Source organism: Plecotus auritus (genome assembly GCF_963455305.1).
Source record: "Plecotus auritus genome assembly, chromosome: X".
Taxonomy (NCBI): Eukaryota; Metazoa; Chordata; class Mammalia; order Chiroptera; family Vespertilionidae; genus Plecotus; species Plecotus auritus.
This window is the reverse complement of record NC_137784.1, coordinates 65,261,616-65,333,704: the sequence shown is the minus strand read 5'-3', so window position 1 is coordinate 65,333,704 and position 72,089 is coordinate 65,261,616.

Below are 72,089 nucleotides of genomic sequence, written 5' to 3'. Positions count from 1 at the left end.
CTCAAACAGAAAGAGAACAAAAATACAAGCCCAGTGTAACCAGAAGGAAGAAAATAATAAAGATCAGAGCGGAGATAAACGACATAGAGGAAAAAAAAATACAATAGATCAACAAAACCAAGAGCTAGTTCTTTGAAAGGATAAACAAGATGGATGACCCTCTAGCCAGGCTCACCCAGAAGCAAAGAGAGAGGACCCAAATAAACAAAATCAGAAATGAAAGAGGCAAAATAACAACAGACCACACAGAAATACAAAGGAGTGTTAAAAAAAAAAATACTATGAACAACTGTATTCCAACAAACTAGGCAACATGGAGGAAATGGACATATTCCTAGAAAAATGCAACCTTCCAAAACTCAATCAGGAAGAATCTAAACATCTCAATAGGCCAATAACTATGGAAGTAATTGCAGCAGTCATCAAAAAGCTTCCAGCAAACAAAAGCCCGGGGCCAGAGGGCTTCACAGGAGGGTTTTACCGAACATTCAAGGAAGAACTAAAAGCTATCCTCCTCAGACTATTCCAAAAAAGTCAAGAGGAAGAAACACTTCCAAGCTCATTCTATGAAGCCATCGTCAACCTAATACCAAAACCAGATAAAGACAATAAATTGAAAGAGAATTACAGGCTGATATCCATCATGAACATAGATGCCAAAATCGCCCACAAAATTCTAGCAAATCACATCCAGCAGTACATCAGAAAGATCATACACCCGACCAAGTAGGATTTATCCCAGGGATGCAAGGATGGTACAATATCCGCAAATCAATAAACGTGATACATCACATAAACAAATTGAGAGATAAAATCCACATTGTCATATCAATTGATGCAGAAAAAGCATTTGACAAAATCCAACATCTTTTCTTGATAAAAACTCTCAGCAAGGTGAATAGAAGGATCATAAATCAACATATTAAAAGCCACATATGAAAAATCCACAGCCAACATCATACTCAATGGGCAAAAACTAAAACCATTTCCCCTAAGAACAGGAACAAGACAGGGGTGCCCACTCTCACCACTCCTGTTCAACATAGTGCTGGAAGTATTAGCCATTGCGATCAGACAAGAAGAAGAAATAAAAGGCATCCAAATTGGAAAAGAAGTAAAACTGTACATATTTGTAGATGACATGATATTGTACAAAAAAAACCCTAAAGACTCAATCAAAAAACTATTACAGTTAATAAATGAATTTGGCAAAGTAGCAGGATACAAAATTAACGCCAAGTGATCTATGGCATTTCTATACACCAATAGTGAACTTACAGAAAGAGAGACTAAAAATGCAATCCCATTTACCATCGCACCAAAAAATTAAAATACCAAGGAATAAACTTAAGAAGGAGGTAAAAGACCTATACGCGGAAAAGAACAGGACAGTGAAAAAAAGAGATAGAGGAAGACATACCATGGAAGACAAAACATACACAACAGATGGAAGAACATACCATGTTCATGGATTGGCAGAATCAACATCCTGAAAATGTCCATACTACCCAAAGCAATTTGTAGATTCAATGCACTCCCCATTAAAATACCAACAGCATATTTCACAGACCTAGAAAAAACTCTCCAATATTTCATCTGGGATAAAAATAAAAAGACCCTGAATAGCCACAGTAATACTGAGAAAGAAGAACAAATTAGGTGGGTTCTCAATATCAGATTTCAAGCTGCATTACAAAGCCACTGTTGTCAAAACAGCCTGGTACTGGCACAAGAACAGACATATAGACCAGTGGAATAGAATAGAGAACCCAAATATTGACCCAAACCACTATGCTCAATTAATATTTGACAAAGGAGGCATGAACATACAATGGAGTCAAGACAGTCTCTTCAATAAATGGTGTTGGGAAAATTGAACCGACAGATGCAAAAAATGAAACTAGACCACCAACTTACACCATACACAAAAATAAACTCAAAATGGATAAAGGACTTAAACATAAGATGGGAAACCATAAATATACTAGAGGAATCCACAGGCAGAGAAATCTCAGACACATGCCAAAGCAGTTTCTTCACCGATACCGCTCCTATGGCAATGGACACTAAAGATAAAATAAACAAATGGGACTACATCAAAATAAAAAGCTTGTGAACAGGAAAAGAAACCATCAACAAAACAACAAGAAAGCCCACTGTATGGGAGAACATATTTGCCAATGGTATCACTGATAAAGGTTTAATCTCCAACTTTTACAGGGAACTCATACAACTTAATATAAGGAAGATAAATGATCCAATAAAAAAAATGGGCAACATACCTAAATAGAATCTTTTTGAAAGAAGACAGAAGGAAGGCCAAGAGACATATGAAAACATGCTCAAGGTCACTAATCAATCGAGAGATGCAAATCAAAACGACAATGCTGTACCATCTCACACCTGTCAGAATGTCTATCATCAACAAATCAACAATCGACAAGTGCTGGCGAGGATGCGGAGAAAAAGGAACCCTAGTGCACGGCTGGTGGGAATGCAGACTGGTGCAGCCGCTGTGGAGAACAGTATGGAGTTTCCTCAAAAAACTAAAAATTGAACTCCCATTTGACCCAGTATTCCCTCTTCTAGGAATATATCCCAAGAAAGTAGAAACACAAATCAGAAAGTTTACAATGCACTCCTATGTTCATAGCAGCACAATTCGCCATAGCTAAGATTTGGGAACAGCATAAGTGCCCATCAGCAGATGAGTGGATTAGAAAACTATGGTACATCTACACCTGCCGTGGGCAAACTACGGCCAGCGGGCCGGATCCGGCCCATTCGGCTGTTCTATCCGGCCAGGGAGCCAAAAGAGCGGAAGGTTCTCTTGCTCTCCCCTCCGCTCCTTCACCAGCAGCAGTGTTAACATGGCAACATCCGGAAACACGGCCACAGCTCCTTCTTCTGAGTTCATTCAGTAGAAGGAACAACCTCTTAATCTTCCAGAAGCTCCTTGTAATGCCCGCGGACGCGTCCCCTGACATCTCCCTGTGAATGCATAGACAATTTATCGTGGTGATGTAGGGAGACACGCCCCTGGAGAGCACAGTATCAGAGCATTAGCTAAAAAGGAGACCAACAACACTGTTCCCACTGAAGTTGATGTTTTAAAGACCAAAAACCTTTCAACCCAGTCTACATTGCCATCTACATCTACGTCCCGGGCATAATATGGAAGTTGCACAAAAGAAAATGTTTAATTTACTGTTTACACATTTTGTTCTTTTCTATTTGTTTTAGTTTTAAATTATTTTATTATATTTAAGTTTAATTTGAAAGGCTTTTGTACCTTTCCTTTGTTAGGCAATTTTATTTTGCCTTTGCCATCTTCAATATAAGGTATGATATTGTGCTATGATTCCTCCATTTTTTGAAGTTTCAAATTATAATAATTAGTGTTTACACCCTTCTTGTTAAAATGTTTGAAATGAATAAAACTATTGAAATAAAAAAAAGACCGTACCCTTTTATGTAATGATGTTTACTTTGAATTTATATTAGTTCACACAAACACTCCATCCATGCTTTTGTTCCGGCCCTCCGGTCCAGTTTAAGAACCCATTGTGGCCCTCGAGTCAAAAAGTTTGCCCACCCCTGATCTACACAATGAAATACTATGCTGCTATAAAAAAAAAAAAAAAAAGGAATTCTTACCATTTGCAGCAGCATGTGTGGATCTGGAGAGCATTATGTTAAGTGAAATAAGCCAGGCAATGAAAGAAAAATACCATATGATCTCACTCATTTATGGAAAATAAAGATCATTATACCCTGATGAACCACAAGTTAGATACAGAGGCAGTAAAGCATTGAACAGACTTTCAAATTACAGTGGGAAGGCTTGGGAGCGCTGGGGAGGGGAGGGGAAAAGATCAACCAAAGGACTTATATGCATGCATATAAGCACAACCAATGGACACAAGATACTGGGGATGGGGGTGGGATGTGGGCATGTGGGCGTAGGGGATGCTGGGGGAAGGTCAATGGGGAAAAAAGAGATATATATACTACTATATGTAATACTTTAAACAATAAAAATAATCAGTCTTTGTACAATCTAACTCACAAGTAATTTATCACTCTCAGTTCACACCCAGGATAGATATTACATCTAACTGGGTCAGTAATTGTGCCCTCTGCTGTCTAAAAACTATGAGTATTACCTTACCACTACTCTCTGGAATCCAGTGATAATGGGCTTTTTTGCAGTTCAAAGAGATTTTAGGCTTCCTCAACTCCAGAGCCTTGAATACTCAATTTAATCTGCCTGGTATGTTCTTTTCTCTTCACACCACTTCACTAAATTAACGTTTATTCCCCTTTCAACTCCAGTTTAAAGGACAGTTCCTGCCCTGACCGGTTTGGCTCAGTGGATAGAGCATAGACCTGAGGACTCAAGTGTCCCAGGTTCGATTCCAATGAAGGGCATGTACCTTGGTTGCGGGCACATCCTCAGTAGGGGGTGTGCAGGAGGCAGCTGATCGATGTTTCTCTCTTATCGATGTTTCTAACTCTCTATCCCTCTCCCTTCCTCTCTGTAAAAAATCAATAAAATATATTTAAAAAAGGACAATTCCTCAGAGAAATCTATTACTAGCCTCTCTCAATATCTATCTATCTATCTATCTATCTATCTATCTATCTATCTATCTATCTATATATTAATATATCATATATTTTTCATTATGTTCTATACTTTTGTATTCATAACAAACCTAATATTTTGTAATTTTATATTTGTGTAATCTTATGTGTTATATTTCTCTCCAATTCTAGATTATAAACTCCATGCACTGAAAAAACTGGGCCATTTTCTTCTTGCTGATATATTCCCAATTCCTGGCACAATGCATAACATTGAGAATAAACTAAATATGTAATTTTAAATAGATACATAAATAAATGAATAATGAAATCCTTAGTTATTCAATATATCTACCTGGGATGACCCAAATTACCAATGTCTAGGTCACAAATATTTTATTTCTCATTATAGATCATAAAATATATTTGAAGCAATGTGCATATTTAAGCCTGAAAATATCAAGTTGAATTCCCTGTGCCAGAGAAAGTATTTCAATATATTTCCTTAGCTCCAGGACTGGGACTCACTAGTAGGATGATTACTTGGAACGAGTGAGTCAACTAGAAACTTATATTAAAATAGAAATGAAGTCATACTTAATTTGATCATCCCCTGTCAGTGTATACTCATGTTAATAACATATAAACATAAACTTAAATTTCCCAAATATTACTTCTTAACTCTTTCATGAAAGTTGCATTTGGTCAATAATTCATTTAAGTCTATTTATTTTCTCCATTTGGTTTAGTAAAATTATCATAATTGTGGCTTAAATTATTACCTCTATACTGACATCCTCATATATTTATATTTGGCTGCAACCTCTCTAGTTTTAGTTCTATTTTCATATGTCTAAATGTTGGCAGTAATATTTCTTGGAAGTCCAATTGTTTCCTAACTCCATATACATAAAATAAGATTCATCTCCTCAGCTCTTCAAAAAATATTTATGGGGTTTGCATTATTATTCCTAATTTCATTACTTCAACCAAGGGCAACAATATTCTCTCATTCAGGGTTAAATATCTGAAACAAATGTTACCCTCAATTCCTATTGATGTTCTCTTCAAAATCACCATTCATTCCCTTATGTTCTATATACACCACCAACTTCCTTACTGAAAGCAATGACTGTGCATAGGTGCAATTTCCCTTTACTGTAGTTCATGTTGCTAACTTCAATATGGAAAAAGAGTCTTAGGGAATATTCATACCTATAGCTTCTTATTTTATCTGATTTTTATCATATCCACATGTGTGGGTTTTTGTTTTTTCCTATATTCATGAGGGATCATTAAGAAAGAAAATATGTGGGAGAAAAATCTAAAAACAAGTCAAAGTGGCTCTCTTTCCTTTGTACCATTTAAACTTGTTTCCTTCTCCAAATGTGGGTGTTATGTTATTATAACTCACACTAGAGGCCTGGTGCACAAATTCATGCATCAGTGAGGTCCCTAGACCTGGCCTGTTGAATTGGGCCAAAACCGGCTCTCCGACATCCTCAAGGGGCCCTGGATTGTGAGAGTGCACAGGCCAGGCTGAGGGACCCCACTGGTGCACCATCAGCTGGGGAGGGATGCAGGAATTTGGCCAGCCAGGGAGGGACCACGGGAGGGCTCTAGAGCGTGTCCGGCCCTTCTCACTCAGTCCCAATCAGATCAGCTAGACCCCATCAGCAAGCTAACCTAATGGTCGGAGTGTCTGCACCTGATGGTCAGTGCACTTCATAGCGAGTGGTTGAGTGGCCTTATAATATCATTAGTGTATTATGCTTTGAGTAGTTGAACGTACGACAGGATGACCGGACATTTAGCATATTAGGCTTTTATTATATAGGATTTTTACTCTATATAAGGATCACACATATTATAAATTCTAAAAATTCTCATTAGATATTATAGAATGATACAATATAATATAGGTAGCTTAATAAGTACAATTCTAGTTTATACTTCTGAAATCAAAGCAAACAGTTGTTTTTTAATCTTTAAATAGCTTCAAAAATATTGGTTGAGGAATAACATTTTTCTTAAATATCTAACTTTGTTGGCTTTCTTTTACTTTCACAAATATAAATTTATTCATATCTTAGAACGTCTACAGAGTAAAGGAAAAAACAACTATTAGAGAATAATCTATAGGTATGCAGAGGGAAGATGAAGGAAATACAAAAACTACCAGAGAGGTAAATTTATGTATTCAACTAGAGGCCTGGTGTATGAAATTCGTGCATGGGAGGGTGTCCCTCAACCAGGCCTGCACCCTCTCCAACCTGGGACCCCTCAGAGGATGTGATCAGGCCTAAACTGGCAGTCATACATCCCTCTCACAATCCAGGACCACTGGCTCCTAACCACTCCTCTGCCTGCCTTGCCTGATTGCCCCTAACCGCTTCTGCCTGCCAGCCTGATCGCCCCCTAATTGCTCCCCTGCTGGCCTGATTGACACCTAACTGCTCCCCTGGTGGCCTGATCACCCCCAACTGCCCTCCCCTGCCATGACCTGCCTCCTCCACCAGGACCTGCCTCCTCGGTGCAAGGCAGCAGAGACACCAGGATAGGCCTCCTCCATGCTGTGCGCAGCAGCAGGACCCCCAGGCCTCACCACACAGAGTGGCTACCGGGCCCCGCCTCTGCTGTGCATGTGGCCATCTTGTGGTGGCCATCTTGTGACAACATCGTGCAAAGGTGTCGCACGAGGGTGTGACGCCACCTAGGCTTTTATTATATAGGATGTTTTATTCTGTCTTATGTCTTGCATCCATTGTGGGAAGTTCTTTGTTCTAGAAAAAAATTTGTACTTGTGAAGCTCACGTACATTTTATGCTAGTTTATTCTTTTGGAATCACTGTTAATATTTATCTAACAAAAAATCCATTTAACAATGACACAGAAAAATAATATCTTTATTTTTCTTTTTGAAAAATAATTACTTCTTTAAAGTTGCATACTTAAAGTGTTTTTTTCTGTTTGTTGTTGTAAGCACATACCTTTTAACCCTTGGGGGAGATTTTGAGGTATAAGCTTGCGCAAGGACAGAGAAATCAAATAATAAATTGTAAAGGCCATTAAAATTACAAATCATTATTTGACTCAAATATGGGTTGAATCCTTCTGGTGTTATGTTTTATAATACTGATATTTTTTAAAGCATTCTTCAGGTCTACATCCAGTAACAAACTGCTGGTATTAATTATGACCAAATAAAAAATATATTTGCAATAATTACTAAAATTTGTATTGTAGTTACACATTTATTCCCTATGCAGTCACCAAAGTTCTAAATGGATTTATGTTTCTTCTGCACATTTCAATTTTTCTCTGTTCCCCCATTAGAACTGTACAATGTATTTATTAATACAATTGTACATATGGTGTTTGTATTATTACTCTTATACTATAAACTATGAAAAGGTTAGGCCTCCTCCTGGCAACATAAACAAACTATAATATTATTCATGTATTGCCTTTCTCAAAAAATATACTGATATTCTGAGAAATCAGGAAGTAAATTTGCACAGCTGGTATGTAAATTTCGAAATGTAACAAGATTATTTTAATTTGATGCATTCCCACCAGGAATGTCTTGGCTAAGTTTCCTAAACTTCCAGAGATTTTTATGTTGATACACCACACATCTTGGTTTTACAAGTGATTTAAAAAAAAGTGCTTGTGATTTAATCTAAAATTTCCTTTGGTAATCAAAAATTTTTATCCTACATATAGAAATTCTTAATTAATGTATTGTGTTTTTCAGAATGTTTAGTTTTCCCCCACTTAAACAAAGGGAAATATACATGCTCACCTAAAAATGTAACTTTAAGCTATTCTCTACCTGATAATTGCACTAATAAACCGAAGTTCCATAACCACCAGGGCAATCTTTAACAATATATTTCTGCAAAATTGTTACTGGAGTAGCTGAATTTAATTTATCCTAATCATGTATCTGATAGCTGACTGATTCATTTATGATTCTTTTATTTCTGGTAGAAATAGTGCAGTAGAATATTGAGGATTTATGACTGATGAGCTCATCACCTTTTTAAAAAATTTATCTTTATTGTTGAAAGTATTACTGATGTACTTTTTGTTTTTTATTCCTATTGACCCCCTGCACCCCACACTCTCCCTTCCCAGGCCTCCACCACTCTACTGTCTGTATCCATGGTCTATGCATATATGCACCTAAGTTCCCCTGTTAATTACTTCCCCCTCCTCCTCACCCCTACTTTCCCTCTAAAATTCTTTAGTCTGTTTCATGCTTCTATATATCTGAATCTATTTTGTTCATCAGTTAATTTTGTTCATTAGTTTTCACATTTGAGTGAGATCATGTGATACTTATTTTGCTTAGCATAATACTTTCCAGATCCATCCATGCTGTTGCAAATAGTAAGAATTCCTTCTTTTTTTACAGCAGTGTAGTATTACATTGTGTAAAGGTACCACAGCATTTTTATCCACTCATCTGCTGTTGGCACTTAGGCTGTTTCCAAATCTTAGCTATTGTAAATTTTGCTGCTATCAACATAGGAGTGCATAAATTCTTTCTAATTGCTGGGTTTTGGTTTTAGGATATCTTCCTAGAGGTGCAATCACTGGGTCAAATGGGTGTTTCATTTTAATTTTTTGAGGAATCTCCATACTTCTTTCCACAATGGCTGCACCAGTCTACATTCCCACCTGGGTTCCCTTTTCTTCACATCTTTGCCAACACTTGTGGTTTTTTGATGGTAGCCATTCTGACAGGTGTGAGGTGATAACTCATTGTCGTTTTAATTTGCATCTCTTGGATAATTAGTGACTTTGAGCATTTTTTCATATGTCTCTTGGCCTTCTTTATATCTATTTTGCAGAAGTGTCTAGTATTTAGGCCATATGCCCATTATTTTTAATTTTTTATTTAAATTCTTTATTGTTTGAAGTATTACATAAGTCTCCTTTTTACCCCCATTGACCTCTCCCCGGTCACCCCCAACGCCCAGCACATGTCCTTAGTCACTCTCTCTCATGTCCATTGGTTATGCTCATATGCATGCATACAAGTCCTTTGGTTGATCTCTTACCCCCTCTCTCCCCACCTTCCCTCATAGTTTGGGCAGTCTGTTTGATGTTTCTATGACTCTGGTTCTATTTTTGTTCATTAGTTTATGTTGTTCATTATATTCCACAAATGAGTGAAATCATGTGATATTTATCTTTCTCTGACTGGCTTATTTTGCTTAGCATAATGCTATCCAGTTCATCCATGCTGTTGCAAATCTAAGAATTCTTTCTTTTTTATAGCAGTGTAGTAGTCCATTGTGTAGATGTACCACAGTCTTCTAATCCACTCATCTGCTGATGGGCACTTAGGCTGTTTCCAAATCTTAGCTATTGTAAATTGTGCTGCTATTAAGATAGGGGTGCATATATCCTTTCTGATTGGTGTTTCTGTTTTCTTGGGATATATTCCTAGAAGTGGAATCACTGGGTCAAACGGAAGTTCTAGTTTTAATTTTTTGTAGAAACGCCATACTGTTTTCCACAGTGGCTACACCAGTCTGCATTCCCACCAGCAGTACAAGAGGGTTCCTTTTTCTTTGCATCCTCCCCAGCACTTGGATTGTTTGTCTTCCTTATGTTCAGTTGTATGAGTTCCTTATACATTTGGGAAATTATCCCTTTATCTGATGTATCATTTACAAATATGTTGTCCCATGCAGTGGGCTCTCTTTTCATTTTGTCATTTCTTTCTTTTGCTGTGTGGAATCTTTTTATTTTGATGTAGTCCCATGTGTTTATTTTCTCCTTAGTTTTCTTTGCCCTAGGAGATGTATCGGTAAATAAATTGCAAAGAGAGATGACTGTGATTTTGCTGCCTATGGTTTCTTCCAGGATTTTTATGGTTTCACAACTTACATTTAAGTCCTTTATCCATTTTGAGTTTATTATTGTGTATGGTGTAAATTGCTGGTCTAGTTTTATTTTTTTGCATGTACCTGATCTCTGAAAGTTTAAAAAACTTGTTTTATAATATCAATAGAGTGAGACCAACTAAATTTTTTAAATTAAAAAATTACAATTTACAGTCAATGCTATTTTATATTAGTTTAAAAATACTATTTAAATTTAAAAATTCTAATTACAGTTTATAGTCAATACTATTTTATAGTAGTATAAAATAGTGGTTAGACAATCATATACTTTACAAAATGTTTACCCTCTATATTTCCAGTATGCACTTGGCACCATACACTATTACTACCATATTATTGACTGTATTTCCTATGCTGTATTTTACATCCCAATTAAAACTTTGTAACTACCAATCTATACTTTTCAATCCCTTCAATTTTTTCTCACTAACCCCCTCCCCTCTGGCAACCATAAATCTGTTTTCTGTATTTATGAGACTGTTTTTGTTCTGTTTGTTTGTTTGTATTACTCTTTAGATCCCACATATAAATGATATCATACGGTGTTTGTCTTTCTGTCACTGACTTATTTCACTTAGCATAATACACTCTAGGTCCATCCATGCTGTCATAAATGGTAAGATTTCCTTCTTTTTTATGACAGAGTAATATGCCTTTGTAAAAATATATATAACAACTTTTTTTCATTTTACTCTTTTTTAATATGTATTTATTAAATTGATTGGAGTGACAGTAGTCAACCTGAACAAGTAGGTTTCAATTGTGTATTTCTGTTATAAGATCTTTATATTGCACCATGTACCTACCACCCAAAGTTAAATCTTCTGTCACCTTATATTGAGACAAAACATTTTTTTACTTGCTCTAATATTGATAGGCACTTGGGTTGCTTCCATCTGTTAGCTATTGTAAATAATGCTTCAATGAACATAGGGATATATATATATATATATATATATATATATATATATATCCTTTCAAATTAGTGTATTGGGTTTCTTTGGATATGCAATCAGATGTGGAATTACTGGGTCATAAGGCAGTTAATTTTTAATTTTGGGGGGATCCTCCATTCTGATAGTGGCTGTACCAATCTTCTTCTTCACCAACAGTGCATGAAGGTTTCCTTTTCTCCACACCCCTGCCAACACTTGTTTATTGACTTAATAATGACAGCTATTCTGAAGGTGTGAGGTGATATCTCATTGTGCTTTTAATTTGTATTTCTTTGATGATTAGTGATTTTGAGCATCTTTTCATATGTCTATTTGCTATCTGTATGCTCTCTTCGGAGAAATGTCTATTCAGGTACTCTGCCTATATTTTAATTAGATTGTTTGTCTTTTTGTTGTTAAGTTTATGAGTTCCTTATATTTTTCCAATATTCACACCTTATCAGATGTATCATTGGCAAATATCTTCTACCTTTAAGTAGGGTGCCTTTTCTTCTATTTGATGATTTCCTTCCCTGTGCAAAAACTCTTTAGTTTTATATAGTCCCATTTGTTTATTTGTTTCCCTTGCCCAATGAGATATATTCAAAACAAATATTGCTAACATAAATGTCAATGAGTTTACTGCTTTATTTTTTCTTTAAGAAGTTTTATGGTATCAGGTCTTACATTTATGTATTTAACTCTTTGAGTTTAATTTTGAGTTTAATCTTATATAAGAAAGTGGTCGTTTCATTTTTTTTTCATTTATTAAGTTCAGTTTTCTTAAAACAATTTATTGAAGAGACTGTCTTTACCTGATTGTATGTTCTTGACTCCTTATTATAGATTAATTGACTAATAGGTGTGGGTTTATTATTGGGCTCTACTCTGTTCTATTGACCTATGTGTATGTGTTTTTGCCAGTGCCATGCTTTTTGATTACTATAGCTTTGTACTATAGTTTGATATCCAGTAAAATGATTGCTGTTGCTTTCTTAGTTCCCTCTTCTGATAGTTCATTATTGATGTATAAAAATGCAACTGATTTATGAATGTTTATTTTGTATCTTGCTACCTACCTGAATTTATCTATCAGTTCTAGAATTATTTTGGTGGAAATAATGATATTTGTATTACTTCTTTTGAAATTTAAATACCATTTATTCCTTCTTCTCATCTGGTTGCTGCACCCATGTCTTCCAGCACTATGTTTAATAAGAGTGGTGAAAATGAATATCTATATCTTGTTCTTGATCTTAAGGGAAATGCTTTTAGGTTTTTTTTTCCCAATGAGTAAGATATTAGCAGTGGGTTTAGAATATATAGCCTTTATTATATTGAGGTATTATCCTTCTATTCTCACTTTCCTAGAGTTTTTAGGATAAATAGGTACTGGATTTTAACAAATGCTTTTTCTACATATATTTATATGATCATATGATTTTATTTTTTATGTGGTGTATCACATTAATTGATTTGTGGATATTATGTCAACTTTGCATTCCATGAATAAATCATTCTTAATTATGGTGTATGATCTTTTCAATGTATTGCTGGATTTGGTTTGTTAATATTTTTGAGGACTTTTGCATCTATGTTCATTAGGGATATTGGTGTATAATATTCTTGTTTTTTAGTGTCTTTATCTAGTTTTGGAATTAGAATAATTCTGGCTTTGACAAAATGAGCTTGGGAGTCTTACCTCCTCTTGAACTTTTTGGAATAGTTTGAAAAGCTTAAGTGTTAGTTCTTATTTGAATGCTTGGTAAAATTCACCTACAAATCCATCTGGTCCAGGATTTTGTTTATTGGAGTTTTTTGTGTTGTTTCATTTTTTTATTAGTGGCCCGGTGCATGAAATTTGTGTGCATTAAAAGGTAATTAATTAGAGGAAATATTATAATATTGCTATTTGCCCTTTCTCTAAAATAGAAATGTCAGAGATGAAAGAAAATTAGTAAAACGTATATAAAAATCTCCCTCCTGTCAGAGTCTAGGGCCCGCCGCAGGACCCAGAGTCAAGTCCCCACCCACCCGCATGTGCCTCAAAATCCCGTGAGATGCAGACCCAGCTGGCCCCAACCCCATCAAGTCCCGCCAGGTGGGGGGTGCAGCTTCAGGTCCCCCATCAAGCCCCACCGGATGGGGAGTGCAGCCTCAGGTACCCCATCAAACCCTGCTGGGTGGGGGGCACAACCTCAGCTCCCCTGGCCTGGCGCCGGACAGGGGGCACAGTCTCAGATCCTCTGGCACAGCCTCAGAACCCCCATCTTAGCGCCAGGGAGGGGGCACAGCCTCAAGTCCCCCATCCTGGCACCAGAGTGGGTGGGGTGGCCTCAGTTCCCCCGGCCCCACCTCAGGTCCTTCAGCCCTGGCACGAGGGTACAAGGGCACAAGGTTGTGACAACCATTTGCATATTAGCTGTATTATATAGGACTAGAGGCTGGGTGCACGAAAATTTGTGCACTGTGGGGGGGGGGGGGGCGTCCCTCAGCCCGGCCTGCCCCCTCTCACAGTCCTGGAGCCCTCACAGGATGATCTAAGCCGCAGTATGGCCTCCCTCTGAGGGAGGCGACCAGCCAATCAGGTATATAGATACTTTCTAGAGGCAGCACGGACTCCTTCCTAATTTCTTTCCTCTGTGGTTGGAGAACAGGGGACTAAAAGGTGGAGAAAGAACTGTGGCCGGGCCTGAGGCTTTTGTAGGCAGCAGAAAGAGGGAGAGGGCTGGGGAAAGTCTAGACACAGTTTCCTTCAATTATCCTCCCTTCCTCTGGGGCCCGCCCTCCCTCCGTTTTTTCCTTGTCATGGTGGACACTCGGGCCTCAGACCGACCAGAGCCCAGCGACAGTGGAGTTCAGCCTCCTCACTTCTCAGCTGAATGTACAGCTACCTCACATTCCAAGAGGGGCTGTTTTCAAGTGGCTAAAGCATAGGGAATTCATGGCTCCCAGCCTCTCCCCTCTTGGTTTCCTCCTTGGGTCTGTTGCAAACTTCACAGAGACACGAAGCAGCTCTGCCCTGGTAGTTCTGCACCAGCCCCCACCCGGGCCCCACTGGGCACTCTTCCTCGAGGTCTCCAGGTCTACAGTCTGTGCTCAGGGAGGTCTCCTGGAGCCAGTTCCCCTGGGCAGGTGGGGCAGGGAGGTTGGCTTGGAAAGCTGGAGGAAGATGGCACAAAGTTGGTATGAACCAGTGCCTGCTCAGCCAGACTTCCTAAGCTCCCCACCGGGCCCAGATTGGGCCCCTTCCCCATGCCGGAGGATCCCGGCTGAGGTCCCCTCCCTGGATCCGGTGCCCTCCTCCCCATTCCACTTTTGAGGTTGAGAGCAGCTCACCCTACCAGCCCAGTAGGCGGTGGCGCAGGCGGTGTGGCCTAAGGTGCCATTGGCCGCAAGCCTCCTCCCCCTCACTGAAGCATGGGGCGGGGTCACAGCAGCTCACAGCCGCCCCCGGGCACCATGCATGGAGACACTACTCGCTGCTGAGTCACCATCCAGCCCGGGACCTGTGGGGGCTGGTGTGGCCTCGGGCTCCAGCTGGCCCCACCAAAGCCAGACTTGGCTTGGCTGGCTGTCCCTGCCACCCGAGGGCTGCATGCATCCCACAGGCCTTGTCAACCTCATGAATGGCCATGGCCTGGCCGTCTTGTCCCAGGAAGTGGCTGTCCTGATAGCTATGGCTCACTCCCCAGTGCAGTTGGGCTTGCCTGGCATGCACGTAAGCAGGAGCTGGACTGCCAAGGGGAGGGAGGAAGGATGTGTGGGCCGGGGTGGAAGCGGGGAACTTGGCGGTGTAAACACGCCCCCCCCATGCTGCGCTGGCCCCTCGCACCACGTTCCTGGACCCCCAGGCACCCCTGCCCGGTGGCACACTCACAGGCCTGGGGTGGGGGCGAGGGACCTGGGGCTGTGGCCTGGAGGTGGCCCTGGCTAGCTTGGAGTCACAGTGGTCAGTCAGGGAGGGATGTTGGGTGCCATAAGGCAGCCTCACACAAGTCCCCAATGCTGCAAGTCCCCGCCTCTCTCTCTCTCTCTGAGAGGTCAGCAGTTCAGTCTGCTTGGCATGCTCTGCACACACCCTGGCATCCGGTCAAGCCTTCAGTCGTTATGGATGTTATGGACCCTGGGTTTTTATATATTAGGATTACTGCATTGATTTTATTAGTTGCAATCTGTCCAGATTTTCTGTTTCTTCTTGATTAATTTTAAAAGATTGTATGTCAGAATTCATCCATTTTCCCCCAGATTGTCCTATTTGTTGGCATATACTTTTTTATAATATTTTCTTATAATCCTTTGTATTTCTGTGGTTTCAGTTGTCACTTCTGTTTGATTTCTGATTTTATTTTTTTGGATCCTCTATTTTTTTTTTTCTTAATGAATCTGATTAAGGTTTATCAATCTTGTTTTTCTTTTAAAGAACCAGGTGTTGGTTTCATTGGTCTATTTTATTTGTTTTTTTTAATTTTAATTTATCTTTATTGTTGAAAGTATTACAAATGTCCCATATTTTCCCCCCATGTTCCCTCTCCACCCTGCTTGCCTGCAGGCCTCCACCACACTATTATTGATTTTTTTATGCTCCACTGTACTTATTTTTACCCTGATATTTATTTTTCCTTCCTTCTACTCACTTTGGTCTTTGTTGTTCTTTTTCTAGTTTCTTTGATAATGTTTTTTGTTTCTTTGAAGTAGGCCTAATATGCTATGAATTTCCCTATTTAGACTGCTTTTGCTATATTCTATAGATGTTGGGTTGTTGTGTACCCATTTTCATTTGTCTCAGGGAATTTTATGATTTCTATTTTTTAACTCATTTTTAACCCATTCATTGTTTAAAATGTTATTTAGTCTTCATGTGTTTGTGTGTTTTTCAGTTTTCTTTCTTGTAATTGATTTCTAGTTGCATAACATTGTGGTTAGAGAAGATGCTTGATATATTTTCAATCTCCTTATATTTACTAAGATTTTTTTGTGTGTCCTGACATGTGGTCAATCATAGAAAATGTTCCATGTGTACTTGAAAATAATGTATGTTCTGATGTTTAGAGTGAAACCCTCTGAAGATATTAATGAAATTAATCTGGTCCTGTACATCATTTAAGTCCATAGTTTATTACTTATTTTCTGTCTATAAAATTTATCTATTGATAAGAATGGAGTATTAATCTTCCTTACTATGTCTGTATTACTATTAATTTTTTCCCTTTATGTCTATTAAGTTTTGCTGTATGTATTTAGATGATCCTTTGCTGGGTGCATAAATGTTTAGAAGGGTTACATCATCTTGATGGTTTATCCCTTTGTTATTATGTAGTGTTCTTCTTCATGTCTTATTTTAGCCTTTGTTTTAATGTCTACTTTGATGTTATAAATATTGTTACCCCAGCTTAATTTTTTTTAAATTTCCATTTTCATGAAATGTCTTTCCAATCCTTTACTTTTGGAATGTGTGTCTCTTTCATTCTGAAGTGGTATTATTTTATTTTTTTAAAATATATTTTCATTGATTTCAGAGAGGAAGGGAGGGGGAGAGAGAGATAGAAACATCAATGATAAGAGAGAATCATTGATTGTTACCTTCTACATGCCCCACACTGGGGACCAAGCCCACAACCTGGGCATGTGCCCTGACTGTGAATTGAACCATGACCTCATGGTTCATAGGTTCAACCACTGAGCCATGCCAGCTGGTCTGAGGTCTTACTATTTTAGACAACATATATATCAGTCTTGTTTTCTTATCCATTCAGCTACCTTATGACTTTTTATTGGAACATTTAAGCCATTTATATTAAAAGTGATTATTACCCTGGCTGGTATTCTGAGTGGTTAGAGCATCAGCCCACACACTGAAGGGTCTTGGGTTTGATTCCTGGCCAAGGGTACATATCTGGGTTGCAGGTTTGATCCTGGGTCTAGTTAGGGCTTGTGCAAGAGGCAACCAATTGTTGTGTCTCTCTCACATCAATGCTTCTCTTTCTCGCTCACTCTCACCCCCTCCCTTCCATTGTCTCCAAAAATAAATGGGAAAAAAATCTTTAGGTGAGGATTTTTTAAGTCATTATTGATAAGTGCATATTTATTGCCATTTTATTCTTTATGATTATGTTTCACATTTTTTCTTTCTTGTTCTTAAAGAAGTCCCCTTAACATTTATTGTAATATTTATATGGTGGTAATGGACTTCCTTAGCTTTTTCTTGTCTAGGAAGCTCTTTACTTTTCTTTCACATTTAAGTGGTAGCATTGCTGGGTTGAGTATTCTTGGTTGTAGGTTTTTTTTCTTTTCATCACTTTGAACACTTTGTACCAATCCCCTTTTTGCCTGAAATGTTTCTGATGAGAAATCAATTGACAGTCTTTTAGCAGCCCCCTTGTAGGTAAATAATTGTATTTCTTTTGTTACCTTTAAGATATTTTGTCCTTAACCTTTGACATTTTAATTATGATATGTCTTGGTGTGGGTCTTTTTGTATTTATCTTGATTGATACTCTGTGCTTCCTAAACTTTTGTGTCCTTTTCCTTCAACTGGTTAGCAATGTTGTCAGTTATTATTTCTTCAAATATGTTCTCAATCTCTTGCTCTCTCTCTTCTCCTTCTGGTGCCCTTATGATGTAGATATTGTTATGTTTCATGTTGTCCCAAAAGTCCATTAACAATTTTAATTTTTAAAATTCTTTTATCTTTTTGTTGTTCTAATTGGGTGTTTTCTGCTACCTTGCCTTTGAATTCACTAATTCATTCCTCTGCTTCATCTAACCTACTGTTGATTACTTCTAGTTTATTCTTCATTTCAGATATTGTATCCTTTATTTATGACTGGTTCTTTCTTGTGGTTTCTGTTTCCTTTTTTATGCTTATTATTTTTATTTAGGTTCTCACTGAGTTCATACATTCTTCTGCTAAGTTCCTTGAGCATCCTTATAACCATTGTTTTGAACTCTGTATGTAGTAGATTACTTGCCTCCATTTAATTTAGTTTTCTTTCTTTCTGGTATTTTTTTTCCTAAGGCTACCCTCTGTTCTTTCATTTGGGGCAAGTTTCTTTGACTTCTTATTTTGGCTGCCTCTCTGTATTTGTTTCTTTGTATTATGTAGATCTGCTAGGTCTTCCAATCTTGGTATGGTGGCCTGATATTGTAGGTATCCTGTGTGGCTCAGTAGCTCAGTCTCACTGATCATCCAAGCAAGGTGCTCCAGGAATGTCCCTTTTGTGGTTTATGTGAGCCGCTCTGTTATAGTTGAGACTTGATTGTTGCCCATCCATACATACAATTGACCCTCAAGATGGCTGATGGTGAGCATCAACCCAGAACACAGTATATGAGGTGTTTGTATGTACTGACCAAAAGAATCACAATTTGCCTCAATAGGGTTCAGTACCTGAAGTGATCTCCCTTTGGATATGCCACTTGTGAAGCTAATTGGGTCCTGCTTTGATGTTGTCTAAAGTTCACCATTGGGTATGTTGGTACTGGGGCCTCTTGGAAGGCACTCCTATGTATGTCAATGTTAGATGTTGCCTGTGACAGTCCTTGGGAAACTTTTGGGGATTACAGAGCAATTAAGAGTTTGTGGCTGCTTCTGTTTGGCCTGAGTGTACATGGGGAAGGGGCAAGCTGCACACCAAGATTGGCCTCCACCAGCACGGAGCCTGGGGGTAGGTCTGCAAAATGCTCAAGACACCCTGAAATTAGCTTCAGCCTGACTTTGACAGCCAGCCTCCTGTTAGGCTCGGTCACTGGTGGTACACCAGTTATGTCAGGTTGGTTCTCAGTGAGTCACAAGGTAAGGGTGAATGTTGTTCACCAGTTTGATACAGATTCAAACTCAATGCCTGTGCTGGGTCTGAGGCCACTCAACAAAACTCTCAGGGTTTACCAAGGCCAGCTGCCACACATCCTGTACCTGTAAACCTTGGTGGTAGGGTGGGGTCTCAGGAATTTGTTAGGGTGTGGCCAGCAGATTTCATCAGGTCCAAACAGACAAAGATTTCTGTGTGAAGTAGGGTGTGGCACAGGAACAGTCACACCAGTTGAGTGTGAGGTAAAAAATGGTCCTCACCTCAGAGCCACACAACTCAGTCTGTTCCAGTTTCTATCCAGACCTCCGTGAAAGGTAGCACTGGGCAGGGCAGGGCTGTAGGAAGTCAGGAAAGTGGGGCTAGTTGATCTCTTTTGGGGATATGGTGTCGGTCAGGTTCACAGGAAGTATGAGAAATGGTTCCTGCCCCAGAGCCAAACAGCTCAGTCTCTGACACACCCTGAATCTGCCTGGGCCTTTATACCATGGGCCCAGGCAGTTGAGTCTACCGTATGTAGCACATGAGCTATGCTGAGGGAGGTGATAGGGTGACAGAGAAAGGTGGAACTATTGCATACTACCGGCTAATGTCATATGGAGGGGTGTGTTCCACTCAGGAAAGCTGTCCTGTTTGGGCAGTGTGGGAGGGGAACTCAGCACAGGGACCCTGGTGGATTTTCTTCAGATCTCTCTCAGGAGCCATACAACTCAGTCTGTCATTGCAAGACTCTATCTTGCTCTGAGACTCCTTCCCTCTGCCAGAGACCTTGATGAGTAGCTACAAATAAGATTTTGTGCACTGGACCTTTAAGAGGGCACTCTTATTTCTAGCAGACACATGTCTCTCCCTGGTGGAAAGAATCCCCGCTGATTTTTATAGCCACATGTTATGTAGGTTCCTCCTCTGACTCTGGTACCCTGGGCAGGGAAGCCTAGCTTAGAGTTGAGACATTTTGCTCCTCAGGGTGGAACTTTGCAGGTGAGACATCCTTCCAGATTCTCAGCTGCTGCATATGGTTGTGGGGACAGCCCTTTACACATCTCTACTCTTCCTATCACTCCAGATGAGGTTTCTTCTGTAAATGTTTAGTTATAAGATTTCGGTTCAGCTAGTCTTCAGTTGGCTATTCAGATTGTTTGTAATTCCAGTTTGGTCCTAGGAGCAGAACACAACTTCCACCTACTTTGCTGCCAACTAAATTTAATATGGGCTTTTCTTTCTCCTCCTATTCTATTTTATTCATTTCTGAAGAGATATCTGTGTCAACGATACACTTTCCCAACTATCTTCTGCTACAATGCCTCATAATATTGTTCATGTATGCCTCGTGTTTGAGTCATTCATATATCTTGGATTCTTTAAAAATTGCTAATGTTTAATTATCATGTATTTCAGGTAGCTAAATTATTTAAATTTCCATTGTAATTACGTTTTTAAATTTTGAAATCAATATAAATAAGTTTCAAAAAATACAATGAGTACTGTAATAAAATCTAGAAAACCTGAAGTCAGTTTAAGAGTTAACGCAATTTCATCAAAAATTTTTAAAAAAATCAAACAATTAATCTTACATTTTCCATGTATTATAAGGATAAGTATAAAGGCAATATAACATGCTATTTTCAAATTTATGAAGTGAATTATGTAGTGTTTTTTCTTCTGTGACTGGCTTATTTCACTTAGCATAATGTCCTAAAGTTTCATCCCTTTTGCCCAAACCAGTTTGGCTCAGTGGATAGAGCGTCGGCCTGCAGACTCAAGGGTCCCAGGTTCAATTCTGGTCAAGGGCATGTACCTTGGTTACGGGTACATCCCCAGTAGGAGGTGTGCAGGAGGCAGCTGATAGATGTTTCTCTCTCATCGATGTTTCTAACTCTCTATCCTTCTCCCTTCCTTTATGTAAAAAAATCAATAAAATATATTTTTAAAAAAGAGTTGTCCTGTTGTACCATATGCTTCTTTTTAATGGCTAAATAATATTTGGTTGTATGTATATACCACATTTTCAGTATCTCTTTATCCAATAATTATAATTATATACCAGATTTTCTTTCTTCATTTAACATTTAAGTTGTTTATACTTCTTGGGTATTATGAACAATGTTGCAGTAAATAAGGGGGTGTAAATAGTTTCTCAAGATTCTGAGTACCATTCTTTTGTACAAATACCCATAAGTATGGTAGTTCTATTTATTTATATATATAAAAGCCTAAGCGACTATCTGACCGTCTGACCAGTAGCTATGATGTGGCAATGACCACCAGGGGGCAGATGCTCAATGCAGGATCTGCCGAGCTGTGGTTACTTGGCAGCTGTGGTTCTCGGGTGACCACAGCTGCCAAGAACCAGAGAAGAGGGAGCCTGATTCCAGGGTGCATCACCTGAGAACCGCCCTCTCACAATCCAGGACCCTTCAGGGGATGTCTGAGAGCTGGTTCTGGACCAATCCCCACAGGCCAAGCTGAGGGACCACACCAGTGCACGAATCCGTGCACCAGGCCTCTAGTTATTTATAATTGAGAAACTTCCATAATGTAATTTATGGTGGCTCTGCTATCTTATATTTCCACCAATAGTACACATGGGTTCCACTTCTCTACATTTTCATTAATAGTTATTTTCTATCTATACTAATAAAAGCATAATATGCTAATTAGACCGGACAGCGGAACGACCTTCCGGATGCCCTTCCGGACAAAGCCAGGACTGTGAAGGCCGAGCCCCTTGCATGAATTTCATGCATCGGGCCTCTAGTTTTTTAATAATTGCCACCATAACAAATGTGAAAGGATAGTTCTTGTGGTTTTGCTTTGCATTTCTCTGAAGATTAGTGACATTGAACATATTTTCATATCATCTATTGGCCATTTTTATGTTTTTCCTAAAGAAATGAGTCTTTGCCAATTTTAAATTAGATTAATTTTTTTTTCCACTACTGAGTTATTGGAGTCCTTTATACTAATTCTAGAGGCCCAGCATGTATGAAATCGTGCATGGTTAGGGTCCCTAAGCCATCTTCTGCCTGCTCACCAGTCCCTGCTGCCACCCCTTGGTTCTCTGTGGTTCCCTGATGGCAGCATGGCGCCGGTTCCCCAAAGCCTGTGGGCTGGGGGGAGGGATCAAGAGGTTGCTGTTCTGCACTGTCCCCATCCTGCTGACACTCACCTGGGTTTTCTGTGGTCCCCCACTCGCCAAGCTGCAATTGGAGCCTGAGGGCCGGGGGAGGGAACAAGAGGCTTACCATTCTGCCCAGCTCTCCAGTCCCACCCTACTGCCACTCACCTCAGTTCCCTGGGGTTCCCTGATCAAAGTATGGTTCTGGTTTCCCAGAGCCTGCGGCTGGGGGGAAGGGACCAAGAGGTCGCCATTCAGTCTGCTCGCCAGTCCCACCCCACTGCTTTGTTTGTTGTGGTTCCCCGTTTGCCATGCTGCAATCAGAGACTGTGGGCTGGGAAGGACAGGACCAAGAGGTGCTCAAAGCACCTAATGGTGACTGGTCGAATGGTCGTTTCAGTCGTCACTCTCACTGCCTTTTTATATATAGGGTATTTGGGGTATTCATGCTTTATCAGATACATGGTTTGCAAATATATTTTCTCATTCTCTAAGTTGTCCTTTTAGTTTATTGTTTCTTTCCTTTGATGTGAAGATTTTTAGTTCAATGTAGTCCTACTTACTGAATTTTGCTTTTGTTTGGTGTGCTTTCTGTGTCACATACAAGAAAACATTGCTAGGGCCAATATAATGAAGATGCCCTCCTATCTTTTTCTTTTAGAAGTTTCTAGTTTTATATTTATATATATAATCCACTTTGAGCTAATGTCCATGCGTGCTATATAATAAAAGTCCAATTTCATTATTTTAATTGTGCATATCTAGTTTTTCAAATACCATTTATTAAAAATAATATCCTTTCCTTATTGTGTATTGTCATAGTCTTGTGAGAGATCAGTTGACTGTGTAAGTATGGGCTCTCCACACTGTTCCATCAGTCTCAATGTATGTCTTTATGATAGTACTAGAGACCCAGTGCATGAAATCATGCATGGGGTGGGGTGTCCCCCAGCCCAGCCTGCACTCTCTCCTATCTGGGACATCCCTCTCACAATCCAGGACTGCTGGCCCCAGTGGCTCGTCTGCCTCTGCCTGATTGCCCCTAACCGCTTCTGCCTGCCAGCCTGATCACCCCCTAACCACTCCCCTGCCAGCCTGATCGACACCTAACTGCTCTCTGGCCAGCCCGATTGCCCCTAACTGCCCTCCCCTGCTGTCCTGGTCACCCCTAACTGTCCTCCCCTGCAGGCCTGATTGCCTCCAACTGCCTTCCCCTGCAGGCCTGGTCCCCCCCAACTGCCCTTTTCTGCAGGCCTTGTCCCCCCCAACTGCCCTCCCCTGCAGGCCTGGGTCCCCCCCAACTGTCCTCCACTGCAAGCCTGGTCCCCTCCAACTGCCCCTCACTGCAGGCCTGGTACTCACCCAACTGCCCTCCCTTGCAGGCCTGATCCCCCCCAACTGCCTTCCCCTTGCAGGCCTGGTCTCCTCTCTGCCAGCCCTGTCACCCCTAACTGCCCTCCCTGCTTGCCTGATCACCCACAACTGCCCTTCCCTGCAGGCCAGCCCCCCTCCCAACTGCCCTCCCCTGCTGACCTGGTCTCCCCCAACTGCCCTCCTCTGCCAGCCCCGTCACCCCTAACTGCCCTCCCTGCTTACCTGATCACCCACAACTGCCCTCCCCTGCAGGTCTGGTCCCTCTCCAACTGCCCTCCCCTGCAGGCCTGGTCCCCCCCAACTGCCCTCCCCTGCAGGCCTGGTTACCCCCAACTGCCCTCCTCTGCTGGCCTGGTCACCCCTAACTGCCCACAACTGCCCACCCCTGCAGGCCATCTTGTGGTGGCCATCTTGTGTCTTGGAGAGACGGTCAATTTGCATATTAGTCTTTTATTAGATAGGATTATACTGTCTGGATTAATGTAGCTTTGTAATATATTTTTCAATCAGAAACTGTTTTTCTTTGTTTTCCTTTTTCAAGAATTTTTGGCTATTCGAGGTTCTTTTTAGTTTCACATAAACTTTAGGATTGTTATTTTCTATTTCTGAAAAACTACCATTGATATTTTGATCAGGATTGTATTGAATCTGTAGATCACTTTGGTTATTAAGTGCATTTTAGCAATATTTTATATTTCAATGCATGGGATGTCTTTATATTTATTTTATATCTTCTTTAATTTGAGATATGTATTACAGATTTTAGTGTACAAATTTTCAACTCCTTATTTAAGCTTATTACTAAGTATTTTATTTTTTATGTTTTTAAACATATTTTCTTAATGTTTTCAGTATGCCCAATGTTAATGTATTAATATGAAAATATTTTTTAAATTATATTTTATTTTTATTGTGATTTTATATTCATAGTATAGTATAAACAGATTTACTTGGTTTTCTCTTTGTGCAAAGAAGACCTTGAGGATAATTTTCTGAGTACATAAATCACTTTATTTCCTTTCCTGTTTTAATTTTTTCAATACTTGCTTTCAAAAATTTGTTTAGCAATGCACATTACATCATATAAATATATTCTAATTTTGAATCAAGTGATGTAACCATACTATTTAAAAAGAAAAATAGTTGTATATTTTATTGAGATTATAATTGACAGATATAATCCTGATCCTGTGATAGCATCAATAAGATGTCCTTGTCTACAATTGGTAAATAGAATATATAGTGCTCCAACATGACATAGAGGGAAATACAATTTTTAATAGGAAGGCAATTAAATCATTTTTAGAAAAATTAAGAAATAATACAATGCATTTGTAAAACAAAGGTACAATTTATAATGATGTCTGAAAAATGCAACTCATTTTTGTTCATTTACTTTGTATCCTGAACCACTGCTGAATTTGTTTATTTGCTCTCATGGTTTCTTTTTTAAAATCCTTGGGGTTTTCTACATATAAGATAATGTCATCTGCAAACAGATAATTTTACATATTCCTTCCTAATTGTGAATGCTTTTATTTTATTTTTTTCATGCCTAATTTATCTGGCTAAGATTTCAAGCACTGTATTGAATGGACTGGTATGAGTGGGCATTCTGGAGTTATTAATAATCTACCAGAAAAATAATTCAGATTTTTACCATTGAGTATGAAGTTACTTTTAGGCTTTTAATATATGAGCTCTATTAGTTTGAGGTAAATTTCTTAAATACCGAGTTTGTTTTTTGTTGTGGGTATTTTTAGTTTTTATCATGACACAGTGTTAAATTTTATCAAAATTTTTTTCTGTATCTATTGCAATGATCATGTGAGTTTTATTCTTAACTAGAGGCCTGGTGCACAAAATTCATGCATGGGGTGAGTATGTGTGTCCCTCAGCCCAGCCTGCACCCTCTCCAATCTGGGTCCCCTCAAGGGATGTCCTACTGCCCATTTAGGCCCAATCCCACAGACAATAGGACACCCTCTCACAATCCAGGACTGCTTGTTCCCAACCGCTCACCTGCCTGCCTGCCTGATTGCCCCTAACCACTCCACTGCCAGCCTGATCAACGCTTAACTTTTCTCCTGCCAGCCTAATTGCCCCTAACTGCACTCCCCTGCCAGCCTGGTCGCCCTCAATTGCACTCCCCTGCAGGCCTGGTCGCCCCTAACTGCCCTTCCCTGCTGGCCTGATCGCCCACAACTGCCCTCCCCTGCCGGCCAACTTGTGTCCACATGGGGGCAGCCATCTTTGACAACATGGGGGCGGTCATCTTGTGTCTTGGAGTGATGATCAATTTGCATATTATGCCTTTATTATATAGGATTCTGTCAGTGTGGTATACATTATGAATTGATTTTCTTATGTTGAATCATCCTTGAATCTGAGAGGTAAATGCCACTTGATCAAGTAGTATTATCCTTTCAATGGGCTGATTGATGGATTCAGTTTGCTTGTATGTTGTTGGGGAATTTTTTATACATGTTCACTGAGGATATTTGCCTATAGCATTCTATTTTTATATTTTTGTCTAGCTTTGGTGTCAGGGTAACGCTGGGTTCACAAAATGAGTTTGAAAGTATTTCATTCTCTTCAAATTTTATGAAAGAATTTATAATGGGTTGGTATTTATTTATTTATTTATTTATTTATTTATTTTTTTGTATTTATTCTTCAAAAGTTTGGCAGAATTCACCAGTGAATCCATCTGGTCATGGGCATTTTTCTTGAGGGAGAGGAACTTAATTTCCTGATTTAGTTGCCTTGTTATTTATGTCTGTTCAGAATTTCTATTTATTCATGACTGTCTTAGTGTGATTTTTTAAAGGAATTTGTCCAATTTCTTGAAATGCAATATTAATCTCTTATAATTCTTTTTCCCCTTAGTATCACATGTAATGTATTTTCTTTCATTTCTAATTTTGATGTTCTCTCATTTTTTCTGAGTCTAGAAAATATTTTCCAATAAAAAACAACTCATAATTTCATTTAATTTTTCATTATTTTTCTATTCTCTATTTCATTGGTTTCTGCTTTAATCTTTATAATTTTATTATTTTTGCTAACTTTGTGCTTAGTTTTTTTCTTTTTCAATTTTTTTTCTTGTATAGATTTGTTTATATAAACTCTTTTTTAAAATGCAGATGTTTATGGCTAGAATCTTCTCTCTTTATACTTCTTTTGTTGCATCTCATACGTTTTTGTATGTTGTATTTTCAATTTTTTTGTCACAAGATATTTTCTAATTTCACTCAATTTATTCTTTGATACATGGTTGTTCAACACTGTGTTGATAGTTTCCATATATTTAATTTTCTAGTTTTGCTTCTGTTATTGATTTCTGGTTTCATTCCACTATGGTTGGAAGAGATATTTGTTATGATCAAAATATTCTGAAATGTCTTAAAGTTTGTTTGGTGACCTAACATATAATCTACCCTGGAAAAATTCTGTGCATATTTGAGAAGAATTTGTATTATTCTGCTGTTTGGTGACATTTTTTGGATACGCCTAAAACAATAATTTGGTCTATATATTTGTTCAAGCCCAATGTATCCTTATTTATTTTCTGTCTGGATATTGTATCCATTATTACTAGTGGGGCATTGAAACCTCTTATTACTATCGTGTTGTTATTGATTTCTTTCTTTAGCTTTGTCAATGTTTATTTCATATATTTAGTTTCTCTGATGTTTTATGCATATTTATTTCTGGTTGTTACATCTTGGTAAATTGATTTTTTATCATTATATAATATCCTTCTTTGTTTCATGTGACAGTTTATGACTTAAAGTCTATTTTGTCTGCTCTCTTGATTGACATTTTCATTAAATATCTTTTCCTTTTTTTTTTCTTTTTCAGCCTAAGTGTCTCCTTAAATCTACATTGAGTCTCTTGTAGACAACATATAGTTGGATCTTGTCCTCTTTATCTTTAGTCACTCTATGTATTTTTATTGAGAAGTTTAATCTATGTAATTTATTTATTGTTAGAAAAAGACTTTGCTTTCATGTTAATTGTTTTTGTCTGTCTTATACCTCTTTTGTGACACTTTTTCTTTTATTCTGTCTTTCTATGTATTTTCTTAAAGTTTTGTAATGACATGCTTTGATTTTTTTCATTTTTTATCTTTTAGATATTTTATCTGTGGTTCACATGAGGCTTACATAAAATATTTTTTAGTTATCACAATTTAAGCTGATAATAACTTAAAATGCATACAAAATTCTATATCCTTATTTAATCTTCCACACACACTTTCTGTTATTAATGTCCAACTTTTATTCATGACTCAGATTGATCATTATAAAAACTAGTTGTATTAATATTAAACTACAGAGTGAAAGGCTATTTTCTGTTAAGTGTAAGTTTGCTTGGTATTTAAATATTCCTAAAATACAGACTTTAGATGATTGGTTGCCTTCCTGTGCAAATGGCTATTATGGGTTTCTATTACTTACTAATTGAATTCCAATGTTGTCTATTTGATGATCAGATATTTATTCTATATAATTTCAGTCTATATTTCATTTCTGTACTTCATTGATATACTTAGTTCTCCCACCAAACTCAGCTACCCATTATTTATTTGCTTGTCATGCTTATAACCCTTCACCTTTGCATGACTGTATTGTGTTTTCCCCAAGTACCAATAAGCAAGAAATACTTTTTCTACCCTTGATTTTTTTCTCATTATTTTATCTGTCTAATTCTAGAACAAGTTGGTAGAGTTTTGCACTGATTGTTTTGCTTAAAAAGTATTTGTCAATCTAAGTTTATATTTCCCACACTATTGTCTTTAGTACTGTGTTTTTCATCTTTTTTTTAATGACATGTTCTCTGTTCTATAAAAATATTGTTTCCTTTCTTCAGATCTGTGTCCTTGTAGCTTCTAAATTATTGCTTAATTAAACACATAGTAGTCTTGGTGAAAGCCTGGTTGTGATACTACTATGGTCTTGTAGACTTAGAAGACATTGGAGCAGATTATTGCCCCTATAGGCCAGGTTCAGAGTAATTTTTCAAACTCTTAAAAGTTTAGGAAGCCTGATAACTGAATAAATTGACTAATATTTGATTTTTTAAAATGAAGGTCTTTGAATGAGTAGAGTGAAGAATTGTATAACCTCTTAAATGATCTCTTACAGTTATTTTCTATGACTTACTAGTATAAGCAGGGTGTTAATTGGATGAGAAAATCTATTAGTTTCTGAATATTTCTATCCAAAAATAGAATTTGAAATATAGTTTGAATTGATAGGATAAATATTTCTGTATTTATCTTAATATTTTGTTGTTAATACACACAGAAACATACAAACAATCACAAAACAATACACACAGATGAAATGCTATTATGTGATGTATTGAGCTAAGCATTCAGAAACCAGAAACATTAAGCTCAATCTGAAGTAGTCTTAGCATAATCAGTTTAACAAAAATACTCACTATATTCGGATAGCAAACTGCATCCTGGGGGCTTTTTATAGGTTTATATCACTGAACTTAGCTTCTAATTCATCACCTTTATCAAAGTATAAAGGTCTGTGTGCTATAAACATTGTGTTTTGTAAAGCAAATCAAAGTATAATTGCAGTTTATTGAGTTGTCTTCCAGAGCCACAAAATAGGTTTGCTATTTGCAGCTAATGTACTCTTGCATTTAGACTTAGGTTAAAAGTTAGAGGTCTGCTGCTCTTTCTTCAGGAAAATAAAATTAAATCAGACAGGGAATATACTGCTTTGTATCTTGGAAAAGATGAGCAAGTTGATTTTACAGACCAAGAAAGAATAATAAGAATGCTTATTATATGGGCAAACTTCATTCACTTAACATTTACTGACGAATATTTCATGTTATATATTATGGCAATTTAATACATTGAGAATCTAATGTAAGTATAATCAATGACTTATACTTTTCAATAATTATGGTACACTTTTTGACAGATTTTTATATGTTTTCAAATCTTTCTATGTTTAAATGTTTGCTTTTCTTCTTCATTACCTCTTTCTTGATGCCCTTCCAGTCTTTGTATTATAAAATACTGATACATGAATACTGATAGTTTCAGAGGTATTTTTTTATGGTAGACAGAATAGTTTAAAGTGAACATATTTATTATACAACAATATCTATGTAAATGATCAGTCACAAACTCTTCTAATCCCAAATTAAAATATATAAGTATAGAAAACATGACTTCCAACACAGTAGAATGGTAGACATTTATGGAAGTGGGATTACTGGGAGACTTTTATATAATGTTTTCTGAAATAAAAAAGGTATTTTTGTTTCTGAACAAATTTGGGTAGCTAGTGGAGAAACTAGGTCCTTAAAAGGAATACCATCTTCCACCAAAGATAACTCCTTAATTAAAAGTTGCAGTTTTTTTCTTTACTTTTTTTCCCCCCTCTTCTGTACATGATTCTTAAAAAGGTTTAGTGCATGTCAGGTATAGGGTGAAAATATTTTATATATTAATTACTAGAGTCCCAGTGCATGAAATTTGTGCACGGGGGAGGGTGGGCGTCACTCAGCCCAGCTCCTGCACCCTTTCCAATCCAGGATCCCTCGGGGATGTCTGACTGCCAGTTTAGGTCCCATACCTGTGGGATGGGGCCTAAACCTTCAGTCGGACATCACTCTCACAATCCAGGACCACTGGCTCCTAACTGCTTGTCTGCCTGTTGGCCTGATCACTGACTAACTGCTTCACTGCCAGCCTGATGGCCCCCAACTGCCCTGCCCTGCCAGCCTGATAGCCCCCACCTGCCTTACCCTGCTAGCCTGATGGTCCTCAACTGCCTTGCTCTGCCAGCCTGATGGCCCCCAACTGCCATCCTCTGCCGGCCTGATCTCCCCTAACCGCCTCTGCCTCAGCCCCCACCACAGTGGATTTGTACAGAAGGAAGTCAGATGTCCAGAAGATGTCCAGTCACTCAGTCTAATTAGCATATTACCCTTTTATGAGTATAGATGGTTACTGAGCAATGCATTCTGGGAAACATGGGGAAGTGGCCTTATGACTCAGAGACCAGGGACTCCACAGGAAACTGGGAGGTCTGGTCTCACTCAGCAGAGGATGGGCCTGGGATCATGGGCGAGGCCTGGACTGTGTTTAAGTCTGAGGAGCCTCCCTCCTCCAGGCAACACTTGCTCAGTGGACTCCCGCACACACCACGACCAGGGTTCAAACTCGCAAACTTTCAATGTACAGGACGAAGCTCCAACCAATGGAGCCACCCAGCCAAGGCAGTTATTCTTGGCTTTTCTTTTCTTTTCTTTTCTTTTACTTTTTAATTTTATTTTTCACTCTTTTTATTAAATCTTTATTGTTGAAAGGTTTACATAGGTCCCCTTCCCCCCCATTAACCTTTTCCAGCCTATACCCCACACCAGGCCCTCACCACCCCATTGTCTGTGTCCAGGGGTGATGCATATATGCACACAGGCCATTGGTTGATCTCTTCCCACCCACCCACCCTCCCCTGCCTTCCCTCTGAGGTTCCACAGTCAGTTCATTTCTCTGTGTATCTGTGTCTATTTTTGTTCATCAGTGTATTTGGCTCATTAGGTGTTAAAAGTGCTCTGGTTGTGATCACTTGGGTTTTCTAAAGATGCAGTCATATCATATACAAATCTGTTTTCTTTTTTCAAATGTACTTGTGGACACATTGGAATATAGATACCAGAAATAGAAGTCTGTGAATAAGTTGGTAATAAGATGCTTTTTCTTTTGTGACATTGTGTGCATGATCCTGTGCACCCACCGTGTTGAGAACACCAAGTACTATGGCTGCCGGGAGGCTCTCATTGGCAACTCATCCACATAGAGCCATAGCCTCCCTCTCCATCAGCTGCAGCTCCCAGGACAGACACATTCACCCCTCAGAGAGGTGGGGGCACTTGGCCACCTCCCGCAGGCTTGCCCCCTGTCATCACCCAGTGGGGCCCACCTTCCACTTATCACCCTCTTGTTCCTACTCCCAGATCTTTCCAAGCACTTCCTCTCACCCAGCCCCCTTCCTCCTCCCTTTCATGTCCGGAGCCCCAGGTGCTGTCCCTGCGAGGTCTGTGACACTCCCTACCGGACCGTTTCATCTTATTCTTCCATGGCGTCCAGTGTTTCTTCTGCCTCGTTAACTTGGTTTGAATCTGAACGAAAATGACTCCATCTTCTATTCCATTTGTGTCCTTTCCACCCCTAGGTTAATGTCGTGTCCTTAGTATGTGGCTATGAGATGTCTCTGTGACTGAGCTGGAAAACCTTTCACGTTTCTCTTTCTTTTTCTTTCATCTCAGGATAACAGAGCTCTGCGGTTTGCCTGGGACCAAAGGCCCTGGGAATACAATGCTGAGCCCTCTGAACTCATTTTATTCTTCATTGTATTATTTGATTCCTGGGGTTGAAGTAAACAGGAAAACAGAAGAAAATATACCCTTAGATATACAATCTGAGTTATTACCCGGAGATTTCCACGGGAGTTGACACTGAGTTATGAGACCCATGTGTTTATGGGTCAGTTTCCTCAACTATAGAATGAAGGTTGAATCTGCCCCTCAGATCCTTTGGAGGTCGAATATGATGCATCCAGAGGGATTAACTGGCAGATGGGAGAATAAGATCAGAAGTCAACAGACACTTGTTTCCTTTACCTGGACAGAGTTAGAAAAACACAACTCCATTTATCATAACACCAGGAAGGGCTATGCCTGTGGGAGGAAGTGCAGGGAATCAGGGCTGCCTCCTTGTTCCTGCCCCGCCGTCCCTCCCTCCATCCCTGCACTAACCCAGCCGCCTGGCTCAGACCCTCCCCCATCATGGAACCACTCAACACAGGCTCTGGCCCCACCCATCACTCAAGGAGGAGCATGCGCAGTTTCTTGCAGACACTGAAGTAGCTGTGGAGTAGGTAGGTGGCGGTTTTTCACCCTGAGGAGGGTGTTTGTGCTTTAAAGCTGATGCTATCCATCCACCTCCCAACAGTGAAGGCTGAGGGTCACTGTAGGCGCTGAAGTCCTTGTTGAAGTCTCTGCTCCAGAGCTTCTCACAGCAGTGGGTCAGCGTCCCGGGAGGCTGCATAGTGGAGGAGCCACGTTCCTTTCAGAAGAAACAGGATTGATTGGAGACTGCCAGCTGGAGGGAGGGACCAGGAGGTCTGCCTTGCGCCTGCTCTTCAATCCCCAATCCCGCTCCGCTGCCACCCAGCCCAGTTCCCCGTGGCTCTCCATTGGCCATCCAGTGATGGGAGCCTGCGGTCCGGGGGTAGGGGAGGTTGGGGAGGAGGGACTGAGAGGTGCTTCAAGCACTTCCTGGTGACTGGTCATCCTTCTGGTCGTTTACGACATGACAGTACCTGGTCTTTTATAATGTAGATATCCTTGATATAGTGAATTGTTTAGAATTTGTAGATGAAGAAACTTAAGTTTGGAAATTAATTGGCCATAGAAGCATGATAGGTAAATGATCCAGTCACTTTCAAAACTGAAAACTTTAGGTATCTTTTTTTATCAGTGCAAATAATATAGTTCAGACAATCAGATTTTTCAGAGCATATTGTTTTTGTTATAACTAAAGACTATATTTTTGAATTATTTTGTTTTCTAACTTTGTAAGTATACATTTTTTTCTGATGTATTATTATTTTGAGTCTTCCTGGATGCTTTAATACATATGTAATTATAAGTTAATGTATATTGATATAAACTTTATTAATTATTGATATATAACTATATATATATATAATTTAAAATCTGAAGTGGTAGTATTTATGATCAATCTTTAGCAGTAAGACATCAGATAACTTTTCAAAAGCTCTAAATATTCTGTTAAAAAATATAAAACAGATGGTTTTACTTAAGTTCTTGGCAACATTCTTTTTCATTTTTTAAAACTTCCTAGAGTTCATTATTCTGGTTGTATGATTTGGAGTAGATATGTTTTGTTGTTGTTGTTTTTTAATTACTGAGAATATATGATGCTACCCATGGGTGTTAGATTAATAGCATATGAAAATACTCATCTTAAATTTTATATCAGAGCCCTGGCCAGTGTGGCTTAGTTGGTTGGTCATTGTCCTTTGCATCATGAGGTCACTGGTTCCCTTACAGAAGACATGCCCAGGTTCCTAGCTCAATCTCCAGTAGGGAATGTCTAGGGCAGTGGCCAACTGATGTTTCTCTCTCTAAAAATAAAATTAAAAACATAAAATATTTTCTATCAGAGAAAAGCATTTCCCTAATCATGTTGACTAGATCAGCATTTACTTTTGGCAGCACAATCTTGATAATAGGCAGCTATAGAATGTTTTTCCTGCGTCTATGACTACTTTCTAGGAATCTTGGATCAAACTCTCATGACTCACTTTTACCTCTTCTTTTTTTTTTAAGCAATTAGAAAAAGAATAAAAATAAAATATGGATTGCAATGGTAAATGTGACTGTGAAAAGAGTCTTACCTCCAGATTACTTAAAAGATCGCCACTAAAGATTCCCAGCTTGAGTTTGCCATTTATTTCTAGATTGAGCACACACAGTTCCATTGCCATGCACCTCAGCCCCTCCCATTACCCCCCCCACACACACACACACTGATACAAATAAAACTGTTTCTAATGGACAAAATATAAGAATTCCGCTAGGATAATATGAGTCTGTTATTCCACAAGAGTCATATTGTAAAGCTAATAAAGTTTAACATTAGAGCCCCTCACTTCATTGACCATTTCTAAAGACCTAAAAGGGTCATGCAGATGTATTTCTATGGGTTGTATGTTCTTATTTAAAGTTTAACAATAAGGTAATTTAACCAAAAATTTTAAGATTGCTATTGCTTTCCATTTCATATTCCTCTCAGTTACACCTCCTCTCATCTTAGAAAAGCAATGGACATTTTTAGATCTAGAGGAATATGATTTAGGGGTACATTTAGATATGTTTTTAAGGATATTGCCCATTTCTTTATATATTTAAACCAGAGGCCCGTTGCATAAATTCATGCACAGGTGGGGTTCCTCCCAGATGATCGAGGTTGTCTCACCCAGTTCTGATCAGGGCCGCTCGGGGCCTGCTGGCAGCCGGGGGGAGGGGAGGTTTGCTGGCTATGGGAGGTTGGAGCACACTGACCACCAGGGAACAGCTCCTGCATTGAGCGTCTGCCTTGTGGTGGTCAGTGCACGTCATAGCTACAGGCTGGTCCTCTGGTCATTTTGTCATAATGGTAGCTTAGGCTTTTATATATATAGACTAGTGGCCTGGGGGCGAGTGGTTCCCTCAGCCTAACCTGCACACTCTCCAATCAGGGACCCCTTGGGCATAAACTGGCAGTTGTACATCCCTCTCACAATCCTGGACTGCTGGCTCCAAACCGCTCACCTGCTTGCCTGCCTGATTGCCCCAACCCCTCTGCCTGCTTGCCTGATCGCTCCTAACCTCTCTGCGTGCCTACCTGATCACCCCTAACTGCCCTCCCCTGCCGGCCTTATCTTGCCCCCAACTGCCCTCCCCTGCTGGCCTGATCTTGCCCCCAACTTCCCTCCCCTGCCAGCTCGATCTCGCCCCCTTCTACCCTCATCTGTTGGCCTGGTTGCCCCCAACTGCCCTCCCCTGCCAGCCTGATTGCCACTAATGGCCTCTGCCTCGGCCCCCACCATCATGGTTTTGTCCTGAAGAAAGTCAGATGTCCGGAAGATGGCCAGTCAACCTGGCGTAATTAGCATATTACCCTTTAGTAGTATAGATAGATTATATAGGATAGGTTTGCTTAAATGGGGCAGGGGAAGCCTTTTTCATCAGGAGAAGATGCAGACAAAAATACATAATCCCTATATCTGGACTGATAGCCAGCCATATGCACTATACTGCCAAACTAATCATTAAAAAATTGAACCGCTTTCTTACACCTTACACCAAATATTTGTTGCCCTTAAAACCCCTCCTCAGCCCCCACCTTAGGTTCTGCCTTAACAGTTCACCAAGATTAGGTTCCGATTGGTCAGTTTCTATGCCAGTCAGTGTCCAAAACTCCACCTCCTAGGCAGCCATTGGCTCCTTGCATTTCACCCAGATTTGGTTCTGATTGGTCAGTTTCTATGTCAGTCAGCGTCAAAAGCCCCACCTCCTAGGCAACCATTGGCTCCTCCACTTCACAGAGATTTGGTTCTGATTGGTTGGTTGCTATGCCAGTCAGAGTCTCTGGGCCTATCAATGGACCTGATCAAAGAGGTGGCGTTGATCAGCAGCCCCAGAAGAGGCCTGAGAGAAATAGAGGTGTGGCTGCTGGCCAGGCCCAGTGCAAAAGAGAGAGGCAAGTGCTGATCAACAGCTGCCATGGAAGCTACGGATCAGACCCTGCTTCTCTCTCCAGGCCTCTCTTCAGGCCTGATCTGCAGCCACCTAGGCAGACAGTGCTGGGTCAGGGCGCCAAAAGCAGCAGCAGTAATTGCTGAGTCACCACGGCAACCCAGCACTGACTTCTGGTTGGCCAAGCTTTCAGTTTTTATATATTAGGATTAGGATTTTATATATTACAATTAGGATTATTGCTAGTCAATGTGGAATATAATTGGCTTCCCAGAATATGACTATTTCCTGCTGTGCCAATTCATTGCGCATCATGACATGAACTTGCAATGTCAGAAGTCATATTGTGGTAATGATCTTGGCCAAAAGTTCTCAATGCTTGAAAGTCTATGAGTAGTGGAGGATAAACAAAGTTTGAAATGTGTGTAACCAAAGTTAAGCTTTAGAATTTTATTCCAAATCTTATTTTTTATGTATGAAAGAGACTTTGTAAGCATTTTTTAAAAATTGACCACAGTCTCATGGTTTATTACAAACTGTGATTTGTAAGGCTGAAATAAAATTTTCTAAACTATGCTAAGGGTAAAACTGAATTATTACTCTCTACTTTCTATAGAAAATGTCACAAAATATTTGTGCTATGAAGAGGTGATCAAAGAGTATGTAGCAAAAAATGTAGGAAAATAATATAAAATAGATGTGTTAGACAGTTAATTAAAAATATGTTCATTTTCTGGATTTTGTAATGTTTATGATATTTGTCAGCTTTTATAAATTTGTAATTTCATGTTATTTATTTTGCTTATTCTAAAGAAACATTCACTTTCATATCTGATTTTTTAAATTTATTTGCTTAAAGAGACCTCCCTCAAATTGAATAAGTCTCAAACTCTACAATGCCTGGATGTACCACTGCACCTACATATAAGATCATCTTTTCTTGTTTCTCTTGTATTCATTTTGTGTATAGCTGATATTTTTTTCTTTACTTCTCTCTAGAGTATAGTTATGCATGATTCTGTGAAACTTTTCTATTGCTACAGATCCTGGGATGGAAAGATTTCTGTAGGATTTTAAATCTTGCACTTTGATAACATAGCAACAGCGCAGCAACTTTACATGGGTTTTTGGCATTGCTGACCACAACAAAATGTTTAAATTATTCCTGAATGATTGGATCTGAGTCAATTGTTTGGAATATGTTTACAGTGCATAGATCAGATGCCTAAAATTGAAGTTCTTTGGCAGTAATTTATTTTTTGGCAAGCTAGAGATTATTTCACTTTTCAACCTGAGAATTCAGCTTAGCAAAATTAAACTTAAAAGAAGAAAGAAAGCGAGAGAGAGAAAGAGAAAGAGTGAAATAAAGAAAGGAAATACTATACTGCTTTCCATATGTTTATTATCACTATATCACAAACAATGATGATTATTTTTTTCAGCTGTAAATGATTGCCTTTGTGTTATTGAAATGTTAGATTATAATGGTTAGATAGGTGTATTATACATGAGACACAAAAAAAGTAACGGCATCACAACAATGATCGATATTTGAAATATTTTGTTAATTTGTTATTTATTAGTCATGTTGTGGCAAAAATTTCCTTTTTTTTTTTTTTTTACATAGGTGCACTTTATTTGTAAATTTCATTTACAGGACCACTGAGCATTGAGTACTATTAGAAAAAGTTTCACTTTTGGTAAATGAGTCCAATATTACACCAATTCTATAATTTAGGATTTCATGCATGTGTATGTCTCTTAATTTTCCAATACAAATTTCAGGTTTCAGCAATTTTCATTATTGGAAAATTTATACTTGAATATAGACTCACTTTTTATTGATGCAGTGCTTCTTGGTTTCCTGTTTAAATGTGGTTGGTGAAATTGGTGGTTGACTAATTATGGTTTTGTTTTAATATATTTTATTTAAAAATTTTAAAGCATTTAAAAAGAATAATCCAAAAATTTGTAAAACTCTGTAATGTAGGTATGATATTTGGCCTCTTATTTGGAAATGTGGACAATTTAGAAGAAGAAAGAATCACTTAGCAAAAAGCATGGGTAAGAATTCTACAACAGTATTATAAAAGCACTAGAGGCCCGGTGCACGAAATTCATGCATGGGTGTGGTGTCCCTCAGCCCAGCCTGCACCCTCTCCAATCTGGGACCCCTTGAGGGATGCCCCACCATGGGCAGTCGGACATCCCTTTCACAATCCAGGACTGCTGGCTCCCAGCTGCTCACCTGCCTCTGCCTGATTGCCCCTAAGTGCTTTTGCCTGCCAGCTTGAACACCCCCTAACCACTACCCTGCCAGCCTGATCAATGCCTAACTGCTCCATGGCTGGCCCGATTGCCCCTAAATGCCCTCCCCTTCAGGCCTGCCCCCCAACTGCCCTCCCCTGTAGGCCTGGGTCCCCCCCCAACTATCTTCCCCAGCAGGCCTGGTCCCCCCCAACTGCTGTCCCCTGCTGGCCTGGTCTCCCCCAACTGCCCCCCTCTGCTGGCCCGGTCACCCCTAACTGCTCTCCCATGTTGGGGTGATCACCCACAACTGCCCTCCCCTGCAGGCCTGGTCACCCCAACTGTTCTCCCCTGCAATCCTGCCCCCCCCAACTTTCCTCCCCTGCTGGCCTGGTCCCCCAAAACTGTCCTCCCTTGCTGGCCTGGTGCCCCCAACTGCCCGCCCCTGCTGGCCTGTTCACCCCTAACTGCCCTCCCTGCCAGCCTGGTCATCCCCAACTGCCCTCCCCTGAGGCCTGGTCCCCCCAACTGCCCTCCCCTGCAGACCTGGGTCCCCCCCAACTGCCCTTTTCTTGCTGACCTGGTCTCCCCCAACTGCCCTTCTCTGCCTTCCTGGTCTCCCCCAACTGCCCTCCTCTGCTGGCCTGGTCACCCCTAACTGCCCACAACAGCCCTCCCCTGCAGGCCATCTTGTGGCAGCCATCTTGTGTTCACATGGGGGCAGCCATCTTTGACCACATAGGGGCGTTCATCTTGTCTTGGAGTGACAGTCAATTTGCATGTTACTCTTTTAATAGATAGGATGGATTAGTATAGCTAGAATTCATTTGTTTATTTATTAAATACTATAGACCCAGTGCATGGATTTGTGCACCAGTGGGGGCCTTGGCCTGGCCTGCACCCTCTTGCAATCTTGAACCTCTCAGGGGATGTCAGAGATCCGGTTTCAGCCCCATCCCTACAGTCCAGGCCAAGGGACCCAACTGGAGCACAAATCTGTGCACCGGGCCTCTAGTATGCATATAAGATCTTTGGTTAATCTCTTCCTGCTCTCCTCCCTCCCCCCTTTCCTCTGAGATTCGTCAGTCTGTTCTATGTTCCCATGCTTGTGCATCGAGATTCTGCCCCCTGGTGGTCATTACGCTTCGTAGCTACCAGTAAAATGGTCTACTGGTTGGACGGTTGTTTAGGCTTTTTTAATATATATGTTTTTATTGATTTTTCTTAGAGGGAGAGGTAGAGAGAGATGGAAACATCAATGAGAGAGGAATAGCATCAATTGGTTGCCTCCTGCATATCCCCTACTGTGGTTTGGGCCCATTACTCAGGCAGGTGCCTTGACCAGGAATCAAACCCAAGACCATTTGTTTCCTGGGTTGATGCTCAATCGCTAAGCCACACCAGCCTAGCAGTATGGCTAGAATTCAGAGACAAGGAAGTGGTTTCTAGTTAGGCTTAATAGAGCAAAACTGTAGACTGTATGATTGAATGGGAAAGAAACAAAAAAGGACTCAGGCCAATTTTCAAAGGCATCTTCTAGCTCACACAATCAAATGGTCTAAAAGAAAGTTTGGATATATTTTTTTGTGTGTTTGTGAACTTTAATAGGATAGAAATTTCTCATAAATAAAAGCTTCCATTGTAGTTACCTTGGATAGTTCTTGGTTATTCAATCAATCAATAATTCATTAACTAAATTCTTATATACAAGCCACTGCTCCAGAGGTTATACTAGAATAAAAATAAAAAAAGACAGAGCTTTTTTAAAATTAGCTATCAGAGTAGATGAGACAAATGATGTGTTCATAAATAACCACAAACAAGGTGGAATGTAATAAATATTATTAGAAGACAAAATATAATAAACAACCTAAATTCAGGTGAAAAAAGAAATTATTTGCAGTAGGATGATAAGACAAAGGGTTGAAGAATGGAAAGATTCATGAATGGGAATCAATGAAAAGTAATTCAGTCATGGTAACAGTGTAAGCAATAGCACAGAGTAAGCAAAAGCACAGACCATAAACATTTGTAGTGCTTGTCAGACATCCAATTGGAAATGAAAAATAGGAAATGGGGTCAAGAACTAAAGTGGAAAGGGATTTTCTCAAGAAAAGAAGAGGAGGTACATTTCTGAGAATTGCACAATAGAATAAGAATGGTAAAATATTTTAATTGAAATTAAGAGATGTCATTGTAAAGAAACCTTATCTTTTCAAAACTGATTCTTAATATAATAGGAAGCAAAGCAATTCATTTACTGCGTATGGACAGAGATGGTGGTGAGGAGGTGTAGAAAATATTAGTAATAGGTCCTATCCTAATATATAAAGAGCCCGGGTCCATCATGACCAAAATGAACGGATGGACAACTGAACAGCAGGCTGGTGGCAGGAGGGAACTATGGGCCCCAGGCTGCTAGGGTGTGGCAGCAGGAGGGATCTGTGGGCCCCAGATCGCCTGGGTGCAATGGTGAGAGGATTCTGTGGGCCCCGGGCTACCCGAGTGTGACAGCAGGAGAGATCTGTGGGCCCCAGGCTACCTGAGTGTGGCAGCGGGAGAGATCTGTGGACCCCGGGCTACCACGGTGCAGTGGTGAGAAAGGTCTGTGGGCTCCTGGCCACTCGGATGTGGCAGCAGGAGGGATCTGTGGGCCCAGGGCCACTGCGGTCCTGCGGAGGGAGGGATCTATGGGCCCTGGGCCACCACAGCACGGTGGCGAGAAGGGTCTGTGGGCCCCCGGCTGCTGGGTAGTGGTGGAACTCTGGGTCTCACATGATTGGGGGTGTAGCCAGCCTTCAAACTGGACCCTGACAGTAGGGAGGAGGGAGCCCCATTTCCCTGCAGAATCGCGCATTTGACACCTTGCTGTCAGGGGCCTGCCAGCCAGGAATCCCATTCCCCTGCATTCTGGAGCCTGACAGGAGGGAGGAGGGAGCCCCATTCCTTGCAAGAATCAGCCATTGGATAGCTTGCTGTCAGCAGCCTGCCAGCCAGGAAGCCCATTCCCCAGCACCCCAGACCCTAACAGAAGGGAACCCCATTCCTTGTGGAATTGGCTGTTGGTCAGCTTTCTGTCAGTGGCCTGCTAGCCAAAAATCCCATTCACCTGCACCCTGGAGCCTGACAGCAGGGAGGAGGGAATATGTCTAAAAACCAACTATTGTCACAAAGTACCTCTGAAGCCGAAAGAAGCCATTGTTGGCAATAGAATGTATCTGAAGACCAACTATTGGCAAAAGACATCTCTGCAGTCGAAAGAAAGCATCATTGTCAACAGAATATGTCTGAAGAGCAAGTATTGGCACAACATACCTCTGCAACTGAAAGAAAACAGCAGCGTCAACAGAATATGTCTGAGGACCAACTATTGGCACAATGTACCTCTGAAGGTGAAAGAAGCTGGCATCAGTAACAAAATATGTCTGAGGACTACCTATTGGCACAACATTCCTCTGAAGCCGAAAAAAGCCGGCATCAGTGACAGAATGTATCTGAAGACCAATGATTGGCACAACATATCTCTGCAGCCAAAAGAAACCGGTATCATTGACACAAAATGTGTGAAGACCAACATGCCTCTGAAGTTGAAAGAAGGTGGTGGCGACAACAGAATATGTCTAAAGAACAGTCATCAACAAGTACTACCAATACTGGTAGGAACTGCCTTCACAGCAAAAATGGAGTAAATGAGGATGCAATTATCAAACATAGTGGTGGTGGAATGACAGTTAGATGTCAATTTTGCCTATCACTAAATTTATCTAATGAAAAAACATCTGATTGAAAATTTACTCAATATTGTAGCAAAGATAAAGTTTGTCCAAATGATATACATTTTCCAGAGTGCCCAGCATATTTAAAAATTTTAATAATAAACAAAGATTCTGACAGTAAAAATTTCATGGAAAATATTTGTTCAATAAATAGTTCTTTTCCTTTGCTTCAATATTGCATCACCATCAGGATATGGGCCATACTGTTTTTAGAATATACGGACAAGTTTATCACCATACTGGAACTTTACATCCTTTGGATGGTGTTTCTCAGAAGTTTGCTCAACTCTATATTTTAGATATTGCTGAAGTGACAAGTAAAAGATAAGCAATGCCAGAAAACCAAGGCTGCTCAGAAAGACTCATGATCAACATCAGCAACCTCATGCATGAAATAAATGGATTACCAAAATCATACAAGATGCTACATGAGGTAGAAAAGGAAGCCCAATCTGAAGCAGCAGCAACAGATATTGCTCCCACAGAAGTAACAATGGTGATTAAATATAATTGTAACAGTGATCCGGGTAGATATAATTCTCCCCATGTAACCGAGGTTGTTGTCATATTCAGAAACAAAGATGGAGAACCTCCTTTTGAAAGGGACTTGTTCATTCATTTTATACTAGATCACAATAAACTGAATGCCACTAAAATGAAACAAATCAGTATTCTGTTTCCTACATTAGATAAAACAACATATCTTATTCTTTTTCCACAGGGTGAAAAAGGCTGGGGAACAGATATTGCATTAAGACTCAGAGACAACAGTGTAATCAACAATAATACTAGACAAAATATAGGGATACAAGTCTCACAAATGCAGTATTATGGATTTCATCTCTCTGTGTGGGACATGTTCAATCCTATTTTAAATGCAGGAAAATTAACTCAACAGTTTATTGTTGATTCATATTCAAAAATGGAAGCCAATTGAATAAATGTCATTAAAACAAACCAATCTAGGACTTGGAACAAAATGGCGGTGGAATAGACAGAAGTGTTCCAAGCCTTGTCCCTGAGCAGAAAGAAAGAACAGCTAAGGGTCTCACAAGGAGTGTTTGTTGGGAAGTTAAGGGAGAGGTAACTCCAGGAGAAGGTGGGAGACTGCTAGAAAGGGTTCCCCTAACTGGGCAACCCCCACTGTGGCTGGGTCCCCTCCCGGAGCTACAGGCTCTAACGCAGAGACTGCGCCATCTTAAAAGGGAAAGTGGAGCTTATCGGAAGCCTGAAAATCCACAACTGCAGCACCCATGGAACAGCTGCGAGCCCCAGAATACCGGTCCCCAAATGGCACAAACACACGGATTCAGAGGAGCTCTACACTCCACCTCAGAAAGGTCAGATTTTGCCTGGGATAAGGTGAGGTCTCTGGTCCCGGCGGGAGAGAAAAACGTGCTTTTTGCCGGAGCTGGAGGACCAGGTAAGTCTGTGCCTAGAAAAATCAGTGGCTGTTGGGGCTGGCGTGATCCGTGAATGTAGAAGGGGGTCCTCAGAACTGCTAAGAGAAGGGATCTCTAAAAAGCAACCCACTTTGATCTGACGTGCAGGGACAGCCTAAGAATTTCAAAGATGTGCCGGCTGCTTAGACTTGCGTGCAGACCAATTGTTTTCACACTTGGGCTTTTTCCTCTTCAAATCCTTGCTTCTGATTACTAAACCCAATACATAGGATCACCCAGTTGGGGACACCCTGGAAGACTGCAGGGGAAAGTTGTTTTTCTGGAACCTGGGGATCGGAGCGGGGAGTGACCATTGGAGAGCCAGCTCTGAGGCAGCCCACTTCCACAAAACTGTATTGAGTGCCACAGGGAAATAAGGATCTAAACACAGGCTAGAGAGGCCAAAGAGATCTGGAAGTCAATCCAGAAACACTGCCACCCAGGGGCTGAATCACAAGTTGACTATTGTGTAATCAAAAATAAAGGAATACAAGAAATTAAGACACACCGCCTGCTTAAAAATCAGGACTGGCTTACAACACTGAGGAGCAGTGGAATGCAGGGAACTGCAATACTGTCTGGATTGAGAAACAGGCATGCCAAACAGAACAACAGAGGAAGTGAATGACCTTCACTACTCCACATTTTATTTTTATTTTTTATTTTTTTTATTTTCATTTTTTGCATCTTTTACTCAAGAAACTAATTTTTTTTTCTTTTTTCCTCACTTGATCTTACTTTTTTAATTATTACATTTTTATTTTCAATCAGTATCATTACTACTACTATTTTACCTTTTTTTAAACATCATTTTATTTTCTCTTTATTTTACTTTGGGTTTAGTGTTCTACATTCTATTTTCATCTTTCCTTTAGCATCGTTATACTCTATCTGAATTCTACTTTTATGCCATCACTCTCTTCCTAACCTTTCCCCTTTTGATGTCCTGTTTATCTTACCCCTTTCCTGCTTTAGATTTTCCCTATTCTTTCCGTTTAACCCCTGTTAAAATATCACCCTACTTATATATCTAATCTCCAATCCCCGGCTCCAAGTCAAAACACACCTCTCTCTTCGCTTTCTTAACTATCCAAAAATTTGTTTTTATGTCTGTCCTTTTGTTGTTTGCTTGAATGTTCATTATATCGAATTTTTATGCTTTTTTGTGAGATTGTTTTGCTTATTCTTTATGTTTGTTTGTTTGTTTTGTTTGCCTTGTTTTTGTTTGTTTTTTGCTTCTGTTTTCCCTTGCTTCACTTGATATTAGTTGGTGTTGTAGGTTGTATTAATCCCCAGGTACTTGTTGCTGGCATTTGCTGGGATTAGTGGTTGTTCTATTGGAGATTTCTCCACATATATATAGTTTGTTCCCCTTTTTCTCTTAGTCTCTTCCTTGTCTCTCTTACTTTTTTTTTCCTTTTCCCAATTTCATTTTAACACTCCTTTTTTTTCTTTTTCTTTCTTTCTTTTTCCTCCTCTTCTTTCTATGCTATCCCCTAATTTGCCTTTCTCTGGTGGTCACCTTTATTAGAGGTTATTAATATTGTGAATACATTCCTGTTCAGTGCCTTGTGTGTTGTACCTGGTTGTGTTGTATTTTGTGCCTTTAAATCAATGCAGGAGAGAGAGAACTACATAACCAGACATCCAGAGAAGAGAGATCATGGGGAGACAAAGAAACAGCCCACCTATGAAAGAAAAGCAGGCATCACCAGAAAAGGAAGTAAACGAAATGGAGGCAAGCAACCTTCCAGAGAAAGAATTCAGAGAAATGGTCATAAGGTGGCTGAGTAGAATGGAAGACAAATTCGACAATATGAGTAAGAACCAAGAGGAAATGAAGAAGAACCAAGAAGAAATGAAAAATGACATTACTGCTTTAAGAACTCAGTAGAAAGCATCAATAGTAGACTAGAAGAAGCAGAGGACCACATCAGTGAGCTAGAAGACAAGGTAGGAAAAAACACCCAAGTAGAGCAGCGTCCAAAAAAAAAAAAAAAATTAAAAAGCAGGAGGAGAGCCTAAGGGAACTTTGGGATAATAGGAAACAAAACAAAATCTGCATAATAGGGGTTCCAGAAGGAGAGGAAACTGAGCAAGGGTTAGAAAACCTGTTTGAAGAAATAATGACTGAAAACTTCGCTGATATAGGGAAGAAAAAACCCACACAAATCCAAGAAGCTCACAGAGTCCCAAGCAAAATGAACCCCAAAAGACCGACAACAAGGCACATTATAATTAAACTACAGGCTTGGTGCATGAAATTCGTGAATGGGGGATGGGGGCGTCCCTCAGCCCAGCCTGCACCCTTTTCAATCTGGGACCCCTCGAGGGATGTCCCACTGCCCGTTTAGGCCCGATCCCAGTGGGATCGGGCCTAAACGGGCAGTGGGACATCCCTCTCACAATCCAAAACTGCTGGCTCCCAACTGCTAGCCTGCCTGCCTTCCTGATTGCCACTAACCACTTCTGCCTGCCAACCTAATCACGCCCAAACCACTCCCCTGCCAACCGCATTGATGCCTAACTGCTCCCTGCCAGCCTGTTTGCACCTAACTGCCCTCACCAGCAGTCCTGGTCACCCATTACTGGCCTCCCCTGCAGGCCTTGTGACCCCTAAATGCCCTCCCCTGCAAGGCCTGGTTCCCCCAAACGGCTCTCCCCGGCAGGCCTGGTTGCCCCCAACTTCCCTCCTCTGCCGGCTTGGTCACCCCTAACTGCCCTCCCCTGCAGGCTTATTCGCCCCCAACTGCCCTCACTTGCAGGCCTGGTCCCTCCCAACTGCCCTCCCCTGCTGGCCATCTTGTGGTGGCCATCTTGTGTCCACATTGGGGCAGGATCTTTGACTACATGGGGGCAGCCATCTTGTGTGTTGGAGTGATGGTCAATCTGCATATTACTCTTTTATTAGATGGGATAGAGGCCTGGTGCATGGGTGATGGCCAGCTGGTTTGCCCTGAAGGGTATCCTGGATCAGGGTGGGGGTTCCCCTGGGGCGTGGGGTGGCCTGGGCGAGGGGCCTGTGGTGGTTTGCAGGCCGGCCATGCCCCCTGGAGACCCAAGCAGAGGCCCTGGTATCTGGGGTTTATTTATCTTCTACAATTGAAACTTTGTAGCCTGGAGCAGAGCCAAGACTTCTGCTTGCTCCATGCTGGCAGCCATTTCTATTGGGATTTATGTATCTTCTAAAATTAAAACTTTGTAGCCTTAAGTGGAGGCCTAGGCCTGCCAGGGTGTGCGGAAAGCTTGGCTTCCTGCATCACCGGGGACAACCCTACCCTCCTCCTCTTTCCAGCTCCTTGGCTTCAGCCATTTCTGTTTGGGTTTATGTATCTTCTATCTTTGAAACTTTGTAGCCTTGAGTGGAGGCCTAGGCCGGCAAGAGCAGGTGGAAAGCTTGGCTTCCTCCGTCGCCAGGGAAACCCAAGCCTCTCTCCTGCTCTCTGTGGCTGTAGCCATCTTGGTTGGGTTTATTTGCATATTCGCTCCTGATTGGCTGGTGGGTGAGCTTGTGGGCATTGCTTGTGAGTGTAGCGGAGTGAGGGTTAATTTGCATATTACTCTTTTATTAGATCGGATGGGCAAAAAACAACGATAAAATAAGTATCTTAAAAGCGGCCAGAGAGAGACAGCAAGTCACCTACAAAGGAACCCCCATCAGACTAGAGACTGATTTCTAAACAGAAACTCACCAGGCCAGAAGAGAATTGAATGAAAAATACAAAGTCATGCAAAGGAAGGGTCTGAATCCAAGAATACTGTACCCAACAAGGCTATCAATCAAAATTGAAGGTGAAATCAGGAGCTTCACAGACAAAAAAGGACTAAGGGAATTTATTACCACCAAATCAGCAATGCAAGAAATGCTAAAAGGTCTGCTGTAAAAAACAAGAAATAGGAAGCAAAGAAGGAGCACAGGGGTAAAGAATAAAAATGGAGACAAATAAGCACATATCAATAATAACTTTAAATGTAAATGGATTAAATGCCCCAATCAAAAGACATAGAGTAATGGATTAGAAGAAAACATGACCCGTATATCTGCTATATACAAGAAACCCACCTCAGAAAAAAAGATGCACACAGACAGAGGGTGAAGGGATGGAAAAAGGTTTTTCAGGTGAATGGAAATGGAAAATAAGCAGGGGTAGCAATACTTATATCATACAAATTAGATCTCAAAGTGAAGGACATAACAAGAGATAAGGAAGGCCACTTCATAATACTAAAGGGAGCAATCCAACAAGAAGAAATAACTCTGGTAAACATATATGCACCTAATACAGGAGCACCCAAATACATAAAAAACTTCTGGAGGATATCAAGGGAGAGATTGATAGCAATAGAATCATAGTAGGAGACTTTAATACCCCACTATCACCATTGGACAAATCCTCTAAACAAAATATCAGCAAAGAAAAATCAATCCTAAGTGACTCACTAGACCAGGTGGAATTAATTGACATTTTCAGAACATTTCACCCCAAAGCAACAGAATATACATTCTTCTCATGTGCACATGGGTCATTTTCAAAGATAAACCATATCTTGGGTCACAGGCAAAGATTCTTCAAATTCAAGAAGATAGAAATCATATCAAGAATGTTGTCAGATCACAGTGGCATAAAACTAGAAATCAACTACAATAAAAACAATTAAAAAAATCAAGCCCTGACCAGTTTGGCTCAGTGGATAGAGCGTCGGCCTGCGGATTGAAGGGTCCCAGGTTCGATTCCGGTTAAGGGCATGTACCTGGGTTGCAGGCATATCCCCAGTGGGAGGTGTGCAGGAGGCAGCTGATCGATGTTTCTCTCTCATCGATGTTTCTAACTTTCTATCCTCTCCCTTTCCTCTCTGTAAGAAATCAATAAAATATTTTTTTAAAAAATCAAGCACGTGGAGACTAAACAGCATGCTATTAAACAATGACTGGATTACCAGAGAGATCAAAGTAGAAATAAAAAACATCATGGCAATAAACGACAATGAAAACACAAAAATCCAAAATCTATGGGACACAGTGAAAGCGGTCTTCAGAGGGAAGTTCATAGCTCTACAGGCCTACTGCAAAAAATAAGAAACAATGGTAATAAATTACCTAACCCTACAACTCGAAGAGTTAGAAAGAGTGCAACAAGAAAAGTCCAGTGTAAGCAGAAGGAAGGACATAATAAAGATCAGAGCGGAGATAAATGACATAGAGACCAAAAAAACAATACAAAACATCAACACAACCAAGAGCTGGTTCTTCGAAAGGATAAACAAGATTGATAAACCTCTAGACAGGCTCACCAAGAAGCAAAGAGAGAGGACCCAAATAAACAAAATCAGAAATGAAAGAGGTGGAATAACAACAGATCCCACCAAAATACAAAGATTTGTTAAAAAATACTATGAAAAACTCTATTCCAACAAACTGGACAACCTGGAGTAAATGGACATATTCCTAGAAAAATATAACCTTCCAAAATTCAATCAGGAAGAATCTAATAATCTCAACAGGCCAATAACTATGGGAGAAATTGAAGCAGTCATCAAAAAGCTTCCAGCAAACCAAAGCCTGGGGCCAGATGACTTCACAGGGGAGTTTTAACAAACATTCAAGGAAGAAGTAATACCTATTCTCCTCAGACTATTCCAAAAAATTCAAGAGGAAGGAACACTTCCAAGCTCCTTCTATGAAGCCAGAATCATCCTTATACCAAAACCAGATAAAGACAACACAATGAAAGAGAATTACAGGCCAATATCCCTCATGAACATAGATGCCAAAATCCTCAACAGAATTCTGGCAAATCGGATCTAGCAGTACATCAGAAAGATCATATACCCGATCAAGTAAGATTTATCCCAGGGATGCAAGGATGATACAATATCCGCAAATCAATAAACATGATACATCACATAAACAAATTGAGAAATCAAATCCACATCCTTATATCAATTGATGCAGAAAAAGCATTTGACAAAATCCAACATCCTTTCTCAATAAAAACTCTCAGGAAGGAGGGAATAGAAGAATCATACATCAACATAATAAAAGCCACATATGACAGACCCACAGCCAACATCATACTCAATGGGCAAAAACTAAAACCATTTCCCCTAAGAACAGGAACAAGACAGGGATGCCCACTCTCACCACTCCTGTTCTACATAGTACTGGCAGTATTAGCCATTGCAATTAGACAGGAAGAAGAAATAAAAGGCATTCAAATTGGAAAAGAATAAGTAAAGCTCTCCTTATTTGGAGATGACATGATTTTGTACATAAAAAAACCCGAAAGACTCCATCAAAAAACTAATAGACTTAATAAATGAATTCTGCAATGTAGCAGGATACAAAATTAATGCCCAGAAATCTATGGTATTTCTATGCACCAATAGTGAAATTACAGAAAGAGAGAATTAAAAAGCAATCCCATTTACCATCACACCAAAAAAATTAAGATACCTAGGAAAAAACTTAACTAAGGAGGTAAAAGACCTATACACAGAAAACTACAGGACAATAAAAAAATAGAGGAAGAGGTAAACAGATGAAAGAACATACCATGTTCATGGATTGGTAGAATCAACATCATTCAAATGTCCATACTACCCAAAGCAATCTGTAGATTCAATGCACTCCCCATTAAAATACCAACAGCAGACCTAGAAAGAACTCTCCAAAAATTCATGTGTAATAAAAATAAGACCCCAAATAGCCACAGCAATCCTGAGAAAGAAGAATAAAGTAGGAGGGATCTCAATACCAGATTTCAAGTTGTACTACAAAGACACTTTTCTCAAAACAGTCTGGTACTGTCACAAGAACAGACATATAGACCAATGGAATAGAATAGAGAATCCAGATATCGACCCAAACCACTATTCTCAATTAATATTTGACAAAGGAGGCATGAACATACAATGGAGTCAAGACAGTCTCTTCAATAAATGGTGTTGGGAAAATTGGACAGATACATGCAAAAAAATGAAACTAGATCACCAACTTACACCATACACAAAAATAAACTCAAAATGGATAAAGGACTTAAACATAAGATGGGAAACCATAAAAATACTAGAGGAATCCACAGGAAGCAAAATCTCAGACATATGCTGAAAGAATTTCTTCACTGATATTGCCCCTACGGCAATGGAAGCCAAAGAGAAAATAAACAAATGGGACTACATCAAAATAAAAAGCTTTTGCACAGCAAAATAAACCATCAACAAAACAAGAAACCCCACTGTATGGGAGAACATATTTGCAAATGCTATCACTGATAAAGGTTTAATCTCCAACATCTACAGGAGGCTTATACAACTTAATAAAAGGAAGATAAATGATCCAATAAAAAAATGGGCAATGGACCTAAATAGAATCTTTTCGAAAGAAAACAGAAGGAAGGCCAAGAGACACATGAAAACATGCTCAAAGTCACTAATTATCCTTATCTGAGAGATGCAAATCCAAATGACAATGTGATACCATCTCACACCTGTCAGAATGGCTGTCATCAACAACTCAACAAACAACAAGTGTTGGGGAGGATGCGGAGAAAAAGGAGCCCTCGTGCACTGCTGGTGGGAATGCAGACTGGTGTAGCCACTGTGGAGAACAGTATGGAGTTTCCTCAAAAACCTGAAAATGGAACTCCCATTTGACCCAGTAATCCCACTCCTAGGAATATATCCTAAGAAACTAGTAACACCAATCAGAAAGGATATATGCACCCCTATGTTCATAGCAGCACAACTTACAATAGCTAAGATTTGGAAACAGCCTAAGTGCCCGTCATCAGATGACTGGATCAAAAAACCACGGTACATCTATACAATGGAATACTATGCTGCCATAAAAATAAGAAATTCTTACCATTTGTATCAACCTTGATGGAATTGGAGGACATTATGCTAAGTGAAATAAGCCAGTCAATGAAAGAAAAATACCACATGATCTCACTCATTTGTGGATAATAAAAAACATTATAAACTGATGAATAAAAAGATAGATACAGAGGCAGTAAAGCATCCAACAGACTGTCAAATTACAACGGGAAGGTTAGGAAGAGGTGGTAGAAATAAGAGATCAACCGAAGGACTTATATGCATGCATATAAGAATAACCAACATATGCAAAACATTGGGGGGTGAGGGCATGTATGGGAGTGGGGTGGGGGAGCAATTGTAAGATATGTACACATATAATACCTTAATAAAAAGAAAGGACATCAAAAAAAAAAAACAAACACACACACACACAATCTAAGTTGAGAGTTGAAAAATATAGTGATTTGATGGATTATCTCACATATACATCTGAAAATTACAATGTGCCGATTGGTAAAATGATAATAGTACTATCATCTTTTGAGGGTAGTCCCAGAAATATGCATCAGTGATAGCAGGATTCTATGGCAACTGTAACAAGTTTGCAAACCTGTTTTATTCATAACCATGATGTGCAACCCAAAATGGGCAGATATTAGAATTTACAACTCTGGCAAAAATTTGAAAACAGACCTGACTTAGTGGCCAGAGTTTTTAATATTAAGCTGAATGCTCTTGTAAATGATATATGGAAATTCCACTTATTTGGCAAAGTAATAGCAAAAATTCACGTCATTGAATTTCAGAAACGCAGACTGCCTCACGCTCACATATTATTGATATTAGATAGTGAATCCAAATTACCAACAGAAGGTGACATTGACTGTATAGTTAAGGCAGAAATTCCAGATGAAGACCAGTGTCTTTGTCTTTTTCAAACTGTAAAATCAAATATGGTACATGAACCATGTGGAATACAAAATCCAAATAATCCATGTATGGAAAATGGAAAATGTTCAAAGGGATATCCGAAAGAATTTCAAAATGCAACCATTGGCAATATTGATAGATATCCCAAATACAAACGAAGATCTGGTAGTACCATGTCTATTGGAAATAAAGCTGCCGATAGCACTTGGATTGTCCCTTATAACCCATACATGTGCCTTAAATATAACTGTCATATAAATGTTGATGTTTGCGCATCAATTAAAAGTGTCAAATATTTATTTAAATACATCTATAAAGGGCACAATTGTGCAAATATTTAAATATCTGAAAAAAATATTATCAATCATGGTGAAGTACAGGACTTCATTGACTCCAGGTATGTGAGCACTCCTGAGGCTGTTTGGAGACCTTTTGCAATGCGAATGCATGACCAATCTCATGCAATCACAACATTAGCTATTCATTTGCCAAATTAACAAAATTTTTATTTTCATACCAATGATTTTGATGAAGTTATAGATAGGGCTAAAAGACTTTGATGGCTTGGTTTTTATTGAATAGAGAATATTCTGACACAAGTAATTATTATTATTGGGAGATTCCACAACATTATGTGTTTAATAATCCTTTGTGGAGAAAATGCCAAAAGGATGGAAATAAAGTATTAGGTAGACTGTTCACTGTGAGCTTTAGAGAACTAGAACAATATTACCTTAGACTTTTGTTTCTGCATGTAAAAGGTGCGATAAGTTTTGATGATCTACGAACTGTAAAAGGTGTAATTTATGATACATTTCGTGAAGCTGCTAAACATCGAGAATTATTAATCATTGATACTATCTGGAAAGATACGATTGACTATGCAATCATCCTTAATATGCCCAAACAACTACGGCAACTTTTTGCATACATATTTGCATGTCCTTCTGCTGCAGACAAATTATGGGATGAGAATAAATCTCATTTTATTGAAGATTTCTTTTGGAAATTACACCTAAGATAAGGTGCCTGTGTAAACTGTGAAATGCATGCCCTTAACGAAATTCAGGAGGTGTTCACATTGCATGGAATGAAATGTTCACATTTCAAACTTCCAGACTATCCTTTAGTAATGAATATAAATACATGTGATGAACTGTATGAGAACAGGCAGAGGTTTTGATAAATTGTCTGAATGATGAACAGTTGGCAGCCTTTCAGACTATAACTTCAGCCATCGAAGATCAAACTGTACACCCCAAATGCTTTTTCTTGAATGGCCCAGGTGGTAGTGGAAAAACATATCTGTATAAAGATTTAATACATTATATTAGAGGTCGTGGTGGTACTGTTTTCCCCACAGCATCTACAGGAATTGCTGCAAATTTACTTCTTGGTGGAAGAACCTTTCATTCCCAATATAAATTACCAATTCCATTAAATGAAACTTCAATTTCTAGACTCGATATAAAGAGTGAAGTTGCTAAAACCATTAAAAAGGCCCAACTTCTTATTATTGATGAATGCACCATGGCATCCAGTCATGCTATAAACACCATAGACAGATTACTAAGAGAAATTATGAATTTGAATGTTGCATCTGGTGGGAAAGTTCTCCTTCTTGGAGGGGATTTTTGACAATGCCTCAGTATTGTACCACATGCTATGCAATCGGCCAAACATGTTTAAAGTACTGTAATGTTTGGGGATGTTTCAGAAAGTTGTCTGTTAAAACAAATATGAGATCAGAGGATTCTCCTTATAGTGAATGGTTAGTAAAACTTGGAGATGGCACACTTGATAGCAGTTTTCATTTAGGAATGGATATTATTGAAATCCCCTGTGAAATGATTTGTAATGGATCTATTATTGAAGCTACTTTTGGAAATACTATATCTATAGATAATGTTAAAAATATATCTAAACATGTGATTCTTTGTCCAAAAAATGAGCACGTTCAAAAATTAAATAAAGAAATTTTGTATATACTCAATGGAGATTTTCACACATATTTGAGTGATGATTCCATTGATTCAACAGATAATGCTGAAAAGGAAAATTTTCCCACTGAATTTCTTAATAGTATTACTCTTTCGGGAATGCCGTGTCATAAATTAAAGTTGAAAGTGGGTGCAATCATCATGCTACTGAGAAATCTTAGTAGTAAATGGGGTCTTTGTAATAGTAGATTTATTATCAAAAGATTTCAACCTAACATTATTGAAGCTGAAGTATTAACAGGATCTGCAGAAGGAGAGGTTGTTCTGATTCTAAGAATTGATTTGTCTCCATCTGACTCTGGCCTCCCATTTAAATTAATTTGAAGACAGTTTCCCGTGATGCCAGCATTTGTGATGACTATTAATAAATCACAAGGACAAACTCTAGACAGAGTAGGAATATTCCTACCTAAACCCATTTTCAGACATGGCCAGTTATATGCTGCTTTCTCTCAAGTTGGAAGAGCCTGTGATGTGAAAGTTGTAAATACTTCATCACAAGGGAAATTAGTCAAGCACTCTGAAAGTATTTTCACTCCTCATGTGGTATACACGGTGATATTAGAATAAGTTTAATCAATTTATCAGTCATTGTATCAATGTTTTTTTTACATCATGTTTTTGTTGTTTTTATATCATGTTTTTGTTGTTATAGCATGTTGTGATTGTTTATGTATCAATAAATTTATATATTATTTTCAAATGCATTTTACTAATTTTCTTTCACCTCTGACACTTCTTTATAGAGAAAGGGCAAACAGCAATATTAAAATATTTCCTTTAATTAATTCCCTTTTAATGTGCCCAAATTTCATGCACCGCCACTAGTGAGAAATATAATACTTAAAGATAAACATTTGCTGAAAGTGTTGAGAGTCAATATGAAATAAAATAAATTTGAATTGAAACAAATTGGTCTGCCCAAAATTAGTTGTTTCTCTCTCTTCTCTTTTTCAATTAACGAAACCAATTAGTTGCTGAAGCCAAGAAACTTTGGGGTTTTATTTGTCTACTTCCTCTTTTCACCCCCTCCCAAGAGAGGTAAGTTGTTTGATGTACCCCAATTAGTTTGAAACGTTTCACTTTTATTAATCCCCATTGTTATGACCCTAGTCCAGAGCATTAATAAATTTGCTTGGTTTTGGTTTAAATATTAATTATTTTAGGATGCTTTCTTTAACTATCCTGAGTCTCTTTATAAACATTTCCTTAACACACTCCACTAGTTCTGGAAACATCTCCCATACAGCAGCTTCATCATCATTTAAGAGATACCAGTGACCTCTCACAAAGGCTAGCAGGCTCTTAGTGGCATGCTTCCTATCCTTCTATTGGTCTGAAAATCCCCATCTACACACTGCAAGGGGAGTCCACAAAGGTTCTCATTTTTCCTGGTGACAGCAATCCTCTGATGGCCTCCAAACACAAAAGGGAAGAGAAAGTCCCAGAGAAAATATGTCTCCCTGGAAAGAAACCTTACTCATCCCTCCCCACTACGACTCCCAGCCTTCCCAGTATAGTTTGCTTTAAAAATCATCAGGATTAATCCTACCATGTCCTTACCTATTTTCATCAATCACTCCAAGAATTTCAAGATTTTGGGGTCTCTTCTACCCATCCAATCTTTTATGTCCACATTTATCTCACTTCCCCTAATCTGTCCACAACCTCTCAATTCCCAAACCCACTCATTGGGACTGTGGACTGTAAAAGTAATTAGTAAAATTTCTGTATCTTCTATCTCTATTGTAAATGTTTCACTTATTTCTTTCCTGGGAACCCTCTCTCCTGATTTTACTTTTTCAATTGCAAATCTCTCAAATGGTGAATTTTGTCTATTTGTTGCTAGGTATTGTTGTCATCTTGTTTTTTATTGCCAAACTCCATGCTATTGTTCTTCCATTCATAACTTCTGTGCTAGATTCAGGCCATCAGTCTATTCCAACAATTATTCCTTCCATGTTGCAGATACAGATTGCATTCATTTCCTAGGGATGTAATAATAATGCAGCAACAGCTGAATGACTCAAATAACATAAATTTATTGTATTAAAGTTCTAGAGACTAGAAGGCTAAATCAAGGTGTAAGCAGGGCTTCCTTTGAAACCTATAGGGACTAATCCTTCCTTATTTCTATCTTGTGTTGTTTTCTGATAATCATTGTCATTGCTTGGCTTATAGAAACTGCACTCTGACCTCTCCTTCTTTATTAAAATGGTCATCCTCCCCATTTGTGTCTTTCTCCTCTTTTTATAAGGGCCCAGTCACATTGTATTAAGAACCAACCTTGCTCCTAAATGACCTCACCTTTATTTAACTATTTCAGGTAAAGTCACATGTTGCAGTAATGGGGGTTAGGATTAGAACATATATTTTGGGAACACAAAATTCAAATCCTAACATTCATTTTCTATTATCTCTTGAATATTTTATTGTCTCTCCAGCACTACTCTTGATCCTTAGTAATCCTATCTAATAAAAGGGTAATATGCAAATTAACCATCACTCCACTACAAAGATGGCAGCACCCATAGCAGCTGAGGCTGGACGCTGGCATCGTAGCCCCGGCAACGAGGCCACCTTCCCCTCCAACCGTGGAGGGAGGGCCTATGGGCAGTGGACACACACCAGGGGTGGGAGCAGCTTGGAGCACACCCCCACCCCAGCGGACAAGGTGCGGCAGCAAGCAAGCAGTGGAGAGCTATCAGCGGTGCTGGGTGTGGTGGCAGGGCTGCCGGGGGGCCGGCTTTGGTCTGCTGGGGCCTGCACTGAGGCGACTGGTGTTGCAGGCAACTGCGGGGTGCATCTGAGCCTGGGGCACTGGGAGACATCGGGCTGCAGCCCAGGAGGCGAGGCTCCAGAAGACCTGGCCACCACAGCCCCAGCACTGAAGCCACCTCCTACGAGATGTAGCCTAGCCTAGGTGTGCGGGAAGCGGGTTCAGGCAACCTCTCCCTTTGCTGTGCCCAGAGCCCGGCTCTGAGAGGTGGGGCCAGGAAAGGCCGAGTTGGTTGATCAGGAGCAGCAGACCCACCCTAGGCCGCTTCACCTTGGGAATTTGGAGAAGACCCACTTCCCGTCTGGAGGCCGACGTGAAGCTTGGGCGTCTTTTGAAGAATGATTGTTTTGCTTGGCAATATGATTTGTCTATAGAAGGCTGGGAAAGAACAAAATTTGTTACCAGTCCTCCTCCAAACACACACCCTCTGTAGCTGAAAACCTCAAAAGCAAGCACTCTCACGCCCCCATCTCTGGTCCTACCAGCATCCGAGGCAGATCTGGTGAGTAGGAGGCCACCCTGCCTGTCCTCTGGGAGTAGTGAGAAGGGGCATCTTCTAAAAGAGTGGTCGGCAAACTGTGGCTCATGAGCCACATGTGGCTCTTTGGCCCCTTGAGTGTGGCTCTTCCACAAAATACCACGTGTGGGCGCACACATGCAGTGAGATTGAAACTTCATGGCCCATGCACAGAAGTCAGTTTTCGGCTCTCAAAAGAAATTTCTATTGTTGTACTGTTGATATTTGGCTCTATTGACTGAGTTTGCTGACCACTGTTCTTAAAAGAAGCTTCTCTGTCATTAACGGTTTCATAAATTTCTCCACTTTGGTAACAAGACGTTTACTTTTTATATATTCAGAAGCAGGCTATTTCCCACATGCTCCAATTGGCAGGATGCAGCCCCTTGCTCTGCACCAGTCACAGCTGAAAAAGAGAGATGCCCATTAACACATACCCTTCCCCCACAAACTTCAAAAAGTTGGGTGGGCTTCCTTTCCAGGGAGCTAGGACTGATTTTGGGGTCCCAGATACACCGGACCTGGTCACTGTGGAGTGATCTACCTGCTCAAATGACAGGGGCAGGATGAGACCGAGGATGTATTTGAGTTTTGTTCTGTTTTTCCAAAATTGCCTGTTACAAACACTTCTGCAGTAGTCCTCAATTGTACTCGAAGTACTGTATTTCCTCCGTTTGTACGCATACTCCTTTCTTCAAATTTTAACATTATTGAAACTAGGATACATCTTAACAGAGAGGTTACAAGGACTTGCTAGCTGCTAGGCATCTTCGCGGGTATCTATGTATATACAGAGCCAGGGTCCTACCGAGACCAAGTGGGCGGGGACTGGCGAGCAGGCTGAAATCTGCGAGGTTCCTGGTGGCCGAGGGTGCAGAGCGGGAGTGTGGGCGTGTGGGTGTTTGCATGAGCGTGGACCTGAGCGACACACACTCACACACTTGCACCCACACAGGGTCCTCAGCGTGCCACCCGTGCCTCCCTGGACCTCACCCTCCACCCGGGATCTTCCTGGTCCTGCCTCCAGTCCGTGCGGGAGGGAGTCAGTCTGGGGAAACTTTCTCAGACTTGCTTGATGCTGGGACTGGATGCATGGGAGCTCACAGGCTCCATGGAGGTTCCTGGTGGCCAAGGGTGCAGAGAGGGAGTGAGGGCATGTGGGTGTGTGCATGAGCGTTGACCCTAGCGACACACACTCACAGGCCTGCACCCACACAGGGCCCTCTAACTCATCACCCACGCTTCCATGGATTCACCCTACAGCCGGCATCCTCCAGGTCCCACGCCCTGGGGTCGCTCAAGTTCAGCAAGAGTTTGCGATTTGCCCAAGGCGCTTTGAACAGTTTTCTCTTCACCCATTTGTGGGAGTGTAATCTGATTTAAAACCAATGGACTAAACAAACAGAAGCACTTTCTAGAAAGTCAATTTGGAAATGTGGCTTTAGGCCAGGAGTTCCATGTCTGTGAATGTGTCCTAAGTAAACAGTCAAATAAGCAGTTATGTTTACTGTAGGTGTTGATGCCAGGGGAAACCAGAAACAACCTGCCCCACAATAAACGGTTAGTGTAGTAAACCACAGTAATGTCAAACAGTCAGGGATAACACTGCAGCCATTAAAAATCAGGTCTGTACATCCAGTTCGTTCACATGTAAAGATGCCATAGCCAAATATTAAGTGGAGGGCAGGGGAAGCTCTGAAGAAGGCATGTATATTTATATGTAGGCATATTTTATATGTCAGGGAAATAATAGTTTTAAAAACAGTGATTCTTCCTGACCTCTGCAATTGTGAGTGTTAGCAAATTGTTTCAGGTGTGACAGGTGTCCTTTGGTGTCCCATACACACAGACGTCCTCGCCTGTGGGACAGACTGAACCTTTGCCGCACCTGCCCCCCTGTGCTGTGGCAACGGCCCAATCAGACGTTCCCTTTTATAGGGCTGGTTTCCTTTTCTCCTTTGCCCAAACCACGCCTTTCCAACAAAAGAATATTAACCAAGCAATCCTAACAACACATTTTGTTGCCGACTGCAACTTATGCCCTTTTATGCAAATGTTGTTGCTTTCAAGCCTACCAGGTTGTGTTTCAAAACTTTTATTTTTCTGCAACTTGACCATTTTTTTTTTTATATATTTTATTGATTTTTTTAGGAAGGGAGAGGGATAGAGAGTTAGAAACATCGATGAGAGAGAAACATCAATCAGCTGCCTCCTGCACACCCCCTACTGGGGATGTGCCCGCAACCAAGGTACATGCCCTTGACCGGAATTGAACCAGGGACCCTTGAGTCCGCAGGCCGACGCTCAATCCACTGAGCCAAACCGGTTAGGGCTTGACCATTTTTTATTCACTTAAAATATTCTGGAGTATTTTAAATACATATAGAAAAGTAGATAATAATATGACAAATACTAATCTATACTAATTAAAGGGTAATATGCTAATTAGACCAGACATTTTCTGGACACCCTTCTGGAAAAAGCCATGGTGGCGGGGGCCAAGGCAGAGGCAGTTAGGAGCGACCAGGCCAGCTGGGGAGGGCAGTTAGGGGCAACCAGGCAGGCAGATAGGTGAGTGGTTAGGAGCCAGCAGTCCCATATTATGAGAGGGATGTCCAACTGCCGGTTTAGGCCTGATCCCCTGGCAGTTGGACACCCCCTGAGGGGTCCAGGAATGAAGAGGGTGCAGGCTGGGCTGAGGCCCCCCCCCATGCACGAATTTCATGCACTGGGCCATTAGTTTTAGTATAATTGTTGATGATCCTTTCAGTCCTCTGTTCTTTCAGTTCCTTAACCTCCTCTTCTTTAATAAGTCTGCACTTCATCTTAACTCATTATCTTAATCTTATTATACTTGATCTTATCCAAAAGGCAGAGAAACAGTCTCTTACTTGTATCATCAAATCCAAGAACTTGTCACTATCAATATCTATACCACTCTGTAACCTTGGCTTTATACATCTTAGTCTCTAGTAAATTCCCTTTTTCTAGCTCACTCATTCTAATATCTGAGTTACAACAATTATTCAGCTGTACCAGGATTTATAATCTGTTGGTGTGACCAACTTTTCACTCACTCTCACATCATCTCATGTCCTCACTTCTTTTCTTCCAAGGGTAAATACCATGGTCAATTGCTATTATCACTTTTTTAGTATACTCCACTCTTTTTTTTTTCTCTCATTTTGTTTTACTCATTTCATCAAACTACAACCCTGGCTGAACCTATCTGCTCGATCTTATAAATTCAAACTCAACTAGAGAAAAAACAATAAAAACACTGATAGAACTATTTTAAATATATAATAATGAATTTAAATTGTTTTTCAGCATTTTGTAGCAATCATACTATATTCTCTGCTCTATTCACTCTCCTACATTTCAGGCAACTATTTCACACATTCTCTTGTGATATGCCTCCAACAATTCTTTCTCATCAGTTTCAGCTAATGTTCCTAGTTCATAATAAACTAAGAAAACAGAAACAATCAGAGGAAAACATTCACCAACTCTCAACACACCTATCAAATTAATTGCATGTGAACGGATCCACTCTACCTTTGCACTTTTTATTGTGGATGAACTGTATGTCTCTAGCAAATGCACCATTTCTTGCTTGCTTACTTAATCCCAACCACTGTTGCTTATTTAAGGTCATCTATCCCATAAGCTCTTCCTCTCCCTCCCACATCACATACATTTTCATTTTCTATCAGACTATTTATATTTACACTCAATGTACTTATAAAACAATGTATGTGTTATGGTAGTTACCGAATACATATTTTTTGAGTGGATAGATTTCTGCCCAAATCTGAATTTTGTGATGTAATAGAAGGTTTAGGTAAGGGCCTCTTTTTTGAGAGGGTGGGATATCAATTTAGAGATTGAAGCCAGATCATAATCAACAATTATATCTGGGAGAAATAGTTATGTTCAAAACCAAAACTCACAGATATTTAATGCCATTTACAAGAATAATTACTAAAATTTACTAATTTATTTTCTCTTTCCCTCTCATAGTGAATTCAACACAATTTAGAAAATACTTGAGAGGAGGAAAGAAAGAGTAGAAAGACAATATATAAATGAGATGGTATATTGCCATATAATTGAGAGTTGGCAGTAATTGAATCTAGTGGAGGGAAATAAACCTGCTTTGTCAGGAATAAGCATTTGAAGCCAAACATTTTAATGATTAAATTTTGTTGTTTATGAAATCAACTCCTTAAATGTGAGTTCACTTGTAGAAATATTACCATCATTTTATAATTCTAACACAATTATGTAGGATTTATTAAAAATGAATATTGGCTGTCTATCTTCTTTACTTACCAATCTGCTCTTTATTACAGTGTAGTTTGTGATTTCTTTGAAATTTACTTTTGAATCTTTGGCAATAAAGAAGGATGTTATTTTAAAAAGCCAAAATTTATATTTAGAGGAACAACTTTATTAGTAACTATTCTGATTTAACCTCTTACCATTGGTAATATTTTATTATTACTTATTAATAGTATCCTATAATACTTGTGCCTTCTATGATGGAATTTGACAGATAAAAGCATATTAAAGAAGCTCATCTTGATGATACCAGGTTAGGGAGTTCATGTATTTAGTGATGAAGGAAATTATTGGCTTCCTAGAGAGACACTTGAGCTATTTACTGTGATTGAAGAGAAAAAATAGCTTGGATTCTTGCAGTCCCTGTATGGCAAGTTATTCTTTAAAGGATAGCCAGAGTCTGCCTACTCTGCTCTGGATGAAAATAATTTTAGATAACAACAATAAAAATATATAGGAAATCTACAATGTCATTTAAAAGCTATTTTTTACACCTTGAGTCTATACAAAATTTAAGTTCAGAAAATAATTTTAAACACCTTGTTTATAATTTTGTTAACCTTTACATTAGCAGGACTATTTTTATACAAATGAAGGGATCATTGCTGAAATAGTATACAAAAATACTATTTTTAAGAATAAATAGCAATGCTATTAAAAGCTGTATCACAAGGAGAAAATGATGAATCTACTGAGCATCTTGGTCCCAGATGTCCCATAAACACTGCTCAACTTTGTATTCAGAAAATATAGTAGGATGCCAATGAGTTTATTATAGCTTATTAAGATACAGGAAAATAAGAGTCAGTGATATTTATTGCTTATATTTAAGGGTAACAGCAACATAACTGTCCTTATGCCACTTGTAACCATAATTTAATTTAGTATTTATATAGCCAAACACTATTAATGACACTATTCACAGTACTTTTACTACACCATTTTTGGAAGCTACATTTTTATGCCATCAAGTGGAGTGATTAAAACAGATTTTTCCCTGGCAGATTTATTTATATCAGATAATTTTATAATATATATTTATATAAGTAACAGAATATCATATATTGTTTTTCCTACATCAATATCCAAATGTTAGGGTGATTTAAAGAGAATCTGGGAATATAAAATGGAATGTCTTTATCAATATTGTAATGATATGTGAGCAAGTGTATTGCTTATGGTCTATGAAAAGGTGGATTTTAATAGACACTCATGAAGTAATTTTACTCTTAGAAGTGTGGGTGTACATGTATGTGTATATATACACTTAATATATATGCTTATATAGTGATTAACACTACATGTAATACATACTAGGCAGTTATTAAATATTGAAATAGAGATGATTAGAGTTTTTAAAGTAAAAGAGAAATAGTAGCTATACATGTAATATCAAATCTTTTGGATGAAAAATGATTTCAATTGTTTACTTTCTAATAATTATTTTGCTCTTTATCATGCTCCAAATTTGGATGTATTCACAGCATTTGCAAAACAACTATTTGAATAAAATTTCTATCCTTAGCTGAAAATTCCTTCAAGTTTCTAGAACCAAATGAGTCAAAAAGCAGATGCAGTGAACTCTGTTTATGCCAATCAATAAATTCACTTGGCCCCAACTACCTCGGGGGACATCAGTTATTCACTTAACAAAGTTCCAGCTGTCACCCTCATTCTCTCATCTCCTAACTCTACCAGCTGTTTCAGCTTTCTTCTGGGCCTCATCAGACCTGTTATGGCCAATTGCAAAGGTAAATCTGCACTTGGGAAACAGAAATATCCAAACATTTTTAGGGCTACTCTTTATGGGATCTGCACTAACACAGATAAACTTCAAATGCCATCATAGTTCTTGAGTTAGAGTTGGTGATAAATTGGGTCCAGTAGTTCCATAGACCTTCACTGTGATTTTTTCCCCAGGTCTCCAAATGTCAAATTGGGATAAATAAACTTAGCAGCTTGCATAAACTGTACATTGATGCTAGAGTAAATGTTTTTGTGGCAGGAAGTGTTCAAGTGAAAGCCCTGAAATTGTTCCACTTCAAGCACACACACCAAAAAAATTAAATCAGAATCAATACCAAAATATTGGAGGAATTGTGCAGGCTAAAAAGCAACATCAAATACTTTTAGGGTATAGGCATAATGGGTTCCCCTATTATCTCTTTTTGGTTCAATAGTATGTTCCCTGAAATATCCAGATAATAGATTACCATAAACAATGGTAGCTTCAAATTACAGATGCTGTGTGAAATATGATACCTTCACTGGAGTATATCAACATGGATCCAACAACTGGGACCATCATAAGCACCTAGCAGTATCTATGGTAGATAAGAATACTTCGTGGCATCATTGGCAAACCCCAATATGACTATTATAGAACAGCCCTCTAGTGTTGTGGAACAAAACTATGTTTTGTATAGGAGAGAAAAAAAAATGACTCTCCATTTGAAAAACAGACCCTGTGTACTCCTGGGTCAGTGATAGAGATTGAGTACTCAGCCATGGAACATAAACTGTCAATTATGAACAGATTTGCCATATCCCAAGATCTGGTAAGCACAACAGTAGACCATTAAGTGATAGAAATATCACATTCAGTACCAGACTAGACTAGGTCTGAAAAGCATGGGGAAATTGTATAAATTTATGGCCCAGAATCGTATGTTATATAACTCTATTACACTAAATCTTTTCTTTCAACCTAAACTAATGGCTTCCCAGAGGATTCCCTAAAAATGACTAATGGAAGCAGAAATGACTCAAGTATTATTCTCAAATGGGTCAATGTGATATGATAGGACTAGTTGTAAAACATTGCATGTTATACTCACACTCAGTGATGACCTTGAAGACAGTGGTAAAAGGACATCTTCCCAGTGGTCAGACCTGTGAGTAGCACTTTTTTACTCCAAGTTGCCCACTTCATATGAAAAAGGTAGTCTGAACTATCAATATAACACTATGGAAACATGATAAATGAATGGCTGGTTGATGAGGAATGTATAAGACTAGAAGATTGTGCACAAAACAGTCTAGGGAGGATGTATTTTACATGAATTCTCACCTGAATCTTCTACTACAGATTAATTTCTAAAACAAAACAAAACCCCACAAGTACCCAAGATGACCTGTCCTGGATGATAACTAGACTCTCTTCACAGGATTCTTTTTTTTAAAAAAATATTTTATTGCTTTTTTACAGATAGGAAGGGAGAGGGATAGAGAGTTAGAAACATCGATGAGAGAGAAACATCGATCAGCTGCCTCCTGCACACCTCCTACTGGGGATGTGCTCGCAACTAAGGTACATGCCCTTGACCGGAATCGAACCTGGGACCTTTCAGTCCGCAGGCCGACGCTCTATCCACCGAGCCAAACCGGTCAGGGCTTCACAGGATTCTTAATACTTGCACAATAGACCCCTCATAAGAGTGGCCATGGTTGCAGGAAAGGAGGCTATTTTGGGTCCAAAAATACAGTATCCACTTTACCAAGGCTGAATTAGCCAGTGCTACTACTAAATGTTTAGCTTGTAAGTATAAAAAAGAGCTTATAATGTGATAAACTTCTACATGATATGTCAGCATTTGTTGGTAAGAACAGGCAACCACTGATGGAACGTTGATCAATTAGATCCCTTCCTCTTTGTAGAGAGCACAAATTCATACTTACTGGAACACTGAATGTTTTATGTGTCTTTGCCAGTACTGCACTCTGATAGTTTGCAGAATACCTAATCCATTGACATGGTACCCAACATGATCAAAGAATATGTATAATGGACTTATCATTGTGGGACTCACTGGTCTCACAATGTACTTCAATTCCTAAAAGCAGCCAACCTGATAGAATGGTGGAATACACCCCCCCAAAAAAACTCAATATAAGTGTCAGTTCAAGGAAAGCATTTTGTGGGGTTAGGGCACTACCCTACAGGTTGCAGTATATGCACTGAACCAAAGACTAATGTGTAGCATTTTTCATGTATGGCACTACTAGAATTAATAGGTCCAGAAGAAAAGGACATGAGAGAAGAGTATCCCTTTTTACCAACACTCCAGTGTCTTACTTATGGAATTTGTGATTCCTGTTCCCATAAATATATGGTCTGCCAGATATGTTGTCCTGGTTCCTGAGGGACTGGGGGGAATACTTCTGCCAGGAAACAATAAAGTTCACTTAAATAAATCTGCAGTTATCACTTGGATACTTTTTATTTCTCATGCTAGTAGTCCAGTGGTCAAAGAAAGGAGATGCTCTGCTATCTAAGGTAATTGACTTTGATTACCATGAAGAACTAGAGTTCCTCATGCACAATAAGATTAAAGTGGCTTTTAGTTCTTCCATGCTTACTGATAATATGACTGGGCCAATGTAACATCAAAGCACCAAAAAGCAAGACAACTAGGGCCTTCCATCCAATAGGCATAGAAATCTATCATACCACCAGAAAAGCAACTCAAATCTGATGAGGACTATCAGAGGATTAAATTTCTTAAATGTATATTGGGGAGATGATAAGTACCAATTTCATCTTTTGAACCAGTTACAGCAGTGGGAAATGTAACTGGTTTTCTAAAGATCTGAATCTTTTAGGAAAAGTTAACTAGTCACGATCTAGAAGGATTGAACTTATTTTATTCCACCAGCACATCTCACCCAGGGGGGAAGATATGATCATTTTGTTCTCACATAAATAAAGGCATCTTATTATAGTGTCAGAGCCAGTTATCATAGGTGATTGCTAGTTTCCATGTATAGTAAAAGAGGTAAGCTACGTGAGACCCAAATTATGCTTCTTCCCAGGTCCACTGAACTCCACCTGCTACTTTGATTTTCAAGCATTGATAATTGGAGATTTTCCGGAAGCTATAGCTGTCATCTCATCTCCTAATACCATTGATTGTTATAGAATCTGCTGAGGTGAAGGCCAAACTCCAACAAAGATACATCATACTTGTATCATCATAGACTTCCAGCCTAATCTGATCTAACCTTGAGAGTTATTGACTTCTCTCAGCATTTCTAGGTTTAGAGGAAACTATGAGCTGCAATGCTGTGTATAAAATCTGGATTGTCCAGTGACTGTAAAAACAGTATGTAAAAACTCAGAAAAGTAAGAAAGTTCATTAGAAAAGTTCATTGAGTTCACCTCACAACTCAAATAATGGCACGAGTAGTTTTCCTGAGACAACCATTATACCTGGCTGTTCAACAGAAATGTTTTATACATACTTTTCATTTCCTTATATAGACTCTATTGAAAAACCTCTACTTGAGGTTTGATAATTAATAATTATTATTACATTATTGGGGCACTTTAAAAAAGTTATTTATTGTTGACACTATTACAAATGTCCTCCATTTTCCTCACCTTTACCCACCTCCACCCTGCCCCCAGCACCCTTCCTCTGGCCATCACCACACTATGGTCTGTGTCCTTGGGATATACATACATGTTCTTTGGCTAATCTCTTCACCTTCACTCATCCAGACATTATTAAGTAAAGTTACCTTTTTATTTTATTTTTTGTGAGTGTGTGGATTTGAAAAATAAAATCACTCACTACCTCAGTTCTGCTAAAGTGTCAATAATTTTACCCACATAACTTTTGCACCTCCAGTGAAAATGTGGACACAGTGGAAAAGGGAAATAACATCTTAGTATTATTATGAGAGTAATGTTGACTTCAATGACCCCTGAAATGTTCCCAGCCTTCCCTGAGGTACTGAGGGTCACATTTTGAGAAACTTGCCTGTAGATACTACCCAAACTGGATCATTGGCAAAGATAAGGATCACTTTTATCTGTTTTCAGAAATTGTTTAAGGAGTTATATTGAATACTGTGGTATCTGGTGTTTTAGAAATTCATTATTTTTGACATAAAGTGGTGAATATTCCCTTTCAGTGTTTCTCTCTTTTTCACCCCTATCTTCCTTTTATTCTAAATTCATGACAGAGATCTCTACTTCTGACTCAAAAATTAAGCCTCAATAGAAATTTCTTTTTACTCCAAGCCTTTGATCTCTTTTAGAAATACATAAAGTAAATAATCTCAGAACATAATTATAATCAATGTAAAAGGAAAAGCAGATGAGTAAGATTTACCTGGAAATGTACAGTAATTAATTCCTACCTCTTCAGGTTTAATAAGCATTTACTGAATACTGTCTGATGGGTAACACACTTTCCCAAGGTAAGAATCCTATTTAATAAAAGGGTAACATGCAAATCAGCAGAATGACGAGTTGCTATGATGTGCATTGACCACCAGGGGGAAGATGCTCAATGCAGAAGATGCCCCATGGTGGTCAGTGCGCTCCCACAGCTGAAGCACCGCTCAGCCAGAATCCCAGACTTATGGCTGGTGAGTGCAGCAGGGGTGGTGGGAGCCTCTCCTGCCTCCAAGGCAGTCAGGCATCCCCCAAGGGTTCCCTGACTGCAAGAGGGCACAGGATGGGCTGAGGGACGCCCCGAGTGCACGAATCCCTGCTTCAGTCCTCTAGTAGTAATACATGCATGTAAACAAAATCTCTGATTGAAAACATTTTATTACTTAGTAAAGTATGAAATGTGGGCTAATATGAGTATTATAACAGGTAGAACACTAAAAGTATCTTTATAAGACATCCAAAAAAATGAATGACTTTTAGAAAATTGAAAACATTGTTTGAGGCTCATTGCATACATGTAAATGTACTGCACAGTATACATTAATTGCTTCATTTACTCCTCACCACAATTCCATGACTAAGTATTGTCATTATCTCTATTTTACAGATGAGAAAACTGAGGCATGAAGTAGTTATGTAACTTACTCTACACTAAAGGTATAATGATATGGCCAAAGTCATTTCACTGAAAGTGAGAGAGAATTAAGACTTGGATATAACTATTCTGATTTCAAATCTAGTGTCCTCTATACTATATGACAGATTCCCAGTATTGAATAACAGAATAAAATCAGTAAAATTAAATTATATCCTTTAACTTCTTCATTTTAAAATTTGAAGCAACTAAGAGATCAAAATTGTTTTCTAATGTATATTTATGAGGTAGAATTAAAATTTAATATCAAATGAAATTTTTAAAAAATCAGACTCAACTAAATATATGCTAAGTATGTGCTATATTTCAAATACAAAGGTACTTATAGGTGACAGTAAAAAGGTGGAACAAGATGAAAAATTAAACATGTTTCTGAGCCTATATAATTTTTATAAAGAATAGCAAAAAGGAGAGAAAAAAAATGGCGGCGGAATAGACAGACGTGTTCCGAGCCTTGTCCCGGAGCAGAAAGAAAGAACAGCTGAGGGTCGCACTAGGAGTGTTTGTTGGCAAGTTGGGGGACAGCTGAACTCCAGAAGAAGGTGGGAGACTGCTAGACGGGGTTCCCCTGACCTGAAGCCCCCACTGCAGCTGGGTCCCCTCCCTGAGCTGCGGGCTTGGACGCGGAGTCTGCGCCATCTGGAACCGGAAAGTGGAGCTTATCGGAAGCCTGAAAATCCACAACGGCGGCACCCACAGAACAGCTGAGAGCCCCAGAACAACGCTCCCCAATTGGCGCAAACACACGGGTTCAGAGGAGCTGTACACTCCACCACGGAAAGGTCAGATTTTGCCTGGGATAAGGTGAGGTCTCTGGTCCCAGCACGAGAGAGGAACGCGCGTTTCGCAGGAGCTGGAGGACCAGGGAAGTCTGTGCCTAGAAAAATCCGTGGCTGTTGCGGCTGGCGTGATCTGTGAATGTGGAAGGGGGTCCTCAGAGCTGCTAACAGAAGGGCTCTCTAAAAAGCAACCCATTTTGATCTGACGTGCAGGGACACCCTAAGAACTTCAGGGGTGTGCTAGACTTACGCGCAGCCACGGAGTGCGCACACTTGGGCTTTTTCCTCTTGAAATTCTTGCTTCAGATTACTAAGCCCAATTCATAGGATCACCCAGTTGGGGACACCCTGGGAGACTGCAGGGGAAAGTTGTTTTTCTGGAACCTGGGGATTGGAGCAGGGAGTGACCATAGGAGAGCCAGCTATGAGGCAGCCCACTCCCACAAACCTGTAGTGAGTGCCACAGGGAAAGAAGGCTCTAACACTCCCTAGAGAGGCCATAGATAAACCAGGAAGTCAATCCAGAAACACTGCCACCCAGGGCCTGAATCACAAATTGACTCTTGTGTAATCAAAAATAAGAATATGAATTAAGACACACCGCCTGCTTAAAATCAGGACTGGCTTACATCACTGAAGAGCAGTGGAACGCAGGGAACTGCAATACTGTCCGGACTGAGAAATAGGTGTGCCAAACAGAACAACAGAGGAAGTGAATGACCTTCACTACTCCACATTTTATTTTTATTTTTTATTTTTTTATTTTCATTTTTTGCATCTTTTACTCAAGAAACTAATTTTTTTTCTTTTTTCCTCACTTGATTTTACCTTTTTAATTATTACATTTTTATTTTCAATCCGTATTATTACTACTGCTATTTTATCTTTTTTTTTTTAAGTGTCATTTTATTTACTCTTCATTTTGTTTTGGGATTAATGTTCTACATTCTATTTTTATCTTTCCTTTAGCATCATTTCACTCTATCTCAACTCTACCTTTATGCCATCACTCTCTTCCTCACTTTTCCCTTTTCGGTGTCCTGTTTATCTTACCCCTTTTCTGCTTTAGATTTTCCCTATTCTTTCGGTTTACCCCCTGTTAAAATTTCACCCTACTTATACATCTAATCTCCAATCCCCTGCTCCAAGTCCATACACACCTCCCTCTTAGCTGCCTTAACTATCCAAAAATTGTTTTTCTCTCTGTCCTTTTGTTGTTGTTCGCTTGAATGTAGATTATATCGAATTTTTATGCTTTTTTGTGAGATTGTTTTGCTTATTCTTCTTTTGTTTATTTTTTTGTTTGTTTAGTGCTTCTGTTTTCCCTTGCCTCACTCAATATTAGTTGGTGTTGTAGTTTGTATTAATCCCCAGGTACTTGTTGCTGGCATTTGCTGGAATAAGTGATTGTTCTATAGGAGTTTTATCCCCAATATATATAGTCTGTTTCCCTTTCTCTCTTAGTCTCTTTCTTGTCTCTCTTACTTTTTTTTTTCTTCTTTTTTTAACTTTTCCCAATTTCATTTTGACACTCCTTTTTTTTCTACTTCTTTCTTTCTTTTTCCTCTTCTTCTTTCTCTCCTATCCCCTAATTTGCCTTTCTCTGGTGGTCACCTTTATTGGAGGTTATTAATATCGTGAATACATTTCTGTTCAGTGCCTTGTGTGTTGTACCTGGTAGTGCTGTATTTTGTGTCTTTAAATCAACGCAGGAGAGAGAACTACATAACCAGACACCCAGAGAAGAGAGACCATGGGGAGACAAAGACACAGCCCACATATGAAAGAAAAGCAGGCATCACCAGAAAAGGAAGTAAACGAAATGGAGGCAAGCAACCTGCCAAAAAAAGAATTCAGAGAAATGGTCATAAGGTGGCTGAAATGAATGAAAGACAAATTTGACAATATGAGCAAGAACCAAGAGGAAATGAAGAAGAACCAAGAAGAAATGAAAAATGACATCGCTGCTGTAAAGAACTCAATAGAAAGCATCAAGAGTAGACTAGAAGAAGCAGAGGACCGCATCAGTGAGCTAGAAGACAAGATGGGAAAAAATACCCAAGTAGAGCAACTTCTAGAAAAAAAAATTAGAAGGCAGGAGGAGAGCCTAAGGGAACTTTGGGACAACACGAAACAAAACAACATCCGCATAATAGGGGTTCCAGAAGGAAAGGAAGCTGAGCAAGGAATAGAAAACTTCTTTGAAGAAATAATGACAGAAAATTTCCCTGATATAGAGAAGAAAAAACCCACACAAATCCAAGAAGCTCACAGAGTCCCAAGCAAAATGAACCCCAAAAGACCGACGCCAAGGCACATTATAATTAAATTGGCAAACACCAACGACAAAGTAAGAATCTTAAAAGCTGCAAGACAGAGGCAGAAAGTTACATACAAAGGAACCCCCATCAGACTAGCAACTTATTTCTCAACAGAAACTCATCAGGCCAGAAGGGAATGGAATGAAATATACAAAGTCATGCAAAGGAAGGGTCTGAATCCAAGAATACTGTACCCAGCAAGGCTATCAATCAAAATTGAAGGTGAAATCAGGAGCTTCACAGACAAAAAA